At 37.1% G+C, this 72,089-nt stretch overlaps 3 protein-coding genes and 1 pseudogene across 3 annotated transcripts; all 4 read left to right on the plus strand.

Moving 5' to 3' along the window:
* Positions 1-767: 767 nt before the first annotated feature.
* Positions 768-1,700, plus strand: LOC119242863 (olfactory receptor 14C36-like). Its single transcript, XM_037508310.1, has one exon. The coding sequence runs from the start codon at positions 768-770 to the stop codon at positions 1,698-1,700; it is 933 nt and encodes a 310-aa protein (XP_037364207.1).
* An 8,847-nt stretch (positions 1,701-10,547) lies between these two features.
* Positions 10,548-21,901, plus strand: LOC119242864 (olfactory receptor 14C36-like). Its single transcript, XM_054693970.1, has 3 exons — positions 10,548-10,601; positions 16,480-17,410; positions 21,871-21,901. The coding sequence occupies exons 2-3, from the start codon at positions 16,500-16,502 to the stop codon at positions 21,899-21,901; spliced, it is 942 nt and encodes a 313-aa protein (XP_054549945.1). The 5' UTR covers positions 10,548-10,601; positions 16,480-16,499.
* A 15,855-nt stretch (positions 21,902-37,756) lies between these two features.
* LOC119242865 (olfactory receptor 14C36-like) lies at positions 37,757-56,272 on the plus strand (annotated as a pseudogene).
* A 165-nt stretch (positions 56,273-56,437) lies between these two features.
* LOC119242866 (olfactory receptor 14C36-like) lies at positions 56,438-57,373 on the plus strand. The gene has a single exon (XM_037508312.1). It carries the CDS (start codon positions 56,438-56,440, stop codon positions 57,371-57,373), a length of 936 nt encoding a protein of 311 aa, XP_037364209.1.
* The last annotated feature ends 14,716 nt before the right edge of the window (positions 57,374-72,089 follow it).

Consider the following 72,089-nt stretch of genomic DNA (forward strand, 5'->3'; position numbering starts at 1 on the left):
ATTTTTTAAAAAATATAACTATATGTGTGCTTGTGTGTATATATAGATAGAGAGAGAGAGAGAGAGAGAGAGAGAGAATAGTAAGGATAGCATTAAATATGGGACTCCCTGGTGGTGCAAGGGGTTAAAACACAACCTATGAAGCTGTCTGCAGCCTCTGAAGCATGAATTCCATCCCAGACCAGGGAGCTACCCACATGGCACAGACCACTACTACCTTGCCCACTGCTCCCCTCAGCAGTGAATTTAAGTCAGTCTGCCTGTTCTTATCATCATTCTGTCTCTGGTGAATGCTCTCACCCCCTGCACCTCTGGCCTGTACCCCAGTTCTTGTATGCATAAATAAATAAATCTTTAAAAAAAGAATAGTAATAAATATCATAATAAATCCTGTGGACTTATTATGATATCATAATATATTGTATTATGATATCATAAATTTATGATGATAATTATCATAATAAATCCCATGGGCTTATGATACTGAGAAAAGTAAAAGCTTTGTGTATCCTAACCAGATAATGGAATAGGAGAACCACACCCTTAGCACATTACTATGTAACTACACAATAAAGGTAATAAGTTGAGAAGATGAAAATGGTTAAACTAATGGGAGTACACTTCATATTCAAAAAGACTAATACTATAAAATTTGAGGAAATATTTTCAAATAATATATTTAAGGTCCTTTCCTTAATTACTTTCATGAATCATGTCTTTCGTGGTTTATCCTTTTTGTTTTCCAGGTCAAACTCTATTTCCAGAAAATGATAAATTCCACCATGGTGACTGAATTTCTTCTTGTGGGCTTTACTGATAAATGGGAACTAAAGTGCCTGAACTCCATGTTATTCCTTCTGATGTACTTGGCCACCCTGATGGGGAATCTTCTCATCATAACTGCTACCACACTCGACCAGAATCTTCACACACCCATGTACTTCTTCCTCAGAAATATGTCCATCTTGGACATGTGTTACATTTCTGTCACTGTCCCGAATGCTTGTGTCAACTCTCTCACTGACAACAGAGTCATTTCTGTGGCTGGCTGTGCTACTCAGATCTTCATGGTCATTTATTGTGCATATGTGGAGCTTCTGTTCCTCACCATCATGGCCCATGACCGTTATGTGGCCATTTGCCAACCTCTCCACTACCCAGTCATAATGAGCCACAGATTCTGTGTCTGGACAACACTGGCCTCCCTGTTCAGTGGTCTCCTCTATGCAGGCGCACACACTGGCAACACATTTCGCCTCTCTTTTTGTCAGTCCAACGTGGTCCATCAGTTCTTCTGTGATGTTCCCCCAGTGCTTCGGCTCTCTTGCTCTGACACATCTAGCAATGAGCTCTTAATAATTGTCTCTGCTATGGGTGTTTGTGGTGGCTGTTTTATCTATATCACCATGTCATACGTTCGCATACTTTCCACTGTGATTAAGTTTTCAAGTAGAGAGCGAGGGAAGGCCTTTTCCACATGTGTCCCTCACATCCTCGTGGTGACTGTCTTCCTCACTTCTATCACTTATGTGTATCTAAGACCCTCGGAAAACACTGAGACAGTCCAGGACATGATTCTTTCTGTATTTTATACCATAGTTCCTCCATTCTTGAATCCTATCATTTACAGTCTTAGAAACAAACAGGTAAAGGAAGCTGTAAGGAAAACACTATTAAGAAAGTTCTACTCACGAAAATAATAAATATCTATTTCATGTTTATCCTAATTTTTCAAGATTTACCCCAAATGAGCCTATGTAAATTTTTATTGTTTGGGATTGAAACTTGTATGAAATTCTTTTAGATTTTAGAGATCAGACTGAACATTGACAATTATGATATTGCCTGAAATTTGTCTCATTGTATAAACACTTTGTTCTTTATTCTTTTCATTTATTGTGTACAAAATAAAATTAGCAACTTCTATTATAAATAGATACAATTCAAGAAATGTGGTATCAGTTTTCTTCATGATTCATAAAGAATTAACAATGCCACTAATGTTGCAAATAAATCCTTGTAACTTAAAATAACAAGATAAATACCAGGCTGTATTTTTTAAATTAATGAAATACAAAATTTATCTATAAAGAATGATTTTAATTATATAAATTTTATTTGTAGAAATTTAAAATAATTTCACTCAGATGATAGCTCATGACATATACTAAATTATATCTAACGCATATTTACAAAGAGAAAAAAATTGACAAAATGAGTCTAAAATTCTTTAATTTTATTCCCTTTATTTGCATGACTTAATTTTTTCATGCAATATGGGATTGAAAATGGCCAAAACTACCTTTATTTATTTTTTTTCTATTTTAGCAATAGGAAGAAATGATTTATTTTTAAGCAATAAGCCCTCTGCATTTTCAAATTTCAATGTCCTTTTCTTTCCCCTCAGATAAGATGCTATTTATTTGTTTTTATGAATATAGAATTATGTATAACAGGGCCTCCCCTGGTGGCATAGGCGGTTGAGCGCCACACTGTGAAGCTGTCCTCAGCCTCTGCAACACCGGTTTGATCCTGGCCTGCCGGCGAGGGTCCCACAAGGCAACGCAGACCTCTCCTGTTGTGCCCGCCGCTCCTCTCAGCTGTGTATTTCATCAGTCTGCCTGGTCTGTTCCACACTCTGTCTCTGGTGAATCTTCTCACCCTCCTGCACATCTAGTCTGTACCCTGGTTATTGTATAAATAAATAAAATCTGTAAAAAAAAAAAGAATTATGTATAACAATTTTAAAATGATGGCTCCTAATTTTGGGCCTTATTATTAATTATTATTAACTCAAATTTTTTTTGGTTCATTTTGCAACATGACATGAAGCTCTATCTGGTGGTGTTTCTAGTGTTTTCGTAAATATTTTATTATGTTGGAAGGGCACTAACGTTTTGTGAAAACCTAAAACATTTTGTTTTCCAAAGTATCTAATCAGTCAACAGTATTTTTTTTTTATTTTTTTAAATAATAAATTTTATTTTTATATTCCCCATACAATTGCAGCCCCCCCCATTCTGACCCCAATCCCTCTCCTCCCGCCCCCACCCCCCTAAAAATGTCTCTGGTTCATAGTTTTTTGTTGATTTTGATTTTCACTTTCTTATAGTTATTCATTTTCCTGGTCCCTTATTTAAGTTTTCTAGATTCCTGCTATGAGTGAGACCATCCGGTATTTTTCTTTTTCTTTCTGGCTTATTTCGCTGAGCATGATCCCTTCCAGCGCCATCCATGTTGCTGCAAATTGCATGTGTTTATCTTTTTTGAATGCTGAGTAATATTCCATGGTATATATGTACCACATCTTCTTGATCCAGTCATCTATTTTTGGGCATTTGGGTTGTTTCCAAAGCTTAGCTATTGTAAACAGTGCTGCTATAAACATAGGGGTGCAGGTGTTCTTTGGAATTGATGTTTCTGTGTCCTTTGGGTAAATACCTAGGAGTGGAATTGCTGGATCATATGGAAGCTCTATGTTTAGTAGGTCCAGAAACTACTGTGTGGAGAAAAAGGAACTCTTCTGCACTGTTGGTGGGAGTGCAAACTGGTCCAACCACTGTGGAGAGCTGTGTGGAGAGTCAACAGTATTTTTTAAGCAAATAATAAAAAAAGAAACAGAATATTAGGTTTTCTGTTTTTGATTTTGCTTCTTAAATGTGGTAAAATATTTTTAATCTAAATTTGCTATGTTAGGCCTCCCGGGGGGTGCAGTGGGTTGTGTACAGCTCTGTAAATCTGTCAGCAGCCTCGGCAGTGCGAGTTCAAATCCCAGCCAGCCAGGAGATACTCACATGGTGTGGCAGACTTCTCCTGTTTCCCCTGCTGATCACCTCAGCAGTGTTTTCATTTGTCTGCCTGTTCTGCTCCCCGCTTTGTCTCTGGTGAATTTTCTCACCCTCCTGTGTCTCTGGCTTGTACCCAAGTTCTTGCATAAATAAATAAATCTTGGGCCTCCCTGGTGGCAAAGGGTAAAGCACTACACTATGAAGCAATCCACAGCCTCTGCAGCATGAGTTCGATCCCCAGTTGGCCAGAGAGAAACCCACATGACGAAGCAGACCTCTCCTGTCTCGCCTGCTTCTCCCCTCAGCAGTGTATTGCAGTCAGTCTGCCTGTTCTGTTCCCCACTCTGTCTCTGGTAGATTATCTCACCCCCAAATCTCTGGCCTGTACCCCAGCTCTTGTACGCATAAATAAATAATTCTTAAATAAATAAATAAATCTTAAAAAAATAAATAAATTTGCCATCTTAACCTTTTTAATTATAAACTCAATGATAGAAATCAATTCCACACTGTTGCAAATTTCCAGAATTATATTCAGCTGATAAAACTGAAACTATCACCATAATACAATTCCCAAATTACCCTTACCCCCAATCACTGGCAACTGCTGGTATAGACTCTCACTCAATTTTTGTAAGACTCTTTAAAATAGTTTTAGGTATATAGAAAAACTGAGAGGAATATACATAGAGTACCCACATAAATCAAGCCTGATATAGGCTTAATTCCTATTATCAACACTCTTATCACAGTGGTACCATTGCTACAATTGATGTCATAAAATAATCACTCAAAGTGCACAGTTTATGCTGTTTCACTCTCCTTGTTGCATACACAATTGGTCCAGACTAGTTACATGTATCAACCAGATCTGTTTGTAATGATATCTGGAGAAAGTTCAATGCTAAAAATCTACCTTGTGTGCCTATTCATCCCTGTCTCCACATTTCCCCTCAACTTCTGAAAATGCATTGCTGGCAGTGTCATTTTCAATTTAAAGTCATCAGTTAGGTCCATTATGAATGAAAAGATATAAAAACAGTTGCAACTACACCAAACTAAAAAGCTTATGTACATCCAAAGAGGCAGCAGTCAAAATGAACAGACACCCTTCTGAATGGGAGAAAGTATTTGCACACCATGCATCAGATAAGGGACTTATACAAAATATTTTCAAAGAGCTTACAGAATTTAAGAATAACAATGAAAAGACAAAGCTAACAGGTTATGTTCTTGGGGTACTCTTTCTTGCAGCCTCTGTTCTTTGGTTGAGGATAAACTCTGTGCCTTAAGTTTACATAAGAGGTCACAGACAAGGTTGAATATTGGCCATACTAACATGTATAGAAAGCTGTGTTGGAGGTTTACATCACAATTTAGATTCCAGAATTGTAGGAGTCTTTCTGTCATGGTTCTTCCCATACCCTGGTAACTGGTACAGACTTGTTACTGGCCCAAACTAATTTAGAATTAAAATTCAATAGGTTGCTCCAGTGTCCGTATCATTGATGAAACTGCCTCCCATGGTGAGAGTTATCTGGAGATCCATGGGGTTTTGTAAGCCTTTCAGATTGAGCATAGTTTCTGGTTGAAGGGAGGCTCTCTCTGCTTCATTTGAGGCCCCATTCTGGACTACCATGTGTCTCCCACCAGCTTCTTGACTAGACTCCTTGTACTTTGCTTGACTCCTTGCTTGACTTCTTGACTCCTTGTTTCTTGACTCCTTGTACTTTGCCTGTTTTATCTTGTGACTCTTGTATGAATATTTATTCTTATTTCTTCTCATTTTTTCTCACTCCCTTTTCTCCTTTCTTGCTTCTGACCTGGTATATCTGTAATTACAATATTTCACTTGCTGCAATGAGCACACTTACTCCTCCTTAAATATTTGCATTTCCTACTCCCGCTCCATGTACCTTCTCTTTTCCTTCTAAATCTTACCCTTTCTTTTCTCTCCATAAATACTGTTGGTGGTATATGCATCCTTAATTTTCTTGTGATGTTAAATATAAAGTCAATAATTACCAACTGTGAAGGTCTCATGTCTGTGGTATCTTCTACCTTGGTTAATTTTCTCCTTATATCTAAGTGCTTTGCCCAATTAATATTATGTTAATTGTTCAAGCACTCTGGAATGTCTGGATTCATGTCTGTGTAAATTATGATAAGTTTGAATAAGCCTTTCAAGACTCAGACAGATCATCATAGTCTTTTGTTGAAACTCTAGCATCTTACCAGAACTATTTCGCTTAAGCGTTCCCTTTCTTAGTCCTGTTAAAAGTCCTTGTTTTACTGTTCTAGTCTTTTTGTCCCAACAGAGTTGGGGTGTCAATTTGGATCTACCATTGGGACAGCCCCTTCCAGTTCTGGGTTTCTGGATCCTCCTGGTAGATATGATAAGCCTCCACATTAATTTTTCCTAAAACATACTCTGCCTATCCAATATTAACATTGTATATACTATAGTATATAAATCCGCATATAGGTTGAAGGGAGGCAAAATTAGAAGTAATGAAATCATCTATCTTTTGAGAATATGCCATTATGGAGGGATTAAATTTTTCTATTTCCGAAAGTGAGCTGTGGATTATTGGGTATATGCCCATGAATGTTTTCCCTGTTCTTTCAATCAAATCTTTGGGGATTGACAGAGGGATATATCTTTTCCCTATCTTTCATATCTCCTTTCGCCAATTTGGGTGTCTTGTGTATTATTAGAAGGGGAAGTTATTCATTCCGATCCTGCAGTGAGAAATGTGTAGCATCTACAGACTCCCCAGCAGGGTCAGTGCACATTTGAATGATGTTACACACTGTGGTCATAAGTGTAAGGGAAGGTTGTTGCCCAATTTTTGCCATCAAATGGGAATCTGACTCTTCCAAATCTAATTTTTTGAGGACCTACCTGATCTTAAAAGGAAAAAAAAAAAGCTCCTATTGCACAATTTCATGGTAGTTCAATGATACATCAACAGATCATTTTCCATCTGACTCGTTTTGCAATCCTCATGAAGACCAAAAAAAAAAAAAAAAAAAAAAAAAAGACACAATAGTGGCAACAGCAATAAAAACAAGAAAGGTTGATAATAAAAAGGACAAAAAAAATGACTAAATCAAAGTTTGAACTGAGCTGATTAAAATGCACATTAAGAAAAATCTCATTGCAATTCACGTATGAGCATGTAGATATAAATAGCTATTGCATATTTCAAAGAACAATTTCCTAATGTTTGATGAGGGTCACTGCAGAGATACATGACCTGGTGATATGAATGCAGGATATGGCTACAGATATTATCATTAAATAATGTAACCCTCATAGAGTGTTGGTGGGATGTAGAAGGGTTCAATCCTTATGGCAGTATGGTCGTTTTACAAAATATTAACTATTCAATGCTTTATATATGTAATTTTCTATTTTGATTCTTTATGGTCAGAAAATTTAGTTTATATGACTTTGATCTTCATTAATTTATTGATATATGTGTCATGAAACAATATGTAGTCAATTCTGGAGTATGTCTCATATGACTTGAGAAAACATTCTCATTTTAGGGGGTTCAAGCCTTTTCTAGGTTTAGTAAAATGTCCTCTATTATTTCTCTAAATATGTTTTATGTTCATTTCTCTCCCTTCTCCCTCTGGTATTTTTTTTAAATTAAGTCAATGCATTTATTTTCCTATATCATTGTTTATTTTTGTACAGTATTTGATTTCTCCTCTCAGTTGTAGTCCCCATAGTTTTCCCAACACATCACACATGATCCATCATCATAGTCCCTTGTGCTCTTCCCTACCCCATTTTGCCCCATTTCCTTCCCTCTCTCCTGCTGTGTGACTCACATCTATGGTCAGCTTGCAAGTTTTGTCTTTTACTTGACCTTTTTGTTCAATTTCTCTATATTACACATGTAAGTGAAACCATCTGATATTTATCTTTTTCCTTCTGAATTATTTCACTTAGCATGATACCTTCCAGCTGCATCCATGCACACACCACAACTTTTTGATCCATTTGCCTGTTTGGGGCATTTGGATTGTTTCCATATCTTGGTTTCTGCAAATAGAGATGTGATAAACACAAGAGTGCAATTTTCCTTTCAAATTAGTGTTTTTGTGTTCTTTGGGTAGATTACTAGGAGTAGAACCATTTAGTCATATGATAGATCCAATTTCACTATTCTGAGGAAACTCCCTACAACTTACCATAGTTTTACATTTACAGTTTACATTTCCATCAGCAGTGTGAGCTCATTTTTGTACACATCCTCTCCAGCATTTATTTCCTATTATTATTATTATTATTATTATATTATTATTATTTTAATGTGGCCCATCTTACTGGTGTCAGATGGTATCTCATTGTGGTTTTGATTTGCATTTCCCTGATAACTACTGATATTGAAGATTTTTTCATATGCTTATTGGCCATTGGAGAAGTTTGCATTTCTTCTTTTTACCTCTTCTGTTCATATTTTGACTGGGTTGTTTGTTTTTTTTTTTCAGTTGTGTAAGTCTTCATAGGTCTTTGAAATCTGTCCTTAATTAGTTGTACAGTATGCAAATATTTTCTCCCATTCAGTAGGATGTCTCTCCATTTTGGTTATTGTCACTTTTTTTGTATAGATGTTTTTTATTTTGATGTGTTCCAGCTACCTGTCATCTATTCTGTTTTCTTTACTTTTTGAGCTGATTCCTCAAAGTTGTTTCTAAGATTTATGTCATGGAGTGTTTTGATTATGTTCTGTTTTATATGTTTTCTGGTGTCAGGTCTTACATTCAAGTTTTTTATCCATTTTGAGTTGATTTTTGTGTACAGTGTGAGGCAGTAATCTAGTTTCCCATTATTCTTTTTAATATTTTTTATGATTTATTTTTGCATGTAAGAACTGGGGTGTAGGCCGGAGGTGTGGGGAGTGAGTGGATTCAGCAGAGACAATGTGGGGAGCAGGACAGATGAATCTACTGAAATCCACTTAAAGGGAACAGTCAGTGAGACATTTATGTGGGTCAGCTCCTTGGCCAGGAGTCGATCTTAGTTTGCAGCAGTGATAGCACTGAGACTTGACCCCTTTGCCACCAGGGAGTCCCCTAGTGTCCCATTACTCTTATGTTTCCTTTCTGGAGTCATATAATTCTTAGTGTTTCTTGATTTTTTTCCCCTCCATCTCTCTCTTTCCTGTTCTATCCAGCCCTTGTTTATTCACTCATTCAAATTCAATTATCTGTTCTTTTTTTGGTTTATGTTATTTCCATAATTTTCATCTGAATTTTGCATGTCTCTCTTTCCCTTTGAATATCCCAAATTTCCATTGTTTTATGTTGAGCATCAATTTCATTGTTCTGTTTTTTAAATTTTATTTCTAAGAACATTCACTCATTTTTATAAGTTTTCTCAGTGTTCTTCAATTTCTTTGAATTTATTTATTATGACAATATTAATCTCTGCATTTGATGGGAAAAACAGATCTTCCATGGTTTTGTAGTGGAGTTTTAGAAAACTGTTCTCTCTGTGTGTTGTATGATTCTCCTGAGGGCTCATGTATCCAATGTCTAAGGGTTTTCTTTCTCCTCATCATTTTCTTTAGGACCCTCTTGCTGTAGATGGGGCTTTGTAGAGTGTGGCTCCTCTCCCCTAATACAAGAGAGCTTACCTATTGGGGAAGTGGCCTTGGGTAGTTACATGGCCTACAGTGTCTATTCCTCCTCCCTCAGTGATGATCACGGTCTCTCTAGTCCTGCTGGGTTGCTGATGGGGTCTTACTGGAGGTAGCAAAGCTTTGGTAAGCTCTGAAGTCACATTTTATATCTCTACATCATATGCAAAAGTATAAATCAAGGTTGCCCTGATTTAATAAAACCAGAGATCGATTATGTTCCTTAATTACATTAGTTCCTTCATTTAACAATTTATTTATTTATTTATTTATTTATACAAGCACAGAGTACAGTCAGAAGCGCGGGAGGGTGAAAGAATTCACCAGAGGCAGAGCGGAGAGTAGAACAGGCAGACTGACGAAGTACAGTGCTGAGGGGAGCAGGAGAGGTCTGCGCGCCATGTGGGACCCTCACCCAGTGGCCGGAGATCGAACCGGTGTTGAAGAATCTGCGGGCAGCTTCGCAACCCAGCGCTCAACCGTTGTGCCACCAGGGAGGCCCTAACAATATATTTTTTAAATATTTATTTATTTATTTATACAAGCACTGGGTACAGTCAGAAGCGTGGGAGGGTGAGAGAATAAACCAGAGCCAGAGCCAGGAACAGAACAGGCAGAGTGACAAAATACACTGCTGAGGGGAGCAGCAGGCGCGGCAGGAGAGGTCTGTGTGCCATGCAGGACCCTTGCTGGAGGCCGGGAATCAAACCAGCTCTGCAGAGGGTGCTGAAGGCAGCTTCACAGCCCAGCGCTCAGCTGTTGCACCACCAGGGGAGGCCCCATTTAACAATAATTTACAAACATGTGCAGGTAAAAATATTTCCATCTGTCAAACTTTTGTCAACACTTTTTTTTTTTTTTAAATAGGGCCCTATTCACTTATGGTCTGAAATTCATTAATTTCATGAAATTAACCTTAGAGAAGCAGCTCTCACTGGATAGTGAGGACTGAGTTCCCAGGGGCTTTGTGGTGATATCATGGGTGCTCATATTTTTAGATAAAATAGAACATGATTGACTTGTTTATATAATATAAAAATGATTCCTTGTTCTTCTGAAGATATTCTCAAAAACTTGTCTGAAGAGAAATTCTGTTCAAACCATTTTCAAAATTTGCTGTGCAGATACTAAAAAGAGAATCGTCATTCTGTCCAAGGTAAGAACATATTATACACTATGTGTACTTTGTGGTTAGAACATAACTGCAATGACCTGACATCTTTTTTCTGTGGGACAATTAATCATTTCATTAAAAGAAATATTCAGCCAGCAAAGGAGTATTGGAAGAAAATAGTGAGCACAAAGAAACTTATCAAGTATTTTATAATTATAATTGCAAATGACACAGCAATCATATAATTGAGGATTGTATAGTCCTATCATTATAAAAAATTAAAAATGGTTGTTAATTGTTTCTATATTCTGTAACAAATTTTTCGATTTTTTTTCCTACTCAAATGACTTTTATACTTACCTAAACTTGGAAAATGCATGCAATTGTATACAGAATAGCCAGATGACAAATGATATTAATAGTGGGCTATAAAATATAATATTAAAAATGAAATTAGATACATGCATATATACACACATATCTATTTAATACAGATGCATGTTAAATAAAATAATTTATATATTTTATGTATTCATTGAGCTGTAATGAATTATCCAATATCAGCTAGTTGTCCTAATCATTAGTCTTTTGTCTTTTTCAATCATTTCTATATTTTTATGCTGATGATGAATATGTGTGTGTACACTTGGTTCATGTATGTGAATATACACAAAATAGTTGGAACTATTTTTAATAACATTTTGAATTATAGGAAGTAATAAAATTTATTTCTCAAAATTCATTTCTCAAAAACCTATAAATAACTCTTTAAAAAAAAAAAGATCAGGTGTAAGTTAGACTGTACTTATTTGTAATATATAAATAAAGGTGCTCTTTTACAAATTTACTATAAACCACTATTGCACGTTTTCTTATTTAAAAAATTTCAAAAGCGCATTAAAAGTGTTACCATGCTACATTAACTAATTTTATTGTAGTTCACTAGCAGTCATTTTTCATATTTCTGACAGGAGAAATATACTAATTTCTTCTTATAAGTATCACTTTTAGCTTTCATGTATACTTAATCTTTGTTTTGTTTTCATGTCCTTCATATTGTCTTGAATAGAAGCATTTCAATAAGCATGTACTATAAATTACAACAAAGTTGGTTTTGGATATGAGCCACAATAAAATATTAATATCAAAATCTCCAAAATATGTAAATAATGTTTTTTTATTTTAATACTTTTATGCACTAAAACAATTTTTTTTTATTTTTTTATTGATGGTCATGTCTGGGGTTCTAACTTTGAATTATATTGTCTACAGTATTTTTCATTATGTTTTACATTTGACTTTGACTTGAAACTCCATAATCCAAAATTTCCCTTTAAGACTACTAACTGAAATGAAAAAAAAAAACAAAAAACCTAAATATAATTTTGTTAGAAACATAAAGAGAAAAGCAAATAGTCATTAAATGTAATAATACAATTACGACATTAATTAATTCAAACTAATTAGAGGATAATGTACTTAATTATGTTGGAGAGAAATTTATAGATGACTTAGTGTAAAGTGCAATTGCCTGCATTGGTACTATGTTAGTTTCAAAGTTTTAAACACATGTCATATATTGCATTTAAGATTTTGGGGAAGGTTTAAAGTGTTGCAGATATTCCAACAGGGATTTTTTTGTATGATCTATTTCTCCCTTAATTTATCATATTTAGTTGTTCTTATTTTTATGTTTTCTCTTCATTGGAATTAAGCCCCTAAAATAACCATAACATGATTTCCTACTTCCACAAATATCTCAATTTAATTTTGACTGGTTGTGAGTAATCAATATATTTTTGAAAGATTAAGATGTTACCCTATCATGGGGTTAGCATGAGGTTATTTTTTTTTATTTCAGACATACATATGACTATATACATATTTATGATTATATGTGTGATTCTATAATACATATGATTATATAATGTATATAATGTAATGATGGTGTCATGTATGATACAATTATTTCTATGTAAGAGAATAAAGAATATGAATTGTGAATCTCTCTGGTAGCCTAGAGGTTAAGTCTCAGGTCTACCATAGGAATGGCCCACCATGATAGCCTGAGTTCTATCCCAAGAGAGAGCTAATACACATGGCACAGCAGACCTCTCCTGTGTTGTTTTCTGCTCCTCTTAGCAGTGTATTTCAGTAGATATGCCTACTCTGCTCCACCTGTGTCTCTGGTAAATCCTTTCACACTCCCACATCTCTGGCTTATACCCCAGTTTTTCTATGCAAAAACAGATAAATAAAATCTTTAAAAAATAGAATATGCGTTGTGAACCAGCTTTATTAGCAGATGTTTTATTAACTAACATGCACATAGTAATTTAACTGTAGGTAAAAGAAAAATAAATTATATGTGGTCTAAAATTAAATCCAAGGAGTTTACACTTATATGAGGGCAATAAACGCACAATTTATTTTAATGAAATGCAATATTTTGTATTTTATTTATTTTTTTAAAGATTTATTTGTTTGTTTGTTTGTTTGTTTGTTTATTTATTTATTTATACAAGCATTGGGTACAGTCAGAAGCACGGGAAGGTAAGAGAATTTACCAGAGCTAGAGCGGGGAGCAGAACAGGCAGACTGCTGAAGGGAGCAGCAGGCGGCAGGAGAGGTCTGCGCACCATGTGGGGCCCTCGCCCGAAGCCCGGGGATCGAACCGGCGCTGCAGAGGCTGTGGGCAGCTTCTCAGCCCAGCCTCCGGGGAGGCGCAATATTTTGTATTTTAAACAAAAATACAATCAGAATGATATATTTGAAATTATCAAGAAGATTTCATAGCAAAACGTTTATAGTAACTGGTAAATCATAATGGAAGATGATATTATGCATAAAGATGAAAAAGGAAGCCCATTATCAAAAAAATACAATTTTTAGATTCATTCTGAGAATGAGGAGTTGACTCAGTAAGAACCTCTAATTTGTATAGGGAAAGGGTGCAGAAAAAATAACACAGACTTTTCAAAAATCAATTGAATTTTGTATATTCATTGTGAAAAGTAAGGTACAAAAATTCCATTAATAGGTTGGGCTACTCACTAATGAAAAATTTGAAAAAACGTGAAATTCCAGGGCCTCCCCTGGTGGCACAGCGGTTGAGCGCTGGGCTGTGAAGTTGCCCACCGCAGCCTCTGCAGTGCCGGTTCCATCCCCAGCCACCAGCTAGGGTCCCACATGGTGCGCAGACCTTTCCTGCCACGCCTGTTGCTCCCCTCAGCAGTGTACTTCGGTCCTTCTGCCTGTTCTGCTCCCCGCTCTGGCTCTGGTGAATTCTCTTACCCTCCTGTGCTTCTGACTGTACCCAGTGCTTGTATAAATAAATAAATAAATCTTTAAAAAAAAATGAAATTCCATAAACATTCTAAAAAATATGATTGGAAAGTAGCATTCTTGCAGAGATTTTGATAAAGGTGAGATGTAGAAGGCAAAAATGTTGGCAAGGAAATTATGTTGAAGAGGAAATATTTCAGACTTTTAAGTATTTAATTGACAAAATCTTTTTCAGATGTGTTACAATCAATAAGACCAAAATTTGTTATTAGGATTTACAGATAATACTTTTTAAATGAACGGGAATGAACATAGGGAAGTAGTAAATAAGGAGAGATGTCAAAGGAATAAGAACATTTTAAAGACAGATGAATATTGAACATTATGCAAATAAAATCAATGAGTAAAAAACTATGGAAAAGTAGAAGATTAGAGAAAAATAAACAGTCTCATTAAAAAACAGGAAGAGGCCTAGCTGGCTCCACAGACAGGACATCCCTGCCACTCACTGAAGACCCATCCATATTAGTCTTCCTGATAAAAGCACCATCTATTTGAAAAATAGAAGTGCTTCACTCTTAGTTTTAGAAAGCAAATAATAATGAGATGGAAAAAAAAAAAAAGAAAACACAACAAAACAACACAACAAATGGCAACCTGAGTTTTCGGGGGGATAATACACCACAGTGAGAAAACAGATCTCCAGGACCAAATCACAACGACATAGAAGATCTGTTCTTCATATCAAATACAGAGTAAAAATTTCCATCATAAGGACATTCAAAGAAATTGGAGAAAATACAAAAAGCTAATCAAAGATATGTAAGAAATCTCAGAAAAACATTTAGGAAGATTCTTTTCCCTCCAAATTTATTGATATCTATAAAACAAACATGTATATATCTAAGTACACATATGACACTTTGATGTTTAAAAACATTGTAAGGGCCTCCCCTGTGGCGTAGTTGGTTGAGCATAGCACTGTGAATCTGTCTGCAGCCTCTGAAGCACTGGTTGGATTCCCAGCTGGCCAATAAGAAACCCACATGGTGTGGCAACCTCTTCTGTCTCACACACTGCTTACCTCAGCAGTATCTTCAGTCTGTCTGCCTGTTCTGTTCCCCACTCTGTCTCTGGTGAATTCTCTCACTTTCCTGTGTCACTGACATGTACCCCAATTCTTGTATAAATAAACCTTTAAAAAATAAAAACAATGTCAAACCACACTACGATCAGTTTAATTAGTAGAAACATTGGCATGGAGGGAATTTTTGCAAAAATTGTAATAAATTGCTGGAAAATATAGCGGAAAAATTAAATAGAGCTGCCCCAGGGTCAGTGATTTCACACATAAGAATCATTAAATATGAGATTTGAGAAGATATTAGTCTTAGGTTGCCAAAAGCTTTTAATAAACATGTTTGAAATATGTTTAATTAATTTTGATATATTTTTTCAGTAAACTGTTCATGGAAATAGTGGCTGAATATTATTATGGTATGGGTGTTTCTATACATTAAAACATATCAAATACATTAGAATTTGCATTGCTATCATTAGATAGGGTGATGTAATAAATGTGGCAACCATAATAGTCAACTACAGTGAATTTAAAAAACAGTTCCTGAGAAAGTAATTTGTTAGGAGGAAGAGGAGGGGGATTAACAAGTGGGTTATACATTTTATAGAAAACATGCTTGTTGTTATTACTGGTGGCAAATTATGAGATATTGTAAAAATTAAACTGAGTTTAGGTAGTAAGATAATTATTAAGAAAATGAATGCAAGCATAGAAACCAATACTTAAAGATAAAAATTAGAAAATCATCCCCAGTCATTTTAGTACAATGATATAAGTATAACTCTATCACTCTAGGTTTTTCAGGAGTGTATGGAAAATATGTATAAAATTTATCATAATGAAAATTAATTAAATTTCCTCATAAAATAACAAAAACATCTTCTCCATTAAACATTAAATCATCAGCACATTCACTTTTCAACTAACTGTAGGGAAAGTCAATTTTATTTCCCGAAATTATTGTTATAATTATTATCTTAAAGCAAAATAAATAGCTTTGTATAAAAATATTATTTTAAGTAAGTATACACAATATATATCTACTGATACTACGCTTGGAGTGTATGGCAATGTTGTATGTTACAAATGTGTGAGAGATCTTAATCACAGTTTCTTATATTCAAAAAAGTATAACTAAGCAAGGTATAACCATTTATATTACCCACCATATTTTGAAGATCACTGAGTTACACCTCTGTTGTATATCACATTTAGAACCAATAAGTTGTTCAATGCCTTTAAAAATTGAATTATATTTGAAATTTTATTTTATTGCAGAATTTTTTATTTTATTAACTAATTCAAAACAGTGCTTATGAAACTTTAATTTTCTTAGGTTGGATATTTTGAAATTCAGTAACATTTCTACTCATATGCATTAAAAATGGTTTGAAGAACCTGTACTTTAGCACTGTTCCATATTATCAGGAGTAGTCAAGTAAGTCAAAAGACTAGTGAAAGTTTTGTAATCATAAAAAACAATCCAGTCAAGTTGAAATGTGTAATTGAGTAATCATTTTCATGTTTTCTTTTTTATCCCCTTTGCTTTAACAGCCAAGCAGTATTTTAAGAAAATGACCAATTACACCATGGTGACTGAATTTCTCCTGGAAACCTTTGGTAATGAATGGGAGCTAAGGTTGCTGAACTCTGTGCTATTTCTACTGATGTACTTAATCACACTTTTAGGGAATATTCTCATCATTGCTGCCACCACACTGGACAAGAAACTTCACACACCCATGTACTTCTTCCTTAGAAATTTGTCCATGTTAGACATTTGCTATATATCTGTCACTGTCCCCAATGCCTGTGTCACCTCTCTCACTAACAACAGGGCCATTTCTGTGGCTGGGTGTGCAACTCAAATATTCTTGGTCATTTACTTTGCGATTATAGAAATTATGTTTCTCACCATCATGGCCCATGACCGCTATGTGGCCATCTGCCAGCCCCTTCACTATCCAGTTATCATGAACCACCAATTCTGTGTCCGGATGACACTTCTCTCCCTCTTCAGTGGGCTGGTGTATTCAGGTGTGCACACTGGCAACACGTTCCGACTCAACTTCTGCCAGTCCAATGTGGTCCATCAGTTCTTCTGTGATGTTCCCTCTCTACTACTGCTGTCATGCTCTGACACCTTCAGCAATGAGATTTTGATTCTTGTCTCTGCAATTGTGGTTTGTGGGGGCTGTTTTATCTTCATTGCTATATCATATAGTCACATATTTTCTACTGTGCTCAAGTTTTCAAGCAAAGAGAGAGGAAAGGCCTTTTCTACCTGTATTCCTCACATCCTTGTGGTTTCTGTTTTCCTCAGTTCAATATCTTATGTATACTTAAAGCCTTCTGTAACCTCTGAAGCAATTCAGGACATTATTCCTTCTGTACTTTATACCATAGTTCCTCCACTCTTGAATCCTATCATCTACAGTCTTAGAAACAAACAAGTAAAGGATGCTGTAAAGAAAGTGTTATTAAGAAAGATTTATTCAGGGAAATGGTAAAGATCCATTTCAGGTTTATGCCAATTTCACTAAATGAAATTTAATTATATATATTAAACTCTGAATTTTGAATGTTAGCATACCTACGCTATTGTCACTTTATTAAGACCTGGGCAATGAATGTTGTAAAATAATTATTTTGTGTCTTATAGATTAGCTTTCAACTTATCCTCTATAAAGTGTTCATAGGAATAATTGTAACAGGTAACAATTGCATATTTTAATGAATATATATTTAGTCTTCACTTAACATTTTTGATAAGTTCCTGGAAGCTGTGACTTTAAGGAAAAGATAGTAATGAACCAATTTTAATATGCATGTATATTTATTTAAACTGAAGTTAAGTTTTTATGCCATATTTGTGGTCACAAAACCATCATCAAACTTGAAAATAAAGATACAAAATGTTTCTAATATCAAAAAACAGTTTGCATTCGTTCATTTATTCATTCATTTATGTTTTCATACATTTATTTTCCAGCCCACATAGAGCAGATGAAGGTCAGGCATTTCCAGAATCTCTCCAGACAGTTCAATGTATGGGGTGAGTGTATCTTGTTCAGAATCCCCTTCCATCACAGGGCTCAATCTTGCATGTGCACTCACCAGACTGGACCAACTTAGAAATGATAATTAACATGCACATCTTTGGTTTGGGAAGGAAACCAGGAGTACATAGAAAACCACACACAAACCTGGGGGCATTGTATAAACTCCACACAATGACCCGATGAGAAATGGGTTTTTTGCGTCACTAGCATTTCACAAAATTACATTCAATAGAGGAACATTATTTGAAAATTGGCTATATATATGATTTAACATATTTTTGCTAATTTTTCATTAGATAGGTTTATAATTCGTGAAATATTTAGGATTACCAATATGAATACCTCATTTATCAAATCAGATATAAAGATAGTTTATAGGCTTTATTATCTGATCTTTGCTTATGAAATGTGAGTAAATATGTTAATAATATGGCACCTAAATGAAATACATTATATTGAAATTAATTAAAATTATATTTATAAAAAATGTATAAAATAAGATATATACAAAATGAAATTAATTGTGTAATACATCTATACAGTTAAAATTTGTACATAAAATGATAAGTGAGCAAGTAGGGCTTATAGTCAACTTTTCCATAATAGAGCAATTTCCTCCTCTAAATTTTTTGGTATCCATACTATCATATATTTCTCTAATTTTTCATATGAATTTTGAAATATGCTCAATATCAAATTATTGTAGTAGAATTTGTATACAATAAAGTATACCAAAAAAAGTCATATTTCAGGAAACATTTTTTTTAAGTGCATCGTTAATAAAAATGTGGAGATGGCCTCCCCAGTGTCGCAGCCATTGAGCGCTGGGTTGCGAAGCTGCCCCCGGCCTCTGCAGGGCCGGTTCAATCCCCGGCTGCTCCCCGGCCACCAGAGGAGGGTCCCACATGGCGCGCAGACCCCTCCTGCCGCCCGCTGCTCCCCTCAGCAGTGTACTTTGGTCCTTCTGCCTGCTCTGCTCCCCACTCTGGCTCTGGTGAATTCTCTCACCCTCCTGTGCTTCTGACTGTACCCAGTGCTTGTAAAAATAAATAAATAAATAAATCTTAAAAAAAATAATGTGGAGAAAGGTAAGCCTCACTATTTAGGAAAATGTAAAATGTTTATATTTGTGGCATCAATTAATTTATTTTCAAAATCTGCCAAAAAAGAAACAATTGTAAATAAATAAATAAGCAAATAAATAGGTAGAAAAAGAAAGAAAGAGAAGGAAGGAAAGAAGGAAGGAAGGAAGGAAGGAAGGAAGGAAGGAAGGAAGGAAGGAAGGAAGGAAGGAAGGAAGGAAGGAAGGAAGGAAGGAAGGAAGGAGGAAAGAAGGAAGGAAGGAAGAAGGAAAGAAGGAAAGAAAGAAAGAAAAAATCTAGCTGATAGGGGAAATTCAGGGATGTTTGAATATTAAAATAGAGTTTTTATTGTTGTTTAGTTAATTTACCATCAGTTTGGATGGAATGAGTCCAGAAGTTCAGTCAATGTATTTAAAACAATCCTCATTAGTTTATAGTCTTAGAACTTGCAAGACTTTTGTCCTGAAGTCATGGAAAATCCTTTGTTCTTTCTTTCAATTGTTAGAATATGTTGAAATGAGATATAATTTTCAGACTTAATGTTATTGAGGAAAGTGCTATATTATGCAGTATTTTCCTTTGTAACTATTTCTTAAATTTCACTTTTCTGTAATCGATGCAGTGGGAATCAGGTTTCCATGTATATACCTTCACCTTAGTTTCTAGTAACACTCTCATGGAATTCAACTGTTTTGTTTTAAATTGTTCAATCATTTAAAAAATAAAGTTGGGCCTCCTCTGGTGACACAGGCGGTTGAGCACAGCGCTGTGAAGCTGTCCGCAGCTTCTGCAGCACAGGTTCAATCCCAGCCGGCCAGGCAAGAATCCCACATGGAGCAGCAGAGCTCTCCTGTCTCGCCCACTGCTCCCCTCAGCAGTGTATTTCAGTCAGTCTAACTGTTCTGTTCCCCACTCTGTCTATGGTGAATCCTCTCACTCTCCCATGCTTCTGACCTGTATCCCAATTCTTATATGTATGAATAAATAAATCTTTAAAAAAATAAATAAAAATAAAGTTCTCTGTATTTTTTTTTTTTAATTTTCAGTCCTTTACATAGCTGCGTAATGTTGGGGTTACATTTTTACTCCTCCATATGTGCAGATGTTTCACTCACCTTTCACCAAATTTCTCAGGTCAATTTCCCCAATCATTACAATGCCTTCTCCCCTTTCTTCCCCAATCCTCTTTTATTTCTCCCATTTCCTCTGGTACCCTATTTGTTTTTCACAAGTATTTTTATTGTGTTTTGCCAGTTTTGTTTTGTTTTGTTTGTTTGCTATAGATATTCCACAGAAAAGTGAAAACATCCAATATCTATCTTTCAGTTTCTGACTTATTTCAGTTAGCATAAACACCTAAGGTCCATTTATTTTGACACAAATGGCACTACTTCATCTTTTAAAAGAACTGAGTAGTATTCCATTGAAGATATATTCCACTTTTTTTTTTTTTTTTGTCCAGTTGTCTGTCATGGAGCATATAAATTGGTTCCATGACTTGGAATTTTTGGAAATGTTGCAATGAACATAGAAACACATCAAATTTGTGCATAATTGTTCTCATATTCCTTATACAAATCCCTAGCAGAGATATCTCTGAATAAAATGGGATTTCCATTTTAATTATTTTAAAAGCCTTTTCATACTGTTTTCCCTTGAGACTACTTCAGATTGTTTTATCACCAACAGTGGATGCCTGTCCTTTTTTACCCCACACTCTTGCCAATGTTTGATGTGAACATTCTTTTTGATATGGAATATCCTCAAGAGGGAGAAGTGATATTTCATTGTGATTTTGATTTGCATGTTCCTTATAATGAGAGATGTTGACAATTACTCATGCACCTGCATAACATTTTTATGTCTTCCTTGTAGAAGAGTCTGTTCAGAACTTTTGCCTGCTGCAGTGTGGACAGCCAATGACATTCTTTACCATTAATGAAGACTCATAGTCTAAATGCATCTGTAGCAGGGGGAGGCTGGAGGGAGTGCCATGAGAGCAGGTCTTTCACTCTCCCAGCCCAAGCTTTTATTAAAGGTATGAACAAAGGAACAAGAAAATAGCACACAATTGTGTTTATGCTTATACAGATTAATAAGTTACGGCTGAAAACTAGTTTTTTCTGGCTAGTAGGGAGAATGTACACAAACCAGTAAGACCTCAGAAAACAGGAACAATTCTGGGAAGAAGTTATGTTTGCAGAACTTCTAATGGCTAGGATCTCCATATGCAGAGTAAACAGGTACTCTCAGAAAATTTCAGATCCCACCACTTCCCCATTTTTTACTGGATTATCTGCTTTTTGTGTAATGTATTTTGGAAATTAGTCTCTTGTTAGATGTGTGATACACAAATATATTTTCCCAATCTGTAAGTGGTGTTTCTATTTTTATGATGGTTGCTTTTGAGGAACAAATATCATTAGTTTTATGCAGTTCCACTTGTTAGTTTTTGCATTTGTTTATGTTTTCCTTGGAGTTGTGTCACCAGATACATTTTTGTAGCTGATTCAGTAGTGTATCCCCTATACATTCCTTTATTATGTTTCAAGTCTTGTATCCATGTTTTTAATGTATTTTGAATTAATTTCTGTATATGATGATATATAAACATCTAGTTTAATTTTTTGCTTCTACTTTTTGGCATTGACTCTCCATATCTCCAAACACTACTTATTAAAGAGGCAATCCTTTTGTCATTGCAAGGTCATGACTACTTTTGAAAAGTTAACTATTCATATGATTATTTTGAACATTCTATTCTATTCTATTCTATTGATTAGTATTTCTGTTTTTGTTCCAATATCATATTGTTTTGATTACTGTTTCTAAGTATAGTTTGAAGGAAGGGAGTCTGAAACTTTCATTTTAATTCATTCCTCTGAGGATTTCTATGGCTATTCAGGATTTTTTGAAATTCCATACAGATTTTATAATTGTTTGTTTTATTTCTTTTTCTTCACTTAAAGTTAGTTTATGTTGAAATGAAGTACCTTTTTTCTTATATCACTGTTAATTTTGGGACAATATATTACTTATTTCTTCAGATGTTAGCACTGCAGTTGCCCCACCACCACAGCACCCATATTTCCTTGAAAAAAGTTATTGAGATTTTGATAGCTACTTCACTGAATATGTACTTTGATTTAGGTAGCAGGACCATTTTAGTGATATATATGCTACCAGTCTATGAGCATGGGATATCTTGCCATTTATTTGTGCCTGCTGTTCCTTTTAACAGAATCTCATAGTTTTCGATAAATAGACCTTCTAATGTCATCATTAAGTTTATTCTCAGGCATCTCAGCCCTTTCAGTGTGATTGTAAATGAGATTTAAAAGACAAAGTCTTTCTAATTAATTGCTTGCATACAGAAATGGAACTGACTTCTCTTTATTGATTTTGTGCCTTTCAGTTTCTCTAACCTATTTACCAACTGACACAAAAAGAAATGTCCATTCTTTCTCAGGCACAGTAAGGGGATGTTTCTTAGGGAGTACAAAGGGCAGTCTGAATTCCACATTGGGATAGCCAGCACAAAGGGAGTTGTGTATAATTACATCTAGCGGGTTGTGCATTGAGGCCAGGCAGGCTGGGAGCAGAGTGTCAGTCTTTCATTACTGCCGCCTGGCATGTTTGGGCTGGGTGAAGTACCTGGAGACTTCTCTAGTATTGGTTCCTGACTATCTTACAGGTATAAAGAAGATCAACCCAACTGGCACTGTTACACCCTCACCTTCATCAACTGTGTTCTGACCCTGGGAGCTTGGGCACAACTAGATAAGAATGAGTTCATGGAAAGAGTTGTGGTCTTGAGGAGAAGGAAAGGATCCAAATACATCACTCTGTACCTAGTGATGGACGAGTGACGCTTTTATGTCATTCATGGTCCTGACACATTGGCATCCTTCCTTAGGGGAGCACTCTGAGCTGAGTGTGCTGGGAGAGTGTGACAGACCAAGGCTTGGGTGTCACACCCTTTCATCTGTGGAGGATTTTTACTATAGTTTTGCTACAAACTTATTTCAGCTTGCTACAGAATAAGGGTTTAAAAATTTAATGAAGGGGAAAAAAAAAAAAGTTAAAGATAGGGCCTCCCTGGCGGCACAGGCAGTTGAGCACAGTGCTGAGAATATGTCCGCAGCCTCTGTAGTGCCAGTTCAATCCCCGCTGGCCTCAGAGCAACCCACATGTTGAGGCATACCTCTCCTGTCTCACCCGCTGCTCCCCTCAGCAGTGTATTTCATCAGTCTGCCTGTTCTGTTCCCTGCTTTGTCTCTGGTGAATCCTCTCACCCTCCTGCACATCTGGCCTGTACCCCAGTTTTAAAAAAAAATAATAATAAATTAATAAATGATTAAGGAGTTAAGGAAGATCATAAAAAATGAGTTTGCTTACATTTAAAAATAGACTTCTTGGAGCCCAGGTGAGCACCCAATGATACAAAGCACTGATTAGCCTCAGTGGATCATATAAGAAGAGAATAAGGAGTGTCACCTACAGCAGCATTCTGACTAATCGTAACTTTAGGATTGTATCTAGAACTCTGGAAATATGTGCTCAGACAGGATTTCCTCCATTTACTAAAGCAAAAACCTTCAAACATTCCATTTTTTAACTCATTAATGTTCACTTGGTGGTTATTATAATTAACTAAATCAGCCTCAATCCTTTGCTCTCATTTTATTTTATTTTTTAAAGATTTATTTTATTTATCTATGTATACAAGAACTGAGATGTAGCCCAGAGGTGCCAGGAGGGGGAGGATTCACCGGAGATAGAGTGAAGAGCAGAACAGGTGGATCTAATGAAATACACTGCTGAGGGGAGCAGCAGATGAGACAGGAGGGGTTCGCTGCACCTTGTGAATTAGCTCCCTGGTGGGGGATTGAACTGTGGCTGCAGTGGCTGCAGATAGATTAGTAATGCTGAACCTCAATTCCTTGCACAACCAGGGAGGCCCTGTTCTCATCCCTGTCCTCATTTTAGTATAAATTATCAAGAAAGAAATGGTTATAAAAACACAGAAATAAAATGAGTACACATAATAAAACAAACTATGGCCTACAATAACTAACAAAAAAATTAAGAGAGCACCATAATTAAAAAATGCACATATACTTTATATCAGTAAAGATTTATTGGCTGTATTTACCTGGAAAAGTCAATTTGTGAAAAATTAAAACTTGTCTATGTTATGCATACACTAGATACCCCTGAGTCAAAATGATTCAGAAATTTATAAATAAATGATGGTGAAACAGCATTGATGGATCCACAATTATGTAGTCAGTGATATTTATCTGTATGTATCTGCATGCTTACATATCTGTCTTTCCATTTGCCTTTAAATCTATGTATGTAAGTATATATGCATGCATGTATGTATTATTTATCTATCTTTCAATTCATTTGTTAATGTTAAAATATACATATTGGTATGAGATGAAACGTGATGTTCTGGTGATTTCTATTGAAACCAACAGGGGCTTTACTTTATTAAGACCTGTCTGTTTATTTGTACCAATGGAATACAGAGCATATTGAATTATCTGTCACATGATTCTTTTTTATTTTTAAAGATTTATTTATTTATTTACACAAGCACTGGGTACAATCAGAAGCATGGGAGGGTGAGAGAATTCACCAGAGTGGGGAACAGAACAGGCAGACTGACGAAATACACTGCTGAGGGGAGCAGCGGGCATGGCAGGAGAGGTCTGCACGCCATGTGGGACCCTCGCCCAGCGGCTGGGGATCAAACCTGCGCTGCAGAGGCTGTGGGCAGCTTCACAACCCAGAGCTCAACTGCTGTACCACCGGGGAGGCCCTGTCACATGATTCTTATCAAATGGAATTATAGTGTCATAGTAGACAGCATGAAGCATGAGGATGGATAACATTTTAGGAAGTGCTCTTGAGTTTAGGTGTCCTAAGATCAAAGTTACTTTAGGTCTGATGTGAGGTGATGTGCTACCATAGAGAGAAATATTTCACCTCAGAACTTCAGAACATACAGTATAAAGAGGACATGCCAGTGCATACTCTGGATTATGAAGTTAAAATATTCACTGAACAACTAAGATTATCACAGTCACACCCCACCTTCACAAAAAACCCTGAGTTGTTGTGGGTTTTTTTGTTGCTGTTTTGTGTTGTTTGTTTTTAAAAACCAGAGGAGTGATGTGTTCGAGATATGGTTTCAATAATGCTAACTGGCTTTTAATATTGCCATAATCAAGTCTGCTGAGACATATGAGATATTGTCCCAGTTTCATATCTAGCAGTTTCAACTTTAATATATAGTTTTTATTATTCTAATATTCAGCAGAATATAATAATGTTGTTATTTTCCCCATAATCTATATACATATGAATTATGTAAAGGAAATGAGGAGCTTGCACGAAAAATCTAAAATTATCCATTATATATCTAAATGTTTGATCATATTTTGTGCAGATCATAAATATATTGTTACTTTCTCTCAGTACACAATTAAAATGTTTCACTTACAATCTTATGGTATAATCAATGTTAGTTATAAAGCTGCCTTTTTTAACTGGAGTCCTCCTTCTGCCCAGTTTGTTTACATGTCTATTACATTCACTAGTAGGAGTTCACCTCAATTATTGCTATGTTTTGAATGTCACATGATAAAATTAATGTTTTATCTGACACAATTGTGTGGACTGCATATACCAATTGAGTTTGTTTCTAATATAAAATCCATATCATGCTGATTACAGAGAAAAGTTATGCATCATTCAACTGAAAAGATGCACAATTTTATTTTTTGACATACTCTATGGAAAACATTACCAGAGTAGTGAGTATGATTTATAAGTTATTCTTGTCATCCAGACCAGCAATGTAATTACACTTCATGAGAAAGTAAGATTCCACGATGCAGGGTAGTATTAGCTTTGTATCATCAACTAGTAAAAACCTTCTAATTATAGACTCTCCATGCACACGTCATTTCCCCTGACACTATCTCCCCCTAGTCAAGATATCCTATTCACACTTTTGTGAACATTCCAGAAAAAAGACACTGTGCTTGTATTATCATACACTTTCTCATGAGATAAAGTTTATCCAAGCATCATGATTCTACCAAAAACACAAGAATCATAGAGTGTCTCAAACATTTTTTTTAGGAGATTCTTTTTTTTTAAAGATTTATTTATTTATATAAGAACCGGTGTACAGGCCAGATGCACGGGAGGGTGAGAGGATTCACCAGAGACAGATTGGGGAACAGAACAGGCAGACTGACAAAATACACTGCTGAGGGGAGCAGTGGGCGAGACAGGAGAGGTCTGCTTCACCATGTTGGATTCTGGCTAGCTGGCCGGGATTGAACTCACACTACAGAGGTTGCAGACAGCTTCACAGCACTGTGCTCAACTGCTGCGCCACCAGGAAGGCCCGTCTCATAAACATTTAAGAAAAAAATAACTGCAGACCAGACCTGGATCCAGATGCTGCCAGATGATGGATACCCCACCCATCACCTGTCCTTGAGTGTGATTCTGTGTGTCCACACCCTGCCCTGACTCTGCCCCCTGCCCAGTTCCTGACACCACCAAATGCCCAGATCTGGGCCTTGACCTGCCTCAGGGTGAATTCTCAGCACTAAACTAAACCTCATGATTCCCCAGCTGCTGTGCCCACCACTGGTGAAGACCCAGAATGTAGCAGAGAAGGACCCTTTCTCACATAACAAAACCCCAACTACAGGGGAACAATCAAAAGCAAACCATGGGGAGAAATAAAAGTACAAATGGCCAAGCAAGTCTCCAGGGGATTCATTACTACAAATATCCAGAACCAAGTGAGAAAGACATGGAAGAGTTTTTCTTTTTTCTTTTCCTTCCTTCCTTCCTTCCTTCCTTCCTTCCTTCCTTCCTTCCTTCCTTCCTTCCTTCCTTCCTTCCTTCCTTCTTTCCTTCCTTCCTTCTTCTTACTTTTCTCTCTCTCTCTCTCTTTCTCTCTTTCTTTCCTTATTTTTTAAATCATTGCTTATTTTTAAACAATATTTACTTCCCGCCACCAGGTATTGTCCCCATAGAATTCCCTTCCCCAAGGCACCTGTGCCCCATCACCACAATCCCCTGTGTTCCTGCTTCCCTCTCGCCCTCCAATCCCTCTCCCTCCTCCTCCCCTGCAGGATGTCTCTGATGTATAATTGTCTGTTTTTGTTTTGTATTGTTATTTTTCAGAGTGATATCTTATTTGGTTCCTCTATATCCCTCCTATAGTGAAATCATCTGATATTTTTCTTTTTCTTTCTAACTTCTTTCACTTATCATAATTCCCTCTAGCTCAATCTATGTTGCTGCAAATGACATGAGTTTATCTTTTTTGATTGCTGAGTAATATTCAATTGTTTAAATATACCACATCTTCTTGATTCAGTCATCTATTCGTGGGCATTTGAGTTATTTCCAGGTTTTATCTATTATAAATAGTGCTGCAATAAACATAGGGATACAGGTGTTCTTTCTAATCAAAGTTTTTGTGTCCTTTGGGTATATTCCTAGGAGTGGTACCTCCATATTTAGTAGGCTGAGGAAACTCCAGACACATTTCCAAAGTGGTCAGACCAGTTTGTACTCACACCAGCAATGCAGAAGAGTTCCTTTTTCCCCACGTCTTCACCAACATTTGTTGTTGTTAATTTTTTTTGCTATGCGCCATTCTTACTGGTGTAAAGTGGTATCTCAATTTTTTCATATGTCTGTTCGCCATTTGTATTTCCTCTTTGGATAAGTGACTTTTAAGTTCTTCTGCCCATTTCTTTACTGGATTGTTTACTTTGTTTTTGTTGAGTCATGTGAGTTCTTTCTATATTTTTGTGATCAGTCCCTTATCAGTTGTATGGAATGCAATATTTTGTTTCCCAATCAGTGGGGAGTCTCCTTGTTTTGTTTAATGTCTCTTTTGCTGTACAGAAAATTTTCAGTTTGATGTAATCCCAGCTTTTTTATTTTCCTTGACTTTCTTTGCTTTGGGTGATGAGTCATTAAAGATGTTACTGAGATGTACATCTTGTAGTGTTTTACCTATATTTTCTTCTATATATATTTAAAGGTTTCATGTCTTAAGTCTAATTCCTTTATCCACTTTTAGTTGATTATTGTGCATGTTGAGATGTAGTGGTCTAGTTTCATTCTTTTGGATGTGATGGACCAGTTTTCCCAGCACCATTTATTGAACAAACTGTCCATGTTTCATTGCATAGTCTGTGCTCCTCTGTCAAAGATTAGCTGTCCATATAAGGGTGGCTTTATTTCTGTGCTCTCTATTTGGTTTCATTTGGTTTCATTGGTTTCATTGTGTCTGTTTTTGTACAAATACCATACTGTTTTAATTATTGTGGCTTTGTAGTATAGTATGAAGTTTGGGAGTGTGATACCTCCATTCTCCTTTGTTTTCATCAGAAGGGCTTTAGCTATTCACAGTTTTCTCTGGTTCCATATGAATTTCATCAGTATATTTTTTTTATTTCTTTGAAGAATGTCATTGAGATTTTTATTGGAATAGCATTGAATCTATAAATTGATTTTGGTAGGATGGGCATTTTAATATTTTTAATACTACCATTCCATTGGCAGGGGATGTATTTCCATTTCTTTGTGTCTTCTTCTATTTCTTTTAACAGTGTTTTATAATTTTATTTGCATAATTCCTACACCTCTTTTGTTAGATTTATTTCCAAGTATTTAATTTTTTTTGTTTCAATTATAAAAGGGGTGGTTTTATTGATTTCTTCTTCTACAGATACATTGTATGTGTATGGGAAGGCTACTGATTTTTGTGTGTTGATTTTGTATCCTGCTACTTCACTAAACTGGTTGATTATTTTGAGTAGATTCCCTGTGGAGTTTTTCAGGTTCTCTATGTATATAATTGTATTGTCTGCAAATAGTGATAGTTTTACTTCTTCTTTGCCTATTTGGGTTCCTTGTATGTCTTCTTCTTGTCTTATTGCTCTGACTAGGACTTCCCGTATTTCATTGAAGAGCAGAGGTGAGAGAGGACATCCTTGTAATGTTCCTGAATTTAGGATTATAAATGAAAGAGAAGAAATCAAAAAAGACCCAGTAGTGATCAAAATAATATTCAGATATTACTATGAACACTTATATGCAAACAAATTTATCAATCTGGAAGAGATGATCAGATTTGTAGAACAATATAATGATTTAAAGCTAGATAAAGAAGAAACAGAACACCTAAATGAAACAATACAAGGAGGGAAACTGAAGTAATAATCAAAACACTCCCCAAAAACAAAAGCCCAGGCCCAGACAGCTTAATAAATGAATTTTACCAAATGTTCAGCAATAAGTAAGTGTCTATCCTACTCAAACTCTTTCAACAAATTGAAAAAAGAAGGAATACTACCAATACTATGTTCTACAAAACCAACATTACACTAATACCAAAACCAAAGACAACACAAAAAAAAGAAAATTACAGGACAATCTCCCCAATGAACACACGATGCAAAAATCCTCAACAAAATCCTTGCCAACAGAATCCAATAATGCATCAAAGGAATACTACACCATGATTAATTGGGATTTATCCCAGGGGCACTGGGATGTTTCAACATATGAAAATTGATCATGCAATCCAACACATCAACAAAAAGAAAAGTAAAAACCGTATGATCATATAAATAGATGCTGAGAAAGCATTTGACAAAGTTCAACATCCATTTATGATGAAGGCCCTTGAAATTGTCAGGATAGAAGCAACATACCTCAACATGATAAAAGCCACATATGTCAAACCCACAGCCAATATTATTTTCAATGGCTAAAAGCTGAAGGCCTTTTCTTTAAGAGTTTTTTTTTTTTTCTTATCAGATACAGGGTTCAAAATTAATGAGTAAGAAAATAGAAATGGAACTATATGAAAAAAACTCAGAAAAAAGTCTAGAGATATGCAAGAAAACATATAGCATATGAATGCTATAAGAAACATAATCAATGAACAGAAAACCAAAATTGGGGCCTCCCCTGGTGGCACAGCAGTTGAGCACTGGGCTGTGAGGCTGTCTGCGGCCTCTGCAGTGCCAGTTCCATCCCTGGCTGCCGGCGAGGGTCCCACATGGTGCGACAGACCTCTCTTGCCATGCTCCCTTCTCCCCTCAGCAGTGTATTTCATCAGTCTGCCTGTTCTGTTCCCCACTCTGGCTATGGTGAATTCTCTTGCACACTTCTGACTGTATCCAGTGCTTGTATAAATAAATAAATAAATAAATCATAAAAAAAAGAAAACCAAATTGAGCTCTAAATAAGAAATTAATAGAATGCAAAAATCAGAAATTTTATTGCAAGCAAGTGATGAAAAATTCTGGATAAAGACCAGGGGTAGAATTAATCAAATGGAAGAATTAAATGGTGAGCTCAATAAAGCAAATGGTGTTAGATATAAAATAGAAAAAAGAAAGAAATATACAAAGGAAAAAAATGAAGAAACACATTAAAATTATCTAATAACATAAGGAAAGAAAACAAACAAAAAAAAATCATAGACTTACAAGTAGGAAAAAAAGAGAGAAAAGGGAACTGAAAACTATTTAAATAAATAATGGAAGGAGACTTCCCAAACTTGAATAGAGAAATGAACCAATATAGAACCTCCAAGTCACCAAGTTCCCTCAACAAAAAGACATCTACAGCAAAACGTAGTATTAAAGCTTCCAACCATCCAAAAAACAGATCAACAGGCATCCCTAATGGCCAAGGGATTAGGTCTCAGTGTTATCACTGTCACAGCCTGAGTTCCATCTGGCCAGGGAGGTAACTGACATGGTGCAGCAAACTTCTGTCTTTCCCAGTGCTCCCCACAGCAGTGTATTTCAGTAAATCCACCTGTTATATTCCCCACTCTGTATCTAATGAATCCTCTCACCCCCACCACCTCTGGCCTACACCCAGTTCTTCTACACAAAAAGAAATGAAAATATTTTTTTAAAGGCACATATCACCAATAAAGGAATCCCATTTACACTAGAATCAAGTGTCTTTGAAGAAGCACTATAGTGAAGAAGAAAATGGGGTAATATATTCAAAAAACTTAAAGATTAAAAATTGCCAATCATGAATAGGTATCCTGCTAAAAATGTATCCTTCAAATATAAGTAGGAATAAAGAAAATTTCAGATAAAAAGTATCTTAGGAGATTTTTCAACCACTAAACCTTCCAGTCCAAGAAATATTAAAAAGAGACTCAGTAATTAGAGTAAATGGGGAATAAATTAAAAAAAAAAGCTAAACAAGGAATTAAACAGAATCCCAATACTAAGAACAAATCAATGGTAAACTTTAATATATCAGTAATCACCCCAGAGCTGCCATACCTGACCATTCTGAATAGGTTTTGCTATCCAGCACATGAAGACAAAATACACTATAGTGTGTAACACCTTTAATGAGAAGGAAATTTAATGCAATTAGTGTGCAAGGAAGAGAGGGAGGAAGAATAAAATTTCCAAATCAAACACCCAAAGTTACCCATCCCCTCGTGGGTAAATGTCCATCCAAACAGGATTGGCCCAAAGCAGGGCCACTGAGGCCTGAAAGCCTGCTGCAAGACTAAGGCACTTTCTGGTGGGGACACACAGGACAAAGGGCAGAAGGAGCCCAGCACATCTGGGGAAAAAGAAGCAAAATCAAGATAAATGCTGCCATTGTTTACCTCTCCACATTTCTGGTTCTCCTAACCACATCTGTGTCAACCAGTCCAGGACTAAGAAGCAAGCACAGTTCTTTCACAGATCTCTCTGCTCCAAGTGCCTCCTCCAGTCTCCTTCTGGCTCTGGAAGCTAGACTGCCTCTAGCTTCCCCAGTCTCCTCTCCAGCTTCCTCTATACCCTGCTCACCTCCACTCTCCAGTGGGTGGGGCATGAAAACTGGAACTCCCCCTCCCCCTGGAGACCACCCTGTTACAAACTCAACCATGAAAACACACAGAGTTTTGAGCTATATGAGGAAATAGAATCCAACCTTTTTTGTCAACAGGAACCACACCTAAGCTCAAAGGATAAACAAAATGAAAGTTAAGGGATCTTAACACTTCATCAGCTATGTGGTAACCAAAGGAATGCAGAGATAGCCATACTTTCCTTAGATAAAATAAATCTCTAAATTAAAAAGGTAACAATAAACAGAAATTATATAATTGTGGGATTCCCCAGTTCCTGTTGTTCTTGTGGATATTGTCTTGGTGCCCAGAATTCCTGCTTGTCAGCTAGATGTAGGGTGAGGCCAAGGGGCCCCTCACCAAGGGCAAAAATCCTGGTATGAGGATCATCCTGGAAAACCAGCATCTGCTGAAAACAGCAGGCAGATATTAGCTAGAGATAATATGTTGACCTGCAGGAACAATGGAGCCCCCCAAGCAATACACTCTGGTCACTCTACCCTAGCTTGCATCCCCAATAAATCCTTTCCCCACCTATGTACACTCCCTACATATGTGACCCACCTATGTACTTGTTGATAATAAATCTGAGACTTCCTTTGGGTTGGGGATGAACATTACTTCTGGTGTAGCCCCTGTAGGCTTCTCATTGCTTCACAGGGACTTTGAGTAATCTTTCCCTCATCTTGTGTTGTTTCCAATGCTGCTGCCCCATGAGATACCATATAATGATTAAGGGAACAATACAATGGGAAGACATAGCACTCATAAACTTATACTCTTACTAATAACTTTGGGTCTGTATAACAATTATCTTTTCCCTTAAGACTGCTTTTAAATTTTTCTCAAGTTGTTTTAAAATTTCTGCCTGATTTCCTCTTTTTTATCTAATTTCTGTTAAGCAGAATGTTGTTTACTTTTCATTTATTCATAGTTTCCCTGTGCTTTTACTCAAAGTTGTTTTATCATTTTTTTGGCATTATGGTCAGATAAAGTATTATGGATAATTTTACCTTAGTTTTTATTGACAATTGACTTATGCATCAAGATATGGGCTATTTTTTTAAAATGTCCCATGAGCTTTTTAAAAAATGTTCATGTAGTGGGTTTTTTGTTTGTTTGTTTGAGGGGTGATGTTTTCTGTAGGTGCCTATTAGGCCAATTTAGTCAAGCTCTTATTTAATGTAATTGTTTACTTATTTATGCTTTCTTTCTTGCTGATCTGTCCATAGTTGTAAATGGGGTTTAAAGTCCTCTAGTATTATTGCAATATTTTATATTCCTTATGTATCTGGTTGCTCTATCATTCAATGCATATTTGTATATGTGTTATTTCTTCTTGTATTAGACCCTTAAAATTATATATTTTAATATATAGTATAAGAATGATCCATCTCTGGGCTACTCTGGTAGCACAGGGTGTTAAGCACTGCACTATGAAGCAATCTGCAGCCCCTGTAGCACGAGTTCGTCCCCGGCTGGCCAGGGAGCAGTCCACATGGCGAAGCAGATCTCTCCATCTCATCACTGCTCCCCTCAGCAGCATGTTTCAGTCAGTCTGCCTGTTCTGTCTCTGGTGAATCCTCTCACCCCCTGTGTCTCTGGCCTGTGTCCCAGCTCTTGTGTGCATAAGTGAGTGAATCTTTAAAAAAAAAAAAAAGAAAAAAGAATGATCTATCTCTTATCACTCTTATTACTTTGTAGTCTTTTTTATTACATATAGGGATAGATGATTCTTATTTTCTTTTGTTTGTTTGCCATTTACTTGTATAGCTATCTTCTAGCCTTTACTTCTAAGTTTATGTTTGTCTTGGTTGGTAAAGTGAGTTACTTCTAAAAAGCAGAAGATTGGAAATAAAAAAACTATATATCTTTGTTTTTGGTTTTCACTTTATATAGATGCTTTAATTATTACATCTCAGTATTCATTATTCAAATATATTTTTATAAAGGAACACATTTTTCCCTTATGATTCAAGTCAAGCACTATATACCTTGGTCATTGAACTCTGATATCATTTTTTTAATATTTTATTTATATTTGTATAGAATAACTGTTGTATAGGGCAGAGGTAGAAGTGTGATACAATTCTTTGAAAACAGAGTGGGGAGCTGAGCAGGTGGAGTTACTGAAATACACTTCTAAGGAGAGTAGATGGCAAGACTGGAGAGGTCTTCTCCACCATGTGGGTTAGCTCTCTGGCTGGGGATGGAATTCAGGCCATTGTGGTGGTAGCACTGAGACTTAAGCCCTAGACCACCAGGGAGGCCCTGATATCATTTTCATTAAAACTGTTTATTGCTCTTTATATTTATATCTTTTGGCTCATTAGTCAGACCATTTCATTGAAGGTGATTATTTGAGAAATAGGATCCTGTTACCTTTTTATTTTGGATTTTTTTTTTATTTTTTTATTTTTCATGGATTTTTTTTTTGATGACTTCCTATTTTGTTTTGTTCTGTTTAAGTTCCTTTCACCCTGCTTTAAATTATTTCTACTGCCCTTCCTGGTGGTGAAAGGGGTTAAGCACCGCGCTATTAAATAATCTGCAGCTTTTGCAGCACAAGTTCCATCCCCGGCCAGCCAGGGAGAGAACACATGGTGCAGCAGACCTCTCCTGTCTCGCCCGCTGCTCCCCTCAGCAGTGTATTTCAGTTCATCTGCCTGTTCTGTTCCCCATTCTGTCTCTGGTGGATCCTCTCACATCACCGCCACATCTCTGACCTGTACTCCAGTTCTTGTATGCATAAATAAATGAATCTTTAAAAAATAAAAATAGGGCCTCCCCTGGTGGCGCAGCGGTTGAGTGCTGGGCTGCAAAGCTGCCCTCAGCTTCTGCAGTGCCGTTCAATCCCCAGCTGCCAGTGAGGGTCCCACATAGAGCGCAGACCTCTCCTGCCATGCCCGCTGCTCCCCTCACCAGTGTATTTCATCGGTCTGCCTGTTCTGTTCCCCGCTCTTGCTCTGGTGAATTTTCTCACCCTCCCGCACTTCTGACTGTACCCAGTGCTTGTATAAATAAAATAAATAAATCTTTAAAAAAATAAAAATAAAGTATTTTTAATTTTTAATTATTTTTAATTATTATTATTATTTTTAATTTGATATTGTAACTGAGCTTATTAAGTTACTGTTGTGATCTACTGGTCATCATTTCTCTTTCTGGGCCACAGTGTTGGTTTTGCTCTCTACTGGTCATCATTTCTCTTTCTGGGCCACAGTGTTGGTTTTGCTCTTCCACATCCACATTAAGTCATGAAGGTGCTCGTTGCTCTATATCCATAGTTGTGTTGCTTATAATAATCCATTAGGATTTATTTCATGTGGTTTAGTGTTGATAGGTCTGTTACCTTTTGCTTTTCATCAGAGTTCCTCATTCCTTCTGTCTTGAATACTAGGTCTGATGCATAAAGGATTCTTGGCTAGAAATCATATTTCTTTGAGAAAATTAAATATCTCATTCTGTTCTCTCCTTAATGTAATGCCTTTTTTAGATGAGAAAGGAGACATTTTGTTTTATTATGGAATAAACACTAAGATCAAATATGATGCACATTGTAGGCAATTTGCAAAGAAATCTCACCCATTTCATAGCATGTTTGTGGTGTCTCTACTGAAGAAGGTGCTGATAGTCTGATTTGTGTTTCCTTATAGGTTACCCTTTTCACTCTTGATATTTGTCTGACATTGATATTGCATTCAGCAACTTTGTTTTAAAGATTTATTTATTGGGCTCCCCTGGTAGCACAAGGGGTTAAGCACCGCACTATAAAGCAATCTGCAGCCTCTGCAGCACTAGTTCGATCCCTGGCCAGCCAGGGAGCAATCCACATGGCAAAGCAGACCTCTCCTATCTCACCCGCTGCTCCCCTCAGCAGTATGTTTCAGTCAGTCTGCCTGTTCTGTTCCCCACTCTACCTCTGGTGAATCCTTTCACCCCTGCCCCTCACCCCCACCCCGCATCTCTGGCCTGTACCCAGCACTTGTATGGATAAATAAGTAAATTTTAAAAAAAATAAATATTTAGTTATTTATGCATACAAAAGCTGAGGAACAGGCCAGAGGTGTGGGGAGGGGTGAGAGGATTCACCACAGACAGAGTGGGGAACAGAACAGGCAGATTGACTGAAGTACACTGCTGAGGAGAGCAGTGGGTGAGACAGGAGAGGTCTGCTGCACCATGTGGGTTCTCCCTGGCCAGCGGGGGATCAAACTTCTTCTGGGGAGACTGTGGACAACTTCATAGGTTGTGTGTTAACCTCTTGTGCCACCAGGGAGGCCAGCATCAGCAACTTTATTGTAATGTGCTTGGTGTGAGTGTGTGCCTGTTGTTATTTTTATTTGGAAATCTTTGACCTTTTTGGGTTGAAATATCCGGTTCATTTCCAATATTGAGATGGTTTTCAGTGCTTATTTATTTAAATAAATTTACTATGCCCTTCTCTTCTCCTTCTGGAACCCCCATGATATAGGTATTATCCCTCTTTAAGTTGTCTCAGTGGACTCTTTCATTAATCAGGAGAGTAAACAAAATTAATGAGTTACCTAGTAGTCTCACTTCCCCCAGTAAATTGCCTTCCTCATTATCCTCTAGTTACCTTCTTATAAAAATTTTTCTCTTCACCATTGACTTCCTTTTCTCTTGCAACTTCTTTATGCACTTATGTAGACTTTTTTTTTTTTTGAGTTAAAACCATAAATCTCAAGTTGATTATGGAGATATATTGGTACTAGTTTTCAGGTGTTAGACAATTATACAAAACAAACATTGAATTAATAACTTACTAGGGGTCTCTGTGGTGGTGCAAGTGGTTAAGCACAGCACAGTGAAGCTATGCACCACCTCTGCATCAAGAGTTTGTCCACTGCTGGTCAGGGAGCTGACCCACATGGCATAGCAGACCTCTTCTATGTTGCCCGTTTTACCCCTCAGCAGTATATTTCATTCTGCCTGTTTTGTCCCCCACTCCGTCTCTGGTGAGTTCTCTCAACTCCTGCACCTCTGGTCTGTACCCCAGTTCTTGTATGTGTAAAAAAATAAATCTTTAGGGCCTCCCCTGTTGGCGCATGTGGTTGAGTGTAGGGCTGTGGAGTTGTCCGCAGGCTCTGCAGCGCAGGTTCAATCCTGGCCAGATGGCGAGAATCCCACAAGACAGGGCAGACCTCTCCTGTCTCGCCCGCTGCTCCCCTCAGCAGTGTATTTCAGTCAGTCTGCCTGTTCTGTTCCCTGCTCTGTCTCTGGTGAATCCTCTCACCCTCCATGCATCTGGCCTATACCCCGGTTCTTGCATGCTTGAACAAATAAATCTATAAATAAATAAATAAATAAATAAATAAATCCTTAAAAATAAATAAATAAATAACTTACTAAGCATGTCACTTAACCCAAACAAGATTAAAACAATTCATAGACAAATTAGATAATTTTGAATACATATAATACATATGATCCAGGTTTACCTTAATTATATAAAGTTGTTTTTATGTTGGTAATATATTTAGATGTTAAATACTAGATAATAAAATCTGATCAGACACCACCAGATTCCAAACAGAAGGGTCTCTGACACTGTCTTTAGATAAGCAATAGATTCTGTGTTAAGGAAAATAGTAACAAACACAAGATGGGGAATACAAGTTGAGAAGGTCTTTGAGCTTCCTTCCACTGAGGGGATCTTCAGAAACATGGAGAAGATGTTGATACATTAAAAAAAAAAATGGAAATTAAACACACAATACTCAAAGATGCCGTGACAATTATGGCTCCAATCTCAGCAAGGAATTTCTTTGTAAAAGAGAGCTTGAGTGGGTCTCCCCGGTGGCTCAGAGGTTGAGCGCTGGGTTGCAAGGCTTCCTGCAGCCTCTGCAGCGCCGGTTCAATCCCCGGTCTCTGGCGAGGGTCCCACATGGCACGCAGACCTCTCCTGTCACCCGCTGCTCCCCTCAGCAGTGTACTTCGTCAGTCTGCCTGTTCTGCTCCCCGCCCTAGCTCTGGTGAATTCTCTCACCCTCCCGCACTTCTGACTGTTCCCAGTGCTTGTATAAATAAATAAATAAATAAATCTTTAAAAAAAAAAAGAAAAAGTGCTTGAGTAACGAGGGGGATCTATAGAACTAATGGACAAATTTTGACTTACAGAATGGTAATGAGAATGTCACAGATGTACTTGAGAACCAACCCCACTTGAGCCAAGTAGCAGCCATGTCTGCTCAGGTACCTTTTCATATAATGAGCTGATAATGTAGGGGGCAGCAAATAGTCACATATTAGTTACAGGACATCACTGTGAGCACAGCCAGTTTTGTACAAGCAAATAAAACCACAAAAAAGACTTGCACCACGCACCCACAAATGATATAGAACTATTTTTGGTTAAAGACTGTGTGATGGACCTAGGCACTGTGACAGAGATAAAGCAGACCTCTATTATTATACATATATTTTTATATTAATTTATTTAAGATTTATTTATTTATGTATACTAGAATTGGGGTATGGCCAAAGGTGTGGGAGGTGAGAGAATTCACCAGAGACAGAGTGGGGAACAGAACAGGCAGATCAACTGAAACACTCTTCTGAGGGGAGCAGTGGGCAAGTCAGGGGAGGTCAGCTACACCATGTGGGTACCTCCCTGGCAGGGGATCGAACTCATGCTGCAGTGGCTGTGGGTGGCTTTGTAGGTTGTGTCTTAACCCATTGCACCACCAGGGAGGCCCTATTATACATGTCTTTTAAAGGCAAATAATTGGGCCAATATAATCAAAATACCATTTTTTACAAAACAATGAGCTAAATCTCAAATATATATCAATACGTAGGACAAATACATTCATCCATCTTGAGAAAACTGAACAACACTACATTTAGATGTTATTCAATTGAGGAAATATTAAATATAATATGTATATATATTTAAAGTGTGTTATATATGATTCATACATATTACACACTAATTGATTATTAAAAAAAAAAAAAACTGTAACCACAGAAATGAACATGACATTTTTTGGTATACATTATTGTATAAGAATTCTACTACAATAATTTGATATTGAGCATGTTTCAAAATTCATATGGAAAATGAATCAATGTATACCAAAAATTTTAGAGGAGGAAATTGCTCTATAATGGAAAAGTTGACTGTAACCCCCATTTCCTTACTTATCATTTAATGCACAAATTTTAACCTTCCAGATGTATTTCACAAGTTTACTTTGTATATATCTTAGTTTATAAATTTTATAAATATAATTTTAATTAATTTCAATATAATGTATTTCATTTAGGTGCCATATTATTAACATATGTGCCTCACATTTCAGAAGCAAAGATCAAATAATAAAGCCTATAAACTATCTTTATATCTGATTAGTTAAATGAGGTATTCATATTGATAATTCTAAATATTTTTCAAATTATAAACCTCCTCTCAGAAATATGGTCATCTTGGACATGCTCTACATTTCTGTCACTGTCCTGAATGATTGTGTCAACTCTCTCACTGACAACAGTGCCATTTCTGTGGCTGGGAGTGCTACTCAGATCTTCATGGTCATTTATTGTGCATATGTGGAGCTTCTGTTCCTCACCTGTCCCGACCCGCGGGGTTCAGAGGCACGGGAAGAGAAGGGCTGAGGATTGAAATGAGGGGCTTGACGACTTGACGCTAGCGTTTACTTCTTTATTTTTCCTTTTACTACTTTTACATAACTTTCTTTTCCCTGACTTTCTTACTTCCCTGGCCTTCTCTCTGCTCCTCTCGCAATAACCTCTCTCAATGACCTCTCGCAATAATCCTTGCAATAATCTCTCACAATAACCTCTCGCAATGACCTCTCGACCTTCTCGTGGTTCTCTTCTTATATCCTGGTAGCTCCTCCCATCGTACCTCCCAGTCTCATTTGATTAATAGGAAACACCTGTGGTTTCTCAGCAGGCAAACGGTAAAGCGAAAACTAATTAATGGCACGTGTGTTGCGCAACACGGCGCATGCTCCAGGCGGCTCCAGACATCTCCCCCTTTTTTCTTTTAAATGAGACACCTGGCCTGTCTTAGGTTGGCATATTCCGTGACCAGCCTTACCCGTCATCGCTAATCCGGCGCACTTGGTCCGGACCGCTGTCTTAGGTTGGTCTGGACGGATACACTCTTACCCGTCTTTGGCTCTCAGGTTCTCTAGGGCTAAGTTGACCCATCCGGATGCCACTGGGGAGTCCTGGTCAAGTACCATGGAGCCAAGTACTTGCCTGACCGCAATAGCACGTTTTTTGTTTCGCCTCCGTAGCCGACGGAGAAACCATATGCCGAATGCACAAATAGCAACTCTGGGAGGAGTCCTCTAAACCAGGCCATGAGACCCTTACTCGAAACAGGGTAACCCGAGTGTTGTTAACAGTTATGAGCTGTCTCGCCAATTGAGAGGTCAGGTTCAGGAGCTGGTGGTTCTAAGGTCCTCTGATTACACTATTTAACCTATTTTCTTCCATAAACATATTTTTCACCATAACAGGAATTACACAAATAAAACTGTACAAAAAGTTACAATGCATGTGAGCAGTTAACAAAAGTGTGTATCTCTTTTTACATCAGAGCTATCTGCTAATTAAGCATCAAAAGTCCATTTCATAAATGTTCATTCATATCTTGCTATGTTGATAACACAAAAGCAACATCGGCAACCAAATTGTCCATAGTGTCAGCATTTGCAGCAGTTTGAGTGACGAACGGTGGCGGCAGCCGCGGCCACCACTATTGAAACAGCGACAACAGCTGCAGTGATGCCAAAATCACGTCTCCTCCTAGGTAGAACAGGAGAAAGATGTGCAGAAACATCCACGGGTATGACTAAAATAGAAGGTAGACAGCGATCATCGCTCTCTCCGCACTCCGGGCCCAGGAGGCAGAGAGGGGGCAAGTCTCCGCTGAACAGCTCAACCCAGTGGCATCTCCTGCATTATTGGGGAGAACAGAAAAGAAAGGAGGGGACAGACAGACAGCAGCAGACAAACTCTATAATCTATTATTCTGAATACTAACAAATTATTCAATGGTAGAGCTAATGTTTACAGAATAAATGCCATTAAATAATTTCACCTCATCCTGGCCCAACGGGGCACTATCCAATGGCTTGGAAGCCAGACCAATAGTAAGATTAGTGGCAAATACTTGAGGAAAAGTGGAATCATGATGATCAATGAGGAGCAAAAACGGCAGCTGATGCACAATCGCCCATCGTACTAACATCTGGGACGCTTGTGTCATCAATGTTAGCAGGGTCAGGTATATTGACAAACCGAACCAATCGAGCAGGAATCCATCGGGGTGCTTCTGCATCCTGTGGGAAAAGACAAATGCTGCCAGGCAGCTGTATTAGTACTGGTGCGGGTGGTTGCCACTCATTATTAACTGGGTCCTTCCATCTCGCTTGCAGCATCGTGACCTTCCGAGGGTCTGGCGACCAGTGCCGATCAGCAGCTGACCGCCCCTGGGTATCTAGGGTCAAAAAATTAAGGGTAAAGAGAGCTGTAGTCAAACGGTCCCTGGGGGAGTGTTCTCCCCCTGTTTGTTTTAAAAGCATAGTTTTCAGAGAACCATGAGCACGTTCAACTATACCCTGCCCCTGCGGGTTGTATGGAATTCCTGTTTTGTGCACAATGCGATGGACCGCACAAAAGGAGGCAAAAGCCTTACTGGTATAACCAGGACCATTATCTGTCTTAATGACACGTGGGCGGCCCATTACCGCAAATGCTTGTAACAAATGTGAGCGGACATCAGAAGTCTTTTCACCGCAATGTGGGGAGGTGAAAAGAAAACCAGAGAATGTGTCGATGGAGACATGTACTCTAGTAAGCACCCCTTGAGGATCTGTCCCTTCCAGGACTGGGTAAGCATAATTAGGAGCCTGGGAAACCAGGGCTCTTTCCATCATAGGGCACAGTCTTTCCATTAATGGAAGATCAACCCTGTCCAGTGTTCTAGGAGGTGGCGCAGGAGGTGGCTCCCCAGGTGTTTTCCATCTCCTTTTACGCTTCCCTGGCTTATAACAACCGAAGCCTTTCTCATCCTGTTCCTCGTCTCCTCCCGACTCATCAGTAGAATAATCTAGGGGAGGGGCTGTTGGTATTTTTTGAGTAGAGGAAGGGGGACTTACCGATGTAGAACTCACAATGGAACTTCTATCTTCCTCCATTTGTCTCGCTGTCCTGACGGCCTCAGTGGCTAACTGAACGGCAGCAGTGCCACCAGCATTAAGAGCATCTCCCACCACTCCCCAGACCGTCAAAGTAGTGCAAGGAAGAGACTCAAGGCCATATAATTGCTGATGCAAGACAATATCTCCTTTCACCTTATTCCAATTGTCACTATCAACCTGATCCTGCTTCAGAAACCATTTACTAGTAATACTAAGGGTCTCTACAAATCCTTTAAGAATTTTTCTACTGAGAGGAACCCCAAACTCTTTTAGTAGAGCTTCCAGGGAAATAACTAACTGCCCCTTGGACATTGAATTGCCCATGAATCCCAGCTACCTTACTTTACTTTACTTTACTTGCCGGCTCACCACAGCTGGTCCTTCAGCGGTTCCTTCGTTCTTCTTCGTGCCCCGCGCTGGGCGCCACCTGTCCCGACCCGCGGGATTCGTAGGCACGGGAAGAGAAGGGCTGAGGATTGAAATGAGGGGCTTGACGACTTGACGCTAGCGTTTACTTCTTTATTTTTCCTTTTACTACTTTTACATAACTTTCTTTTCCCTGACTTTCTTACTTCCCTGGCCTTCTCTCTGCTCCTCTCGCAATAACCTCTCTCAATGACCTCTCGCAATAATCCTTGCAATAATCTCTCACAATAACCTCTCGCAATGACCTCTCGACCTTCTCGTGGTTCTCTTCTTATATCCTGGTAGCTCCTCCCATCGTACCTCCCAGTCTCATTTGATTAATAGGAAACACCTGTGGTTTCTCAGCAGGCAAACGGTAAAGCGAAAACTAATTAATGGCACGTGTGTTACGCAACACGGCGCATGCTCCAGGCGGCTCCGGACACTCACCATCATGGCCCATGACCATTATGTGGCCATTTGCCAACCTCTCCACTACCCAGTCATAATGAGCCACAGATTCTGTGTCTGGACAACACTGGCCTCCCTGTTCAGTGGTCTCCTCTATGCAGGCGCACACACTGGCAACACATTTCGCCTCTCTTTTTTTTTTATTTATTTATGATTTATTTATTTGTTTTGTTTATACAAGCACTGGGTACAGTCAGAAGCGTGGGAGGGTGAGAGAATTCACCAGAGCCAGAGCGGGGAGCAGAGCAGGCAGAAGGACCGAAGCACACTGCTGAGGGGAGCAACGGGCGGCAGGAGAGTTCTGCGCGCCATGTGGGACCCTCCTCCGGTGGCCGGGGAGCAGACGGGGATCGAACCGGCGCCGCAGAGGCCGCGGGCAGCTTCGCAACCCAGCGCTCAACCGCTGCGCCACCGGGGAGACCCTCGCCTCTCTTTTTGTCAGTCCAACGTGGTCCATTAGTTCTTCTGTGATGTTCCCCCACTGCTATGGCAATCTTGCTCTGACACATCTAGCAATGAGCTCTTAATACTTGTGTCTTCTATGGATGTTTGTGGTGGCTGCTTTATCTATATCACCATGTCATATGTTCACATACTTTCCACTGATTAAGTTTTCAAATAGAGAGCATCCTCGTGGTGACTGTCTTCCTCACTTCTATCACTTATGTGTATCTAAGACCTTCAGAAAACACGGAAATGGTCCAGGGCATGATTCTTTCTGTATTTTATACCATAGTTCCTCCATTCTTGAATCCTATCATTTTCTAGTCTTAGAAACAAACAGGTAAAGGAAGCTTTAAGGAAAATACTATTAAGAAAGTTTTACTGGGCCTTTCCGGTGGCACAGCCAGTTGAGCACAGTGCTGTGAGGCTGTCCGCAGCCTCTGCAGCACCGGTTCGATTCACGGTCAGCCAGGGAGATTCCCACATGACGGGCAGACATCTCCTGCCTCGTGAACTTTGGTCCTTCTGCCTGTTCTGCTCCCTGCTCTCTGTCCCTGGTGAATTCTTTCACCCTCCCGCACCTCTGGCCTGTACCCCAGTGCTTGTATAAATTAAAAAAATAAAAAAAACTTTAAAAAAAGAAAAAGAAAAAAAAGAAAGTTTTACTCATGAAAATAATAAATATCAATTTCATGTTTATCCTGATTTGTTCGGATTTACCCTGAATGAGTCTATGCAAATTTTTATGGATTGGTATTGACACTTGAATGAAATCCATTTAGGTTTTAGAGATCAGACTTAACACTGAAAATTATGATTTTCCTATATAATCAGTTTCATTAATAAACACTTTGTTCTTTAGATTATTTTTTTCATTTATTGTGTGCAAAATGAAATTAGCAATTTCTATTATAACTACATATAATTCAAGAAATATGTCAGTTTTGTTCATGATTCACAAAATATTTACAATGTCATGAATGCTGCAAATAAATACTTATCAAATTAAAATAACAAGATAAGTGGCCTCCCTGATGGTGCAAGGTGTTAAGATTCAACCTATGAAGCTATCAGCAGCCACTGTGCCACGAGTTCAATCTCCAGCCAGGGAGAAACCCACATGGAAGCAACAGACCTCTCCTGACTCCCCTGCTGCTCACCTCAGCAGTGTATTTCAGTCGATCTGCCTGTTCTGTTCCCCTCTCTGTCTCTGGTGAATCCTCTCTCCCCCCCACACCTCTGGCCTGTACCCCAGTTCTTGTATGCATAAATAAATAAATATTTTTTAAAAATAACAAGATAAATAACGATATATTTTTAAAATTAAGGAAATACAAATTTTATCTATAAAGAACAGTTTTTCATTTATATAATTTTTTTTTAAGTTTTTTGTTTTTTAAGATTTATTTATTTATACAAGCACTGGGTACAGTCAGAAGCGCAGGAGGTTGAGAGAATTCACCAGAGCCAGAGCAGGGAGCAGAGCAGGCAGAAGGACCAAAGTACACTGCTGAGGGGAGCAGCGGGAGGCAGGAGAGGTCTGCGCGCCATGTGGGACCCTCCTCTGGTGGCCGGGGAGCAGCCGGGGATCGAACCGGCGCCGCAGAGGCCGCGGGCAGCTTCGCAACCCAGCGCTCAACCGCTGCGCCACCGGGGAGGCCCTATATAAATTTTATATGCAAAAATTTAAAATACTTTCAATCAGATGATAGTTTATGGTACATGATAAATTATAACTATCAAATATTTACATGAACTTCTGCCTGTTGTAGCTAGTATTTTCATAAATATTTTATTATGTTGGAAGGACAAGAACTTTTTGTAAGAACACAAAACATTTTGTTTTACAAGCTATATAATCATTCAGCTGTATTTTTAGCAAATATTAAAAAGATACAATATTAATTTTTCTGTTTTTGTTTTTGCTTCTTAATTGCAAAATATTTGTCATCCAAATTTGCCATTTTAACCATTTTAATTATAAATTCACTAATTGAAATTAGATTCACACTGTTGCCCAATCAATTTCCAGAATTATATTCAGCTATCAAAACTGGAGTTATCAACCACATACAAAATTTTGAAATTACCCCTGCTACCAACTAGTAACTGCTAGTATAGATTTTTTAAGACTTTTCAAAACAGTCATAGGTGTATAGCAAAACTGAGAGGAATATACCATAGAGTAGCCACATAAATCAAGCCATTATAGGCTTAATATCTATTGTCAGCATCTCCATCACAATGGTACCACTGCTACAATGGATGAATCTCAGCAGTCATAACAACATCACTCAAAGTGCACAGTTTATGTCATGTATCACTCTCATTGTTGCACATTCAATTGGTCTGGACTAATTTCATGTATCAATCATATCTCTTTGTACTGATATCTGGAGAATGTTCAACACCAAAAATCCACCTTGTGTGCTTATTCATACCTATTCCCACATTTCCCCTCAACTCCTGAAAATACATTTCTTGCAATGTTATTTTCAATTAATTGTCATCAGTTAGGTCCATTATGAATGCAAGGAGAATAAAAACAGCTTGAAGTACACCAAACTTAAAAACTTATGTATAACAAAAGAGAAAGCAAGCAAATGAAAAGATACCCTACTGAATGGGAGAAAATACTTGCACACCACTATCTTTTCCAATATTCCTCCACTTCCTCCAATTTGTAATTCAGTTACCGTGAGTAACACTGAGGTCTTTAATGAGCCACGCTTGATAGAATAATCTTTTCCAGAATTTCAGAAGGATCACTATCTCCTTTTGTTGAAACTCTAGCATCTTACCTTAACTATTTTGCTTAAGCATTCCCTTTCTTAGTCCTGTTATAAAGTCCATATTTTAGTGTTATAGTCTTTTAATTCCAACAGAGTTGCGGTCTCAATTAGGATTTACCATTGGAACAGACCTTTCCAATTCTGGGTTTTCTGGATCCCCTGGTAGATTTGATGAACCTCCATATTACCTTTCCCTAAAGTCATACTCTGCCTATCCAATATTAACATTGTATATAACATAGTTTATTTATAAGTCCACACATAGGTCGAAGGGAGGCAAAATTAAAAGTAATGAAATAATCTATTCTCTGAGAATATGCCAGTATAGAGGGATGATTTTTTTTTTCTATTTCAGGAGGTCAGTGTTGGAAAATTGGGTATATGAACCTACATGTAGTTCCTGTTCATCAGTCCAGCCATTGTGGATTGGCAGAGGGATATGTCTTACCACTATCTTTCACATCTATTTTCACCAATTTGGGTGTTCTGTGTGGTATTTGAAGGGGAAGTTGTCCATTCCTATCAGGCTGTGAGAACTGTGGAGCATGTGCAGACACCCCAGCACCATCAGTGCACATTTGAATGAGGCTACCACTGTGGTCATCAGTGTAACGGGAAGGTTATTAACCATCTTAGCACCATCAAATGAGAATCTGAGTCTTCTAACTCTAATTTGTTGAGGATCTGCCAGGTCAAAAAAAAAAAAAACTTCCAATTGTATAATAGCGAGATAGTTCAATGATTCATCAATTGACCATTTTCCTTCTGACTCCTGTGCAGTCCATATGAATACCACAGCAATGTTACAATAAAAGAAACAAACATGCTTCCTAGAACTTGTTCTGGTCAGTTAGAATTTGTCCAAGAGGACCCTTGGCCAGAATAGAATGTTCACTTCCTATGGAACCAAAAAATAAACAAAAAAAAACTTACATGAAATGCACACACACACATACAAACGCACACACGCACCAGAATCTCTCCATACACAAAAGTCCTAAGCCAAAAATTGAAAACTAGGCCTATGTGCATGGCCCCAGGACATTTCATAAGAACAAGGTTAGCTTCCATACACCAGACTTGATCTCATTTCAAAACAAAACTTTTTTTTTTAAAGTCTTTTTTTTTTTTAATATTTATCTATTTATTTATACAAGCACTGGGTACAGTCAGAAGCGCAGGAGAGTGAGAGAATTCACCAGAGCCAGAGAGGGGAACGGAACAAGCAGACTGACAAAATACACTGCTGAGGGGTGCAGCAGGCGCTGCAAGAGAGGTCTGCCAGTGACATGTGGAACCCTCGATGGTGGCCAGGGATCAAACTAGTGCTGCGGAGGCTGTGGGTAGCTTTGCAGCCCTGTGCTCAACAGCTGAGCCACTAGGGGAGGCCCAAAACATTTTGTAATAAAGCAGTAACCACAGCAGCAGTTCACTTATCTGTTCTTCTATTTGGTTTATGTTGCTTCCATAGCTTTCATCTGAATTTTGCATGTCCTATCTTTCCCTTTGAATATCCCAAATTTTCATTGTTTTATTTTGAGCTTCAATTTCAATGTTCTGTTGTTTTTAATTTATTTCTAAGAACATTCACTTGTTTTTATTAATTTTCTCAGTGTTCTTTGATTTCTTTGAATTCATTTATCATGGCAATATTAAACTATATTTGATAGGAAAACCGGGTTTTTCATGATTTTGTAGTGGAGTTTTAGAAAATTGTTCTCTCAGTGTGTTGTATGATTCTCCTGAGGACTCATGTACCCAATGTTTAAGGGTTTTCCTTCTCCTCATTATTTGCTTTAGGACCCTGCTGCTGTAGATGGGGCTTTGCTGAGGGTGGCTTCTCTCCCATAACATAGGAGAGCTTACCTATTGTGGAAGTGGCTTTGGGTAGCCACATGGCCTACAGTGTCACTCCCTCCTACCTCAGTGATGATCAGGGTCTCACTAATCCAGATGGGTTGTGATGGGGTCTGGGTGGAAGGTAGCAAGGCTTTTACAGCTCTAGATTTCATTCTATGTCTCTACATCATATGCAAAAGTGTAAATCAAGATTACCCTGATTTAAAAAAAATGAAAGATCAATTATGTCCCTTAATTACATTAGTTCCTTAATTTAACAATACTTTACAAACATGCACAGGTAAAAATATTTCCGTCTGTCAAACTTTTGTCAACACACTTGTATTTTAATAGGGTCCTATTCACCTATGGTGTGAAAATCATTAATTTCCTGAAATTAACCTTGGGGAACCTGCTCTCAGTGGATAGTAAGGACTAGGTCCCCAGAGGCTTTGTGGTAATATCATGGGTGTTCACATTTTTAGTAAAAGATAACATGACTGACCTGTTTATATAACATAAAAATGATTCCTTGGTCTTCTGAAGATATTCTCAAAAATTTGCCTGCATAGAAATTCTGTTTAAACATTTTTTAAAACTTGCTTTGCAGATACTAACAAGAGAATCTGTGTTCTTCTCTCCAAGGTAAGAACCTATTATAAACTAATGTGTACTTTGTGGTTAGAACATAACTGCAATGACCAGATATCTTTTTCTGTGGGACAATTAATCATTTCATTAAAAGAAATGTTCAGTCAGGAAATAAGTATCTGAAAAAAATAGTCAACACAGAGAAATCTCATTGAATAGTTTATAATTGTAGCTATAATTTCAAATGCCACAACAGTGATATATTTGAAGATTGTGTAGTCCTGTCAATATACAAAAATTAAAATTTGTTTGTAATTGTTTCTTTATACTGTCACAAATTGTTCAAATTTTTTTTCTGTTCAAATGACTTTTACTTTTCTAAACTTGGAAAATGTACAAAATTACATACAGAACATCCAGAGAATACAAAGGGCATTAATATTGGGTTATAAAACATAATGTTAAAAAACAAAATTAGATACATGCATATATACATGTATCGATTTAATACAGATACATATTAAATAAAATAATTTAATTTATTTTAGGTACTTATTGAACTATAATAAATTAACCAGTCTCAACTAGTTGTCCTAATAATTAGTCTTTTGTCTTTTTCAGTCATTTCTATAATTTTATGATAAAGGTAAATTTGTGTGTATGTACACTTGGGTCATATATGTAAGTATACACCAAACAGTTGTGAAGTATTTTTAATAACATTTTCAATTATGAGAGGTAATAAAATTTATTTCACCATTTCTCAAAAACCCATGAACAACCTTTTTTTTTTTTTTTAAATAAGACCAGGTGTTAGTTAAAAAACACTTATTTGTAATATATAAATAAAGGTGATCTTTTAAAAAGTTACTATAAAGCCCTATTTCACATTTTCTTATTTAAAAATATCCAAAAGAGCATTAAAAGTGTAACCATGCTACTTTAACACATTTTTTTTTGTATTTCACTAACAGAAAAATACACTTTAGGCAGTCCTATTTCATATTTATGACATGGAGAAATATACTAATTTCTTTCTATAACTATAACTCTTAACTTTCATTTATACTTAATCTTTGTTTTGTTTGTATGTCCTTTATATTGTTTTGAATAGAAGCATTTCAATAAACAATTATTGTAAATTATATCAAAGTTGGTTTTGGTTATGAGTCACAAAACAGTTATTAACATCATAGTCTTCAAAATATGTAAATAATATTGTTATTTTAATACATATATGCACAAAAACAATCATTTTTTTTTTGCTGTTAATATCTGGAGTTCTAACTTTGAATTATATTGTCAATAGTAGTTTTCATTATGTTTTACATTTGACCTTGACTTTGAAGCTACGCTGTAAAGCTAACTAAAATATAAAAAAAATCTATGTATAGTTTTGTAATAAACACAAAAATACAGAAACACAAACACCAACAAAAGTAAATAATCATTAAATGAAATAATACAATAACCACATTTTCTTAATTCAAATTAATTAGAGGACAATGTACTTAATTATGTTGGAAAGAAATTTACAGAAGATGACTTAAAGTGCAATAGTCTGTATTGGTACTATATTAGTTTCAAAGTTTTCTTTTTTTTTAACTTTTTCAGTTTTTTTTTTTAGATGTATTTATTTATACAAGAACTGGGGTACAGGTTAGAGGTGTGGGAGGGTGAGAAACTTCACAAGAGGAGCAGGGAGCAGAACAGGCAGATGGACAGAAGACACTGTTGAGGGGAGCAGTGGGGGAAGCAGGAGAGGTCTGCAGTGCTGCGCCACTGGGGAGGCCAGTTTCAAAGTTTTAAACACACATTATATATTACATTTAAGATTTTGTGGAAGGTTAAAAGTATTGCAGATTTCCGACAGTTATTTTTGTGTATGATCCATTTTTTTCCTCAATAATTTATCATACTTAATTGTTCTTAAATTTATATTTTTTCTTCACTGGAATCAAGCCCTTACAATAACCATAACATGATTTCCTAGACTACTAAAATCCCAATTCAATCAAAATTTATTTTTTGAAGGATTAAGACCTTACCCTATCAAGGGTTTAGCATGAGTTTTGTTATTTCAGACACACTTATGACTATGTATATACGATTATATGTGTGATTCTATAAAATACACATATGTGATTATGTAATGTACATAATGTAATGATAATGATGTCATTTATGATACAGTTATTTCTACATAAGAGAATAAAGAATATGCATTGTAGGCCTCCCTGCTGGCATAGGGGTTAAGTCTCAGGACTACCATAGTGATGGCCCACCTTGACAGCCTGAGTTTGATCCTGGAAGGGAGCTGACCCACATGGCGCAGCAGACCACCCCTGTCTGGCTTGCTGCACCCCTTAACAGTATATTTCAAAAGATATGCCTGTTCTTCTCCCCAATCTATCTCTGGTGAATCTTCTCATCCCCCCTAAACCTCTGACCTATACCCCAGTTCTTTTATAGAAAAATAAAAAAGATATCCTTTAAAAAAAGCAACTATAAACCAGAGACACACTGAGGGGGGGAAGGAAGAGGGGAAAAAGGAATATGGTCAAAATAATGGGGGGGGGTGCAGTTGTATGGGGAATATAACCTAAATGAAAATGCATACATTGTGTAAAAGTGAAAAGTGATGTAAGAATTATATTAAATAAAATATTAATTTAAAAAATAAAATGAAAGGAAAAAAAGAATATACATTGTGAACAAGCTTTATTAACATGATTTTATATTAACTAATATGCACATAGTAATTTACCTAAACTAAAAGAAAAAGTAAATAATATGTGGTCTAAAATCTAAGAAGTTTAAACATATATGAGATCTCTAAACACACAACAAATTAATTAAAAGCAGTATTTTGTGTTTTAAACAAAAATAAAATCAGAATGATATATTGGACATTATCAAGAAGATTTCAGAGTAAAACTTGTGCATTAATTGGTAGATCATAATGAAAAATGATATTATGCATAAAGATGAAAAAGGAATCATATCATCAAAAAAAAATTCTAGATTCATTGAGAATGAGGGGTGTACTCAGTGAAAACCTCTGGTTTGTATAGGAAAGGAATAGGAAAAGGGTGCAGAAAAAATAACACACAGACATTTTGAAAATAACTTGAATTTTGTACATTCATTGTGAAGAGTAAGATATAAATATCCCATTAATAGCATGGACTGCTTGGGCCTCCCTGGTGGCACAGGGGTTAAAGAAACAGTGCAGTCACGCTGTCCCCAGCCCCTGACTCATGAGTTAGATCTCAGGCCAGTGAGGTAACCTACATGGTGCAGGAGACCTCTAGTGTCTTGCCTGATGCTCCCCTCATCAGTGTATTTCAGTAGATCTACCTGTTTTGCTCCCCTTCTGTCTCTGGTAAATATTCTCACCTCCTCCAACTCTAGCCTACACCCTGGTTCTTGTATGCATAAATAAATAAATCATTTTTTTGTGTTAGATAACTTTTTTTAAAGATTTATTTATTTATACAAACACTGTATACAATTATTTATTTTTTTTATATATATTTTTTTCTTTTTAAGATTTAGTTATTTATTTATACAAGCACTTGGTACAGTCAGAAGCGTGGGAGGATGAGAGAATTCAGCAGAGCCAGAGCGGGGAACAGAACAGGCAGAATGACGAAATACACTGCTTAGGAGAGCATCGGGCAGCAGGAGAGGTCTGCGCAACATGTGTGACCCTGGCCAGTGGCCATGGATTAAACCGGCGCTTCAGAGGCTGCGGGCAGCTTCGCAGCTCAGCACTCAACCGCTGCGCCACCAGGGGAGGCCCAAGTATTGTATAAATTTAGATAGATTTATTTATTTATAAATAAATATTTATTTATAAATAGATTTATTTATTTATACAAGTACAGTCAGAGGCACGCGAGGGTGAGAGAATTCACCAGAGCCAGAGCGGAGAGAGGAATAGGCAGAGTGATGAATTACACTGCTGAGAGGAGCAGTGGGCAGCAGGAGAGGTCTGCGCACCATGTGGGACCCTTGCCGGTGGCAGGGGATCGAACCGGTGCTGCAGAGGCTGCGGGCAGCTTCGCAACCCAGCGCTCAACCGCTGCGCCACCAGAGAGGCCCTTGTGTTAGATAACTTTTATTTTATAATTTTTAATTATTTATTTTTCAGCATTGTTCATTTTTTTAATATTTTATTTTATATAATTCTTACATCATTTTTCATTTTTGCACAATGTATGCATTTTCATTTTGGTTATGTTCCCCATACAATTGCACCCCCTCTTATTTAGACCCTAATCCTTCCTCTCCACCCCCCCCCCCCACCGTAGTGTGTCTCTGGTTTATAGTTGCTTGTTGATTTTGATTTTTTCTGTATTATAGTTATTCTTTTTTCTGGTCCCTTATTTAGGTTTTCTAAATTTCTGCTATAAGTGAGACCATCTGGTATTTTTCCTTTTCTTTCTGGCTTATTTTGCTGAGCATGATCCCTTCTAACTCCATCCAAAATGAACAATGATCTTTTTTGGATTGCTGAGTAATATGCCATTGTGTATATGTACCACATATTCTTGATCCAGTCATCTATTTTTGGGCATTTGGGTTGTTTCGATAGCTTAGCTATTGTAAATAGTGCTGCTATAAACATAACAATCAAAAAAGATTATTCATTTTTAAACAATATTTGCTCCCCCACCCAGGTGTAGTCCACAATGTACCTGTGCACCGTCACCACAGTCCCATGTGTTACTCCCTTCCTCAGTCTGATCCCTCTCCCTCCTCCTCCCCTGTAGGATGTCTCTTGTTTATAATTGTCTTTTTTTGTTTTGTTGTGTTTTGTGTTTCTGTTATTTTTTTACACTGATGTCTTAGTTGGTTCCCCTGTATTCCTGCTATAATATTCATCCAATATTTTTCTTTTTCCTTCTGATTTATTTCACCAAAATAGTTGGTGATACTCACTGTAAGATCTCTGAGAACACATGAAATTCCATAAATATTCTAGAAAATATAAATAGAAAGTGCATTTTCCTGCAGAGATTGCAGTAAAGGTGAGATACAGAATGCAAAAATGTTGACAAAGAAATTATGTTGAAGAGGAAATATTATTTCAGACTTTTAAGTATTTAATTGGCAAAATCTCTTTCAGGTATATTACAATCAATAATGGCAAAATTGTTATTAGGATTTATGGATAATGCAGTTTTTAGATTTATTTATTTATGTATACAAGAACTAGGGTACAGGCCAGAAGTGTGGGGGGTGAGAGGATTCACCAGAAACAGAGTGGGGAACAAAACAGGCAGAGTGATTGAAATACACTGCTGAGGGGAGCATCGGGTGAGGCAGGAGAGGTCTGATGCGCCATGTGGGTAGCTCCCTGGCCAGCCAGGGGATCAAACTCATGCTGCAGACACTGCAGATAGCTTCATAGTGCTGCGCTCAACCCCTTGCACCTCCAGGAAGGTGGGATAATACATTTTTAAAATGAATGGGAATGAAAATAAAAATAATAAATAAGGAGAGGTGTCAATGGAATAAGAACATTTTAAAAACAGATGAATATTGAACATTATGCAAATAAAATCAATGAGTAAAACATTATGGAAAATGGTAGAATATTAGAGAAAAGTAAATACAGTGAATCCATTTAAGAAGACTGTTTTCCCTAGGAATTCATTGGTTTATATATGACAATGTGTATACATCTAAGTACACACATGATGCTTTGATATTTAAAAAACATTGTAAAATCACACTACAATCAAGTTAATAAATATAAACATAGTTATTGAGGGAATTTTTACAGAAATTGTAATAAATTTCCAGAAATGTAGTGAGATCATTAAATAAAGTTGCCACAGAGACACTGATTTCAGAATCATTAAATATGAGGTTTGAGAAGATCTTAGGTTGAAAAAGCTTTTAATAAACATGTTTGGAATACAAAAGCTCAATTACATTTTGATACATTTTTATAGTAAATAGTTCTGGAAAGAGTGCCTGAGTATTATTATGGTATTGATATTTCTATACATTAAAACTTATCAATAAATTATAATTGGCATTGCTACCATTAGATATAGTGATGCAATAAATGTAGCAACCATAATGGTCAAGAACTAATGGAGGTAATTAAACTGCAGGGAATTAAAAAAATAGTTCCTGAGAAGATAGTTTGTTAGGAGGAAATGGAGGGGGACAACAAGTGGGTTTCGGTTTATATGCAAATCTTATAGGTTATTATTTCGGTGGTAGATTGTGAGATATTGTAAAAATTATGTTTAGATAGCATTTTAATTACTGAGAAAATTAATGCAAACATGGGAACCAATACTTAAAGATAAAAATAGAAAATGTTATCCTCTCTAATGAAATAAGTACAACTCTTTCACTCTAGGTTGTTCAGGAGTGTATAGAAAATATTTATAAAATGTGTCATACTGGAGACTCCCTGGTGGGGAAGGGGTTAAGCTCCACACTGTGAAGCTATCCGCAGCCACTGCAGCCCAAGTTTGAACCCTGGCTGGCCAGGAAGCTACTGGCATGGCACAGCAGAACTCTCCTCTCTTGCCCGCTGCTCCCCTTAGCTATGTATTTCAGTCAGTCACCCACTGCACTTCTAGCATGTACCCCAGTTTATTATGTATAAATAAAAAAAACCTTCTTTAAAAAAATGTGTCATAAAAAATTCATTAAATTTCCTCATAAAATAACATAAATATCTTTCCCAATAAACTTTAAATAAGGGTCTCCCTGATGGTGCAGGCAACATGAGCACAGCACTGTGAAGCTGTCCGTAGCCTCCGCAGTGCTTCAATCCCTTCTGGCTGGGGAGATTCCCAGATGGCATAGCAGACCTCTCCTGTCTTGCCTGCTGCTCCCCTCAGCAGTGTACTTCGGTCAATCTGCCTGTTCTGTTCCCCATTCTGTCTCTGGTGAATCCTCTCACCCTCCCACACATATGGGCCTGTACCCCAGTTCTTGTATAAATAAATAAATTTTAAAAAATAAGCTTTAAATAATTAGAGCATTTACTTTTCAACTAGCTGCGGGGAAAGTCTATTTAAATTTCCTCCAACTCATTGCTTTAAGAAATTATTTTCTTAAAGTGAAATAAATAGCTTTGTATAAAAGATATTATGTTAAGTAAGTATGCACAATATAAATCTACTGATACTACACTTGGAATTCATCACAATGTTGAATGTTACAAATGTGTGGGAAATCTTAATCACTGTTTCTTCACTTATTTTCAAAAAAGTATACCTAAGCAAGTTATGATCCTTTATGACACCCACCATATGAAGATCACTGAGTAACACCTCTATTGTATATCACATCTAGCACAAATATGTTGTTCAATTCCTTTAAAAACTTGTCTTTGAGATTCTGTTCTCTTGCAGAAATTTAACATTTATTAACTAATTCAAAACAGTGTTTGTGAAAGTTTAAATTTCTTAGGCTGGATATTTTGAATTTCAGTAACATTTCTACACATATGCATGAAAAACGGTTTGAAAAACCTGGTCTTTAACACTGTGCCATATTATCAGGAGTAGTCAAGTAAGTCAAAAGATTAGAGAAAGTTTTGTAATCATCAAAACCAACAGTGTCAGGTTGAAGTGTGTAATTGTTTAATCATTTTTATGTTTTCTTTTTCATCCCTTTTGCTTTAACAGCCAAGCAGTATTTTAGGAAAATGACCAATTACACCATGGTGACTGAATTTCTCCTGGAAGGCTTTGGTAATGAATGGGAGCTAAGGTTGCTGAACTCTGTACTATTTCTACTGATGTACTTAATCACACTTTTAGGGAATCTTCTCATTATCACTGCCACCACACTGGACAAGAACCTTCACACACCCATGTACTTCTTCCTCAGAAATTTGTCCATGTTAGACATTTGCTATATATCTGTCACCGTCCCCAATGCCTGTGTCACCTCTCTCACTAACAACAGGGCCATTTCTGTGGCTGGGTGTGCAACTCAAATATTCTTGGTCATTTACTTTGCAATAGTAGAGATGATGTTTCTAACCATCATGGCCCATGACCGCTATGTGGCCATCTGCCAGCCCCTTCGCTATCCAGTTATAATGAACCACCAATTCTGTGTCCAGATGACACTTCTCTCCCTTTTCAGTGGGCTGGTGTATTCAGGTGTGCACACTGGCAACACGTTCCGACTCAACTTCTGCCAGTCCAATGTGGTCCATCAGTTCTTCTGTGATGTTCCCTCTCTACTACTGCTGTCATGCTCTGACACCTTCAGCAATGAGATTTTGATTCTTGTCTCTGCAATTGTGGTTTGTGGGGGCTGTTTTATCTTCATTGCTATATCATATAGTCGCATATTTTCTACTGTGCTCAAGTTTTCAAGCAAAGAGAGAGGAAAGGCCTTTTCTACCTGTATTCCTCACATCCTTGTGGTTTCTGTTTTCCTCAGTTCAATATCTTATGTATGCTTAAAGCCTTCTGTAACCTCTGAAGCAATTCAGGACATTATTCCTTCTGTACTTTATACCATAGTTCCTCCACTCTTGAATCCTATCATCTACAGTCTTAGAAACAAACAAGTAAAGGATGCTGTAAAGAAAGTGTTATTAAGAAAGATTTATTCAGGGAAATGGTAAATGTCCATTTCAGGTTTATCCCAATTTCACTGAATGAAATTTAATCTTATATAATAAACACTGAGTTTTCAATGTTAGCATGCCTATGCTATTGCCACTTTATTAAGACCTGGGTGATGAATGTTGTAAAATAATTATTTTGTGTTTTATATACTACCTTTCAATTTATCCTCTGTAAAGTATTCATGGGAATAAATGTAACAATTTAATATTTTAACAAATGTATATTTAGTCTTCACTTAACATTTTTGATAAGTTCTTGGAAGCTGTGACTTTAAGGAAAAAATTGTACTGAACCAATTTTAACATACAGGCTAATTGATTTAAATTAGTTAAGTTCTTATGACATATTTGTGGTCACAAAACTATAATTAAACTTATAAATAAAGAAACAAAATGCTTCTAGCAGCAAAAACAATTTTCATTCATTCATTTATCCATTCATTTATGTTTTCATACATTTATTTTCCAGCCCATTAGGGCAGATGTGGGTCAGATGTTTCCAGAGTCTCCTGACATTTCAGTGTACATGGTGAGTGTGTCTTGGGCAAAATGCCTTTCCATTACAGGGCTCACTCTTCATGCACACTCACCATACTGAACTCATTTAGAAATGATAATTAACATACACAATTTTGGGATGTGGGAGGAAATCAGTAAATAGAATACCACACACTAACCGTTTGTGGGCATTGTACAAACTCTACAGAATGACAGAACCAGAAATGGGTTTTTGCCTCACTAGCATTTTCACAAAATAACATTGAATAGAGAAACATTATTTGAAGATCTGCTATATATGATTTAACATATTTGCTGCTAATTTTTCATTAGATAGGTTCATAGTTCATTAACTATTTAGGATTATCAATATATATACTTCATTTAACAAATTAAATATAAATATAACTTATTATCTGATCTTTGCTTTTGAAATGTGAGGCAAATATGTTAATAATATGACACCTAAATTATTATGAAATTAAGTAAAACTTATATTTATGAAATATTATAAACTAAGTTATATACAAAATAAAACTGTGCAATCCATCTGGCAAGGTTAAAAAAAATGTGCATTAAATGACAAGTAAGGAAATGGTGGTTATAGCCAACTTTTCCATAATAGAGCAATTTCCTCCTTTAAAATGTTTGGTATACATACTGTCATTATTTGGTTCATTTTTTTCAGATCAATTTTGAAACAAGCTCAACATAAAATTATCTTGGAATTCTGATACAATAATGTGTACCAAAAAAGTGTCATGTTTCAGAAAACAATTTTGTTTTAAAATGCAGGGTTACTAAAAATGTGGAGAAAATTAAGCCTCATTATTTAGGAAAACAAAAAAGTTTATATTTATGGCATCAATTAATAAATTGTCAAAGTTTGCCAAAAGAGAAACAATTTTAAATAAATTAATTTTAAAAATATCTAGCTGATAGGGGAAATTCTGGGATGTTAGAATGCTAAAATAGAGTTTTTATTGTGATTGAGTTAATTTACTATCAGTTTGGAAGGAATGAGTCCAGAAGTTCATTCAATGTATTTAAAACAAGTCTTAATAATTTTAATCATTTAGAACTTACAAGGATTTTGTCCTGAGGTCATGCAAATCCATTGTCCTTTCTTTCAATTGTTACAGTATATTGAATGAAATACAATTATCAGCCTTAATATTATCTAGGTAAGTTCTACAAGATATTGTAGTTTCCTTTTTAACTATTTCTTAACTTTCACTTTTCTGAAATTGATGTGGTAGGAATCAGGTTTCTATGTCTATACCTCCACCATAATTTCCAGTAAAATTATCATGTAATTCAACTGTTTTATTTTTAAATCATTCAATCACTTTAAAAAAAAATTAAAGGTCTTTGTAGTACATTTTTTTAAACATTTCAGTCCTTTACATATCTATATATCTTTGGGGTTATATTTTTACTCCTCCATATGTGCAGATGCTTCACTCACCTTTCACCAAATTTCTCATGTCGATTTCCCCAATCCTCTTTTATTGGCCCTATTTCCCCAGGTAACGAGTGTGTTTTTCACAGATTAAGTTTTACAGTGCTTTGCCAGTTTTGTTTGTTTTGTTTGCTATAGATATTCCACAGAAAAGAGAAAACGGCCAATATTTATCTTTCACCTTTTGAATTATTTCGCTTAGCATAAACACCAAAGGTCCATTTGTTTTGTCCCAATGGCACTATCCCACCTTGTAAAATAACTGAGTAGTGTACCATGAGAATATTTTCCACATTTTTTTGTCCAGTTGTCTGTCATGGGGCATATAAATTGGTTCCATGATTTGGAATTTGTGGAAATGTTGCAATGAATATAGAAACACATCACTTTTGTCCATAATTGTTTTCTTATTCTTTACATAAATACCTAGCAGAGATATCACTGGATAAAATGGGATTTCCTTTTCAATTTTTTTTAGATTTATTTATGCATACAAGAACTGGAGCATAGGCCAGAGGTGAAGGAGGGTGAGAGGATTCACCAGAGACAGACCGGGGAGCAGAACAAACAGACTGACTCAATTATACTGCTGAGGGGAGCAGCGGGTGAGACAGGAGAGGTATGCCACACCATGTGGGTTTCTCCCTGGCTGGCAGGGTATCAAACTCGTGCTGCAGAGGCTTTGGATAGCTTCATAGGGCTGTGCTTAACCCCTTGTGCCACCAGGGAGGCCCTCCATTTTATTTTTAAAAGCATTTTCATACTGTTTTCCATAGAGGCTACTCCAGAGTGTTTTACCAACAACAATGGATGCCTGTCCTTTTTTATACCACACTCTTGCCAAAGTTTGATTGCACATTCTTTTTGATATAGAGCATCCTCAAAAGGGAGAAGTAATACTGATTATAATTTATATTTCCACATTCCTTATAATGAGTGATGTTGACAATGTCTCATGTGCTGCATATATCTGCATGTTGTCTTCTATTTTTCCCAAGCAAGACTTCTCTTTATTTTTTTAATTTTATATATCTTTATATTATTTTTCATTTTTGTACAATGTATGCATTTTCATCTTGGTTATCATTCCCGAAATATCCCACCCCCCTTGTTTTGATCCTACTCCCTTACCCCCGGTAGTGTGATTCTGGTTTATAGTTGCCTGTTGATTTTGATTTTTACTGATCCCTCATTTAGGTTTTCTAAATTCCTGCTATGAGTGAGACCATCCATTATTATTCTTTTTTCTTTCTGGTTTATTTCAGTGAGCATGAACCCTTCTAGTCCCATCCATGTTGCTGCAAATCGTGTGAGTTTATCTTTTTTGATTGCTGAGTAATATTCCATTGTGTATATGGACCACATATTCTTGATCCAGTCATCTGTTTTTGGGCATTTAGGTTGTTTCCATAACTTTGTAGAAGTGTCTGTTTAGAACCTTTGCCATTTTTGGTTGCATTACCTACTTTTTGTATATTGTATTTTGGAAATTAGTCTCTTGTTAGATGTGTAAGGTGAAAATATCTTCTCCCAGTCTGTAAGTTGTGGCTTTGGTTTTATGTGGTATTATGGTTTCTTTTGAAGTACAAAACATTTTTAGTTTTATGCAGTTCCAGTTGTTGATTTTTGAATTTATTGATCTTCCCATGGAATGGGATCACAGCATACATTTTTGTAGTTGCTTCAGTAGTATATCCCCTATATTTCAAGTCTTTTGTCCATGTTCTTAATGTATTTTTAAATTCTTTTTTGTGTGTGACAATGTATATACATCTAGTTTCATTTTTCTTTCTGCTTTTTGACATGTAACTCTCCATATTTCCAAACATCACATATTAAAGAGGAGTTCCTTTTGCCATTGTAAGGCCATGGCTCCTTTTGAAAAGTTAACTATCCATATGATTATTTTGAGCTTTCTATTCTATTACACTGATTAGTATTTCTGTTTTTGTTCCAATATCATGTTGTTTTGATCACTGTTACTAACTATAGTTAGAAGGAGGGGGGTATAAAACCTCCATTTTTATTATTTGCTCTGAGGATTGCTGTGGTTATTCAGGATTGCTTGTGGTTCCATATAGATTTTATAATTGTTTGTTCTATTTCTTTTTCCTCACTTGAAGTTGGTTTATGCTAAAATGAAGTGCTTATTTTCTTACAACATTGCTATTTTTTTTAACAATATATGATTTATTTCCTCAGGTGTGATTGCTGTAGTTGTCCCACCACCAAAGCACCTATATTTCCTTGAAAAAAGTTATTGGATTTTGACAGCTACTTCACTATATCTATAATTTGATTTAGGTAATATGACCATTTTAGTGATATTTATTCTAACAATACATGAACATGGAATATATTTCCATTTTTGTGTGTCTTCTATTTCTTTTAACAGAATCTCATTGTTTTATATTTATAGACCTTCCAACTTCATTATTAAGTTCATGCTCAGTCATCTCAGCTCTTTCAGTGTTATTGTAAATGAGATTTAAACCACAAAGTCTTGGGCCTCCCTGGTGGTTCAAGAGATAAGCACAGCACTGTGAAGCTATCTGCAGCCTCTGCAGCATGAGTTTGATCCCCAGGCCTGCCAGGGAGCTACTCACATGGTGCAGCAGACTCTCCTGTCTTGCCCTCTGCTCTCCTCAGCAGTGTATTTCAGTCATCTGCCTATGCTGTTCCCCACTCTGTTTCTGGTGAATCCTCTCACCATGCTCCTCCACCCCGCAACTCTGGCCTATACCACAGTTCTTGTATGCATGAATAAATAAATCTTTAAAAATAAAATAAAACACAAAGTCTTTCTAATTAATTTCCTGCATATAGAAATGCAAATGATTTTTCTTTATTGATTTTGTGCCTAATCTATTTCTCTAACCTATTTACCAATTGGCATGAAGAGAAATGTTCATTCTTCCTTGGACACACTAAGGGGATGTTTCTTAGGGTGGACAAAGGGAGGTCTGAACTCCACATTGGGATAGCCAGCACAAAGGGAGTTGTTTATAATTACACTTTGCAGGGTGTTCATTGAGGCCAGGCAGGCTGGGAGCAGTGTCAGTCTTCTATTACTTCCACCTGGCATGTTTGGGCTGATGAACCTGTTGGGCAAGTAGTACCTGGAAGACTTCTCTAGCACTGGTTCCTGACAATCTCACAGGTATGAAAAAGACCAACACAACAGACCCTCACCTTCACCAATTGTGTTCTGACCATGGGAACTTGGGCACAACTAGACAAGAATGAGTTCATGGAAAGATTTGTGGTCTTGAGGAAAAGGAAGGCATCCAACTACATCACTCTGTACCTCGTGATGGAAGAGTGAGGCTTCTATGTCATCTATGGCCTTGACCCAGAAGCTTCCCTCCTTAGGGGAATACTCTGTGTTGAGTGTGTAGGGTAAGGGTGACAGGGACAGAGCTGGGGTGTGACTCACTTTCATTATGGAGGGGTTGGACTATGGTTTTCCTATAAACATATTTCAGTGTTACAGCATAGGATTTAAAAGTTAATGAAAGTTGCCAAGTTTTCAAGACGTAATAGTAAATAAAATTTAAAAAAAAATTGCACAGTTAAGGAAGATTATAAGAAAAAGAGTTCTGTTCACATTTAAAAATAGACTTCTTGGAGCCCAGGAGAGCTCCCAGTGGGACACAGCACTGATAAGCCTCAATGAGTAATAGAAGAGAATAAGGTGCCTCATCAATAGCAGCATTCTCACTAATCATAACTTGAGGATTGTAGCTAAAAATCTGGAAATGTTAATCAGGCAGGATTTCCTCCATTTATTAAAACAAAAACCTTCAAACTTTCTATTCTATTTGTTTTTTTTTTAAGTTTTATTTATGTATACAAGAACTAGGGTGTCGGCCAGAGGTTTGAGGGGGTGAGAGGATTCACCAGAGACAGAGTGGGGAGCAGAACAGAGACTGACTGAAATACACTGCTGAGGGGAGCAGCAGGTGAGCCAGGAGAGGTCTAATGCGCCATGTGGGAAGCTCTCTGGCCAGGGTTCAAACTCAGGCCAGTGGTGGCAGAAGATAGTTTCATAGTGCTGAGACTTAACTGACTGCTCCTCCAGGGAGGCCCTATTCTCATTTTCATGCAATTATCAAGCAAGAGAAGGTTATAAAAACACATACATAAAATAAGCACACATAATAAAAATAATGGCCTACATTAACAAAACATAAGAAAAAACAATTTAAGAGAGCACCATAGTTAAAAATAAAATACACATGTATTTTGTATCAGTAAAGATTCAAGGTCTGTATTTACCTGGAAAAGTCAATTTGTGAAAAATCAAAACTTGTCTAAATTTTGCATACAGTAGATACCCCTAAGTCAGAATGATTCAGAAATATATAAATAAATGATGGGAAAACAACATTGATGAGTCCATGGTTATATAGTCAGTATGATTTATCTGTATGTATTTGCATGCTTGCATATATGACTGTCCATTTCCCTATATGTGCATGTATGCAAGTATGCATGCATACATGAATTATCCTTCATCTAATCCATTTGTGTTTTTTTAAGATTTATTTATTTATGCATACAAGAACTGGGGTGTAAGCCAGAGGTGTGGGGGTGAGAGGATTCACAAGAGAGAGTGGGGAACAGAACAGGCAGATCTAGAGATCTACTGAAATACACTACTGAGGGGAGCAATGGGTGACACAAGAGAGGTCTGCTGCACCGTGTGGGTTGTTCCCTGGCCAGCCCAGTATTGAACTCGTGCTGCAGTGCCTGGCAATTGCTTGATAGTGCTGTCTTTAACCCCTGTGCCACCAGGGAGGCCCCAATCCATTTGTTTGTGATAAAATCTTCATATTTGTATAAGATGAAACTTCATGATTTGTTGGCTGATTGCTATGAAAACCAACAGGGACTCTTCTTTGTTAAGTTCTATTTATTTACTTGCTCTAATTGTATTGATGGAGTCCAGAGCAAATTAATTATTTGTCACATGATTCTCATCAAAGTGCATTATAGTAAACATTATAGCAGGCATTATAGTAGACAGCATGAAGCATGAGGGATGGAAATCTAAACTTTTCAGGAAGCACCCTTGAGTTTATGTGTCCTGTGATCAAGAGTCTTTTAGGTGATATGTTAGTGGGGAAAGGATGTCCTGAGCTAATTCCATACAGGCTTTGTGGATACCATCTCCAATCCATCAAGACACTGGGAACTACAAATCCCATGATCCCCAAAGGGAAGTTGCAAGGACTAAGAGCGGATTTAAGCAGCCATTTTCTCAGTTTGTAAATAAAAACCGGCCATGTTAGTGGGGTCTGGCACACTTGGCTCATGCTCTTGGCCAGGCAGGTTTGGCCTTGGTGGGTCACTTGGGATTCCAGGTCGGCAGAATGGGTAGGACACATGTAAGAATTTATCTCCCAATTTTTTCCCTGAATTGTACATTTCCACATTTCCCTTTACCTTGTAAAAAAAAAAAAAAAAAAAAAAAAACCTTTGTTAACCTTTTGTATGTGCCTGCAGTGCAAGTCCCCTTTAAGTGTGCAGGTGAGGACCCACAGTCAGGCAATCTGGTATAAAGTGGGGTTGTCCTGTATCTATATGATAGCATGGAGAGAGATATTTTACCTCATAGTTTCAGGAAATACAGTGTAAGCAGGATATGCCATTGTGTGCTCTGGATTGTGAAGTTAAAATGCTGACTGGGGCTGGAGGGGGATCAACATGGCGGCGAGGAGATGCTGCGAGTAAGATCTCCCATTAAAAAAACGTTAATAGGGAGGAAAAACGGCAGGTCCCAGTGAGAACTGGGACACGGAAGATAAACGGAAGACTCCAGCAAACTAACCAAAGAAGAAAGTTGCCATAAAAGAGGATAAGAAGGGAGGAATGCTCAGAACCTTGCTACCCTCCCCCACCCACAAAGTCGGCACTCTCCGACCAACAGAAAGGAGGAAAAAAACAAACTAAAACGACCAACAAGAACAAACTACGCATCAAGCGGGACTGTGAGTGGAAAGGAACTATTTCAGCCACCACATCCCGTGAACTGGAGCTGTGGAGAACGCTGCAGGATTTGCCGCAGAGGTGAGCGAACAGCTCCAGGCGCCATTAGAGAACAACAGAGACCCCGGAGGAGACCTGCACACAGCCCCAGGCCGGCCGGTAAGCTTGCGCAGGAAAGCGGCACGCTTGAAAAGCAAATGCAGATGGGGATCACGGCTGCCCAAGTCCCAGCACCTGCGACCTAGGCTTGCGGGGAGACGCACAGGGACCCTCACAGAGGTGAAAGTCCCTCACAGGAACCAGGCACCCAGGCACCGAAGCGGGGTGCAAACGATGCCATTTTTGCGGACACTGAACTGGGCTACAGCCCGCGTCCTGGACATGAGGGCTTTGGAACTGGGACCTGGGGCACGAAATTTGGGGCGTGGGTTCTCCACGACAATGGGGCAAAAGGCAGACACAGCACCCCAAAGCCGTTGAGGTTTACCCTACCATTCCCGCTCTGTTCCGTATCCCATGGGGTGAAAAAAATAGCTCCCCAAGGGCTCTAGGAGAGATCTCTGGTACCACCTAGAGACTTGAAACCAGCAGAGGGCTCCTGAGGAGCCAGTGGCCAGCTGGGAAGTTAGCCCACGCCAGGCCCCTTCCGACCAGTAGTCTGAGCCCACAGGGGGAGCGGGCACCCAAGGCCGGGGCAGACCGGGGCACAGAAGAGTGTGCCTGAGACCGGACACACAGGGAGTGCGTCCCGCATCACCATTTTAGAACAGGGACATTTCTTCAGTAAAGACTGCCTGATACTAGCAGAAAGCTCCCTCAGGAGCCAGAGGTGAGCAGGGGAAGTTCGCCCACACCAGGCCCCCTCTGGCCTGCAGTCCAAGCCCAGAGGGGGAGCAGGAACCCACCGCTGGGACAGACCAAGCACACAGGGGAGTGCGTCCCCACATTGGCATTTTAGAACAGGGACCTTTCTTCAGTAAAGACTGCTTGAAACTGACAGATGGCTCCCGGAGGAGCCAGAGGGAAGCAGAGAAGTTCACCCAAGATGCCGGCCAGTCCCAGCAACACAGTGTCCCAATGCATACAACAAATTAGAAAACAGACAGTAGGGAATAGAAGAACCACACGCAACCTAACAACTCCTCAGGAAAACAGCACACCACAAAAAGAAAACCACCCCCCAGATTGCAACGACAGTAACTTGGAAGAACTTCTGAGCCTTCCAGAAAGAGAATTTAAAATTGCCATGATTAAAAAAAAGTGACAGAACTCATAAAGGAAAACAATGATATGAGAAAAATAATCAACAAGCAGAAGAATGAAATTGAGTCCTTAAAGGGGGAAGCAAAAGAAATGCAGGAGATCAAAGAATTAATGGAGGAACTAAAGAACTCTGGGAAAATCAATGAAAGTAGAATAGATGAAATGGAAGAACGAATAAGTACTCTTGAAGACATAGAAATAAAAAGAACCAAAACAGAAAAGGAAAGAGAAGTACGAAGGAAAAAGACCAAAGAAAGACTTCGGGAACTGTCTGACTCCATGAGGAAAGGAAATATAAGAGTTATAAGAAATACCAGAAGGAGAGGAGAGAGATGTAGGAACAGAGAAAATATTCAAAGAGATAATTGAAGAGAACTTCCCAAATGTGAAGAAGGAGCTGAAAATTGATATACAAGAAGCAAGAAGAACACCAAACTTCAACGACGAAAGGAAAAATACAGCAAGACACATAATAGTAAAGCTCCCAAGAATCCAGGACAAGAAAAAATAATGAAGCTGATAAGAGGGAAGAAACAGATAACATTCAAAGGAAAGCCAATCAGGCTGACATCAGACTTCTCTGAAGAAACACTACAGGCAAGGAGAGAGTGGAGGGACATAGTCAACAGACGCCTAGACAACAAATCAACAACACATCAACAAAAAGAAATATAAAAACCATATGATAATATCAATAGATGCTGAGAAAGCTTTCGACAAAGTGCAACACCCATTCATGATAAAAGCCCTTGAACTTCTTGGGATACAAGGAACATACCTCAACATCATAAAGGCCATATATGACAAGCCAACAGCCAGTATCATTCTCAATGGTGAAAAGCTGAAAGCAATTCCTTTAAAATCTGGAACAAGACAAGGATGTCCACTCTCACCACTGCTTTTCAATATAATACTGGAAGTCCTAGCCAGAGCAATAAGACAAGAGAAAGACATACAAGGAATCCAAATAGGAAAAGAAGAAGTCAAACTATCACTATTTGCAGATGGCATGATAATATACATAGAGAACCCCAAAATCTCCACAGAAAAACTAATTCAACTCATCAATCAGTTCAGTAAAGTGGCAGGATACAAAATCAACATGCAAAAGTCAGTAGCCTTCCTATATACAAACAATAAATCTGAAGAAGAGGAAATAAAAAAAAATCCCTTTTATTATTGAAACAAAAAAAATAAAATATTTGGGAATATATCTAACAAAAGAGGTAAAGGACCTATACAAAGAAAACTATAAAACACTGTTAAAAAAAAAGAAGAATACACAAAGAAATGGAAAGACATGCCCTGCTCATGAATTGGAAGAATTAACATTATCAAAATGGCCATCCTACCAAAAGAAATACACAGATTCAATGCTATTCCAATCAAAATTTCAATGTTATTCTTCAAAGAAATAGAACAATTATTGATGAAATTCATATGGAATCACAAAAAAAACCCGAATAGCCAAAGCTCTCCTGAAAAAAAAAAAAGAAGGGAATGGAGGCATCACACTCCCAGACTTCAAACTATACTACAAAGTCATAATCATCAAAACTGCATGGTATTGGAACAAGAAAAGACATACAGACCAATGGAATCAAATAGAAAATCCAGAAATAAATCCACAGATTTATGGTCAACTAATCTTTGACAAAGGAGCAAAGACTATGCATTGGAGCAAAGAAAGTTTGTTCTATAAATGGTGCTGGGAAAACTGGGTCGCTACATGCAAAAGAATGAAGCTTGACTACTACCTCACACCATACACATAGCAGGAATCTAGAAAACTTAAATAAAGGACCAGATAAAAGAATAACTGTAAGAAAGAAAATATCAAAATCAACAAACAACTATGAACCAGAGACACTCTATGGGGTTTGGGGTGCGGGGAAAGGAGGGATTGGGGTCAAAATAAGGGGATTGTAATTGTTTGGGAGATATAAAAAAAATAAAAAATAAAAAGTATGCATCATTTCAGTTGAATGATGTATAACTTCTCTCTGTAATCAGTGTGATATGAATTTTATATTAGAAACAAACTTAATTGTTATATGTGGTCCACGTAATTGTATCAGATGAAACATTAGTTTTATCATAAGTGGCATTCAAAATATAGCAATAATTGAGTGGAACTCCTACTAGTGATTGTAGTAGACATGTACACTAACTGAGCAGAAGGAGGACTCCAGTTAGAAAAGGCAACTTTATAACTAACATTGATTATGCCACAAGATTATAAATGAAACATTTAAATGTGGACTGAGACAGAGTAACAATATAGTTATGATCTGCATAAAATATGATAAAGCATACAGAGATACAATGGATAAATTTAGATTTTTGTGCAAACTACCCATTTTTTGCATAATGCATATTTATATAGATAATTATGGGGAAATAATGACATTATTCCTCTGATTATTAGAATAATAAACACTATAAATTAAAGTTGAAACTTTAAAATATGAAACTGGGACAATATCTCATATGCCTCAGTGCACTTGATTATAGCTATATTAAGCCAATTAGCATGATTATAACCATATCTTAAACACTTCAATCATCTGATTCTTAAAAAAAGAAAAATACAAAACAAAACAACTCAAGAATTTGTGTGGCTGTGACTGTGATAATCATAGTTGTCCAGTCAGCATTTTATTTTATTTTTAACATTTATTTATTTAATAATTTTTTATAATAAATTTTATTTTTATATTCCCCCTTAAAATTGCAACCCCCTTATTTAAACCGCACTCCCTCCCCTCCCGCCCTCTTTATAGATTTCTTTGTATAGGTCCTTTACCTCTTTTGTTAGATATATTCCCAAATATTTTTTTTGTTTCGATAATAAAAGGGATTTTTTTTATTTCCTCTTCTTCAGATTTATTGTTTGTGTATAGGAAGGCTACACCCCATAGAGTGTCTCTGGTTCATAGTTTTTTGTTGATTTTGATTTTCACTTTCTTATAGTTATTCATTTTCCTGGTCCCTTATTTAAGTTTTCTAGATTCCTGCTATGAGTAAGACCATCCGGTATTTTTCTTTTTCTTTCTGGCTTATTTCGCTAAGCATGATCCCTTCCAGCGCCATCCATGTTGCTGCAAATTGCATGTGTTTATCTTTTTTGAAGGTTGAGTAATATTCCATGGTGTATATGTACCACATCTTCTTGATCCAGTCATCTATTTTTTGGGCATTTGGGTTGTTTCCAAAGCTTAGCTATTGTAAATAGTGCTGTTATAAACATGGGGGTGCAGGTGCTCTTTGGAATTGATGTTTCTGTGTCCTTTGGGTAAATACCTAGGAGTGGAATTGCTGGATCATATGGAAGCTCTATGTTTAGTAGGTCCAGAAATCTCCACACAGCTCTCCATAGTGGTTGGACCAGTTTGCACTCCCACCAACAGTGCAGAACAGTTCCTTTTTCTCCACACGCTCGCCAACATTTGTTGTTGCTAGTTTTTTAATATGTGCCATTCTCACTGGTGTAAGATGGTATCTCATGGTAGTTTTGATTTGCATTTCCCTGATTACAAGTGATGAATTTTTTTTACATATGCCTGGTTGAATGTTTTTTCATATGCCTGGTGGCCATTTGCATTTCCTCTTCAGAGAAGTTTCTTTTTACCTCTTCTGCTCATTTTTTGACTGGATTATTTTCTTTGTTTTTGTGGAGTCTCATGAGCTCTTTGTAGATTTTTGTGATCAGTCCTTTATCATTAGTGTTGTGTGCAAAAATGTTCCCCCAGCCAGTGGGGTTTCTCTTTGTTTTGGTTTTTGTCTCTTTTGCTGTGCAGAAGCTCTTTAATTTGATGTAGTCCCAGTTGTTTATCTTTGCCTTCACTATCACTTCTTTGTGTGATGTGTCTGTACAGACGTCTTTGATGTGCATATCATGTAGTGCTTTATGTATATTTCCTTCTATGTATTTTATGGTTTCAGGTCTTATGTCTAGTTCTTTAATCCATTTTGAGTTGTTTTTTGTGTATGGTGTGAGGTACTAGTCAAGATTCATTCTTTTGCATGTAGCGACCTGTTCTCCCAGCACCATTTATTGAACAAACATTCTCTGCTCCAATGCATATTCTTTGCTCCTTTGTCAAAGATTAGTTGACCATAAATCTGTGGGATTATTTCTGAATTTTCTATTTGATTCCATTGGACTGTGTGTGTGTTCTTGTTCCAATACCAAGCAGTTTGGATGATTATGGCTTTGTAGTATAGTTTGAAGTCTGGGAGTGTGATGCCTCCATTCCCATCTTTTTTTTTTTTTTTTCAGGAGAGCTTTAGCTATTCGGGGTTTTTGGTGATTCCATATGAATTTCATCAATAATTGATCTATTTCTTTGAAGAATAACATTGAAATTTTTATTGGAATAGCATTGAATCTGGATATTGCTTTCGGTAGGATGGCTATTATAATAAAGTTTATTCTTCCAATCAATGAGCAGGGGATGTCCTTCCATTTCTTTGTATCTTCTTCTATTTCTTTTAACAGTGTTTTATAGTTTTCTTTGTATAGGTCCTTTACCTCTTTTGTTAGATATATTCCCAAATATTTTTTTTTGTTTCGATAATAAAAGGGATTTTTTTTTTATTTCCTCTTCTTCAGATTTATTGTTTGTGTATAGGAAGGCTACTGACTTTTGCATGTTGATTTTGTATCCTGCCACTTTACTGAACTGATTGAAGAGTTGAATTAGTTTTTCTCTGGAGTTTTTGGGGTTCTCTATGTATATTATCATGCCATCTGCAAATAGTGATAGTTTGACTTCTTCTTTTCCTATTTGGATTCCTTGTATGTCTTTCTCTTGTCTTATTGCTCTGGCTAGGACTTCCAGTATTATATTGAAAAGCAGTGGTGAGAGTGGACATCCTTGTCTTGTTCCAGATTTTAAAGGAATTGCTTTCAGCTTTTCACCATTGAGAATGATACTGGCTGTTGGCTTGTCATATATGGCCTTTATGATGTTGAGGTATGTTCCTTGTATCCCAAGAAGTTCAAGGGCTTTTATCATGAATGGGTGTTGCACTTAGTCGAAAGCTTTCTCAGCATCTATTGATATTATCATATGGTTTTTATATTTCTTTTTATTGATGTGTTGGATAACGTTGATTGATTTTCGGATGTTGAACCATCTTGTGTCCCTGGAATGAATCCCACTTGGTCGTGGTGAATTATCTTATGGATACATCGTTGGCTTCTGATAGCTAAAATTTTATTGAGGATTTTTGCATCAGTGTTCATTAGGGAGATTGGCCTGTAGTTTTCTTTTTTTGTGTTGCCCTTGTTCGGTTTGGTATTAATGTAATGTTGCCTTCATAGAATGTGTTTGGTATTATCCCTTCCTTCTCAGTTTTTTGGAAGAGTTTGTGAAGGATAGGCACTAATTCCTTTCTGAACGTTTGGTAGAATTCATTTGTAAATCCATCAGGTCCTGGGCTTTTGTTTTTGGGAAGGTTTTTGATTATCATTTCAATTTCACTGCTTGTAAT

The sequence above is a fragment of the Talpa occidentalis genome, unplaced genomic scaffold (assembly GCF_014898055.3).
Source record: "Talpa occidentalis isolate TD23 unplaced genomic scaffold, MPIMG_talOcc4v2.1 talOcc4.13, whole genome shotgun sequence".
NCBI classification, from domain to species: Eukaryota; Metazoa; Chordata; class Mammalia; order Eulipotyphla; family Talpidae; genus Talpa; species Talpa occidentalis.

Excerpts from the sequence above, each read along its gene's own strand:
- LOC119242864 (XM_054693970.1), top strand. The coding sequence starts at position 16,500 with ATGACCAATTACACCATGGTGACTGAATTTCTCCTGGAAACCTTTGGT. Across the intron at positions 17,411-21,870 it reads GTAAAGAAAGTGTTATTAAG|AATATCATATTGTTTTGATT; the intron begins AAAGATTTATTC and ends TGTTTTTGTTCC.
- LOC119242863 (XM_037508310.1), top strand. The coding sequence starts at position 768 with ATGATAAATTCCACCATGGTGACTGAATTTCTTCTTGTGGGCTTTACT.
- LOC119242866 (XM_037508312.1), top strand. The coding sequence starts at position 56,438 with ATGACCAATTACACCATGGTGACTGAATTTCTCCTGGAAGGCTTTGGT.